The 70754-nt window shown below is 37.3% G+C and overlaps 6 protein-coding genes across 14 annotated transcripts in view; 2 read left to right on the forward strand and 4 right to left on the reverse strand.

Annotated features, from left to right (window-relative positions):
• Positions 1 to 5486: 5486 nt before the first annotated feature.
• mfsd4ab (major facilitator superfamily domain containing 4Ab) lies at positions 5487 to 10419 on the reverse strand. Its single transcript, XM_046869904.1, has 10 exons — positions 9927 to 10419; positions 8896 to 9094; positions 8554 to 8790; positions 7940 to 8093; positions 7745 to 7860; positions 7254 to 7427; positions 7017 to 7164; positions 6494 to 6564; positions 6289 to 6409; positions 5487 to 6192 (listed from the first exon to the last, which is right to left on the reverse strand). Exons 1-10 carry the CDS (start codon positions 10154 to 10156, stop codon positions 6062 to 6064), a joined length of 1581 nt encoding a protein of 526 aa, XP_046725860.1. The 5' UTR covers positions 10157 to 10419; the 3' UTR covers positions 5487 to 6061.
• A 2407-nt stretch (positions 10420 to 12826) lies between these two features.
• nucks1b (nuclear casein kinase and cyclin-dependent kinase substrate 1b) lies at positions 12827 to 18495 on the reverse strand. Its single transcript, XM_046869837.1, has 8 exons — positions 18128 to 18495; positions 16277 to 16326; positions 15819 to 15870; positions 15604 to 15632; positions 15383 to 15511; positions 15015 to 15185; positions 14750 to 14890; positions 12827 to 14663 (listed from the first exon to the last, which is right to left on the reverse strand). Exons 1-8 carry the CDS (start codon positions 18142 to 18144, stop codon positions 14350 to 14352), a joined length of 903 nt encoding a protein of 300 aa, XP_046725793.1. The 5' UTR covers positions 18145 to 18495; the 3' UTR covers positions 12827 to 14349.
• Positions 18127 to 22468, reverse strand: LOC124399113 (acidic mammalian chitinase-like). Its single transcript, XM_046869836.1, has 11 exons — positions 21959 to 22468; positions 21810 to 21839; positions 21526 to 21730; positions 21346 to 21402; positions 21096 to 21261; positions 20773 to 20897; positions 20567 to 20690; positions 20243 to 20428; positions 20007 to 20126; positions 19749 to 19890; positions 18127 to 19570 (listed from the first exon to the last, which is right to left on the reverse strand). The coding sequence occupies exons 1-11, from the start codon at positions 21981 to 21983 to the stop codon at positions 19281 to 19283; spliced, it is 1470 nt and encodes a 489-aa protein (XP_046725792.1). The 5' UTR covers positions 21984 to 22468; the 3' UTR covers positions 18127 to 19280.
• A 6974-nt stretch (positions 22469 to 29442) lies between these two features.
• Positions 29443 to 38440, forward strand: uba3 (ubiquitin-like modifier activating enzyme 3). Of its 4 annotated transcripts, none has more exons than XM_046870036.1 (18): positions 29443 to 29538; positions 29653 to 29691; positions 31234 to 31357; positions 31452 to 31532; positions 31697 to 31779; positions 31880 to 31960; positions 32080 to 32123; positions 32223 to 32287; positions 32579 to 32734; positions 33562 to 33664; positions 33832 to 33945; positions 34040 to 34093; positions 35961 to 35997; positions 36096 to 36177; positions 36282 to 36382; positions 36480 to 36543; positions 36627 to 36681; positions 37908 to 38440. In XM_046870036.1, exons 1-18 carry the CDS (start codon positions 29519 to 29521, stop codon positions 37994 to 37996), a joined length of 1392 nt encoding a protein of 463 aa, XP_046725992.1. In that variant the 5' UTR covers positions 29443 to 29518; the 3' UTR covers positions 37997 to 38440. The 4 variants fall into 4 exon arrangements, with proteins under 4 accessions (XP_046725992.1, XP_046725994.1, XP_046725993.1 ...); XM_046870038.1 differs by having other exon boundaries at positions 29468 to 29538; positions 29653 to 29723; XM_046870039.1 differs by lacking the exon at positions 29443 to 29538 and adding an exon at positions 30193 to 30250 and having other exon boundaries at positions 29677 to 29691.
• Positions 38441 to 45917: 7477 nt separating this feature from the next.
• LOC124399091 (chemokine-like protein TAFA-4) lies at positions 45918 to 53160 on the forward strand. 3 transcript variants are annotated; one of them, XM_046869806.1, is made up of 5 exons: positions 45918 to 46055; positions 46202 to 46288; positions 46992 to 47097; positions 49835 to 49984; positions 51860 to 53160. In XM_046869806.1, the coding sequence occupies exons 3-5, from the start codon at positions 46992 to 46994 to the stop codon at positions 52012 to 52014; spliced, it is 411 nt and encodes a 136-aa protein (XP_046725762.1). In that variant the 5' UTR covers positions 45918 to 46055; positions 46202 to 46288; the 3' UTR covers positions 52015 to 53160. The 3 variants fall into 3 exon arrangements, with proteins under 3 accessions (XP_046725762.1, XP_046725761.1, XP_046725760.1); XM_046869805.1 differs by having other exon boundaries at positions 45949 to 46288; positions 46989 to 47097; XM_046869804.1 differs by having other exon boundaries at positions 45949 to 46288.
• A 2891-nt stretch (positions 53161 to 56051) lies between these two features.
• The window catches only part of tafa1a (TAFA chemokine like family member 1a), a 51541-nt gene continuing 36838 nt past the window's right edge, over positions 56052 to 70754 (reverse strand). The window contains exons 3-7 of one of the 4 annotated variants that reach the window (XR_006928101.1): positions 66099 to 66239; positions 59847 to 59971; positions 59700 to 59755; positions 58160 to 58216; positions 56052 to 57538 (exon numbers count right to left, since the gene is read on the reverse strand). Coding sequence is in view for 3 of the 4 variants with exons in the window: in XM_046868960.1 (XP_046724916.1) it covers positions 59729 to 59755; positions 59847 to 59971; positions 66099 to 66239 (293 nt within the window). In the remaining variant the exon portion in view is untranslated. Of the gene's footprint in view, positions 57539 to 58158; positions 58217 to 59699; positions 59756 to 59846; positions 59972 to 66098; positions 66240 to 70754 lie in introns of those variants that run through there. The other 3 variants (XM_046868960.1, XM_046868962.1, XM_046868961.1) reach the window with 3 other exon arrangements.

A 70754-nucleotide genomic window follows, 5' to 3' on the forward strand; every position in this document is an offset into this window, starting at 1 on the left:
TGCATTTGACAAAGAAAAGTAGAAGCCTGTTTTGAATTTTTATCTGCCCTTGTCTGAATTGCTGATAGAGTTGGATAGTGTTGTCTATCACATCCTTCCATAATCTCCTGTATTTGTTCAGTTGGTGAGAACTTGTAACTGTTAAGTCTATATCTTAGGATTTACTTCAGTTTTATTCACATTGATCCCTCGTGTCCTGTAAATGAAATGGATGAGACCATTAGCTCCCATTAGAAAAAGAGGATAGAATAAAGCTGACCAGTATAAAATATTTTGTAGTGACTCTTTGCCTCTAAGGGAATAGCAAAATTCCACCAAAATAATCCACACAGCATCAAAGAACAACTGTTTTTTCCTTTAGTTTGTATATATATATATATATATATATATATATATATATATATATATATATATATATATATATATACTGCATATATAAATGTGTGTGAATGAGAGGGAGGGCAGTGGAGTGGTGCGGTTACAGGGAGAAGAGGTGGAGAAGGTGGAGGAGTTCAGGTACCTGGGGTCAACAGTGCAAAGTAATGGAGAGTGTGTTAGAGAAGTGAAGAAAAAGAGTGCAGGCAGGGTGGAGAGGGTGGAGAAGAGTGACAGGAGTGATTTGTGATAGAAGAGTATCTGCAAGAGTGAAAGGGAAAGTTTATAGGATTGTGGTGAGACCTGCAATGTTGTATGGTTTAGAGACAGTGGCATTGAGTAAAAGACAGGAGGTGGAGCTGGAGGTAGCAGAGCTGAAGATGTTGAGGTTTTTGTTGTGACGAGGATGGACAGGATTAGAAATTAGTTTATTAGAGGGACAGCGCATGTAGGACGTTTTGGAGACAAGGTGAGGGAGGCGAGATTGAGATGGTTTGGACATGTGCAGAGAAGGGGCATGGGGTATATCGGTGGAAGAATGCTAAGGATGGAGCCACCAGGAAGAAGGAAAAGAAGAAGGACAAAGAGGTGGTTTATGGATGTGGTGAGGGAAGACATGCAGGTAGTTGGGTTGAAAGAGGCAGATGTAGAGGACAGGGGGGTATGGAGATGGATGATCCACTGTGGCAACCCTTAATGGGAGAAGAGGAAGAAGAAGGAGAAGAAGAGCAAATCTCTGGATACGCAGTATAAACACCATTGACATAATACAATACTACATGACTTCTTCTGTGAGCTGCTTGCATTTATATGTTTCTGTCAGATAGGCTTCCAAATCATTAATATCGATGTAAGAGTGTGGTGTGTCTGTGTGTGTCTCAGCTGTCAGTGTTCTTTGGTCCAGGCTGTCTGGGTTCTATTTTAAGCAAGGGGCTTGGCTGGGGGATGGAGACTCCTGAAGTGAAGTGGCATTGTAATGAAACACACATCACTAGGGAAGAGACCATCTAGATAGTCCAGGACTCGAGACACTACTTGTAGTCTCCTTTACATATAAAATAATATGATTATGATTAATCATTTGCAATCAGTTTGTGCTAATTGTGTCACAGCCTGATATTATTGTGAAATAATCATGATAAGAGGATCTGACTGTGTTACTGTTCTCAATTGTTCATGTTGGTCTTCTCATTGTTTCCAATTCTTGGTAAGCTTATGTTTTTTGCAAAGCGTTTGAAAGCCGATTATCAATGCCTCGTCTTTCATTTAGACCTGAAAAGAAAAACAGCTAAGAAACATTGTTACTGAAACAAGAGCACTGTCTCTGTAGGGCTACAGCTGTGTTATCTCGCCTCTGCCAGCCTGCTTAGTTCAACCACTGTCCTAGGCTATCAGAGCATCCCACATAAATCTGGCTTCAATTGACAACCACTGTGTCAGGTTGATCAAAACACAGGCTTGCTCTTGTGTTAAAGGTCACCTGTCAGCCACAAATCTTTATGGACAGTTAATTCACTCTCCCTTTCCAAGCATCTGACAAAATCAGTAAACAAGACAATATTTATATCTCTTCCTTTACCCATAGCATTAAAACACAAACGTAATGGAGCGGATGACAGAGATTCTGACGGAGTGCCAGATAAATCGTGCTAATGACTGCAGTTTTGACATATTAAAAATCATTAAAGCTTTCATCCACTCCTTTCAGTTGTGAGTTAATTGAGAGCCAATGATGCTTGGCAGTGACAACCTGGAAAAATGTCTAGAAAGTAAGACAGAGATACCCACTAATAGTGTCCAACAACAGTGATACCGCTGAAGAAAAATTTATTTCTGTCTAAAACTTGAGGCATCCTTTTAAAACAAGGGCACTTTGTTGAGGAACTCCTGTTGCTTATTTGTGGAAAGAAATCAAATTGTTTAAGCTTTTGGATTGGAATGTCTGCCAAACTATTTAAAAATGACTTCTAAGGGATCCATTGGAGAAATGTTTTGAATTGATTTTGTGAATCACAAAAACCCAAACCAATTACCACATGCTGTGCTTACTATTGGAAACTTTTATTTAACAAATAAAAGGTTAAAAATGGTTCTTCCTTTTCTGAAGGTAACCAGCTGTAAAACAAATAACATTTCTGGGTGCTAAAGGTACGTTTTTAAAAGTGTACATTAAATGCCAGTCTGGAACCTGGTGATTTTGTCACACTTTTCGACTGGTGATGTATTCCATCAGACAGAACGGCAAGCCAGATAACATGGAGTTTTATATTCTGTTGAATCAGTTGCATCATCGGTTTTTACAGTGTAGAGGTCAGATAGCCAATGCAGCAGCAGGGGAGAGAAAGAAAAGTCCAGAAAGTTGAATGACTGAACGGCTCCCTGCCTGCACACAGCCTGCTGAAGCCCATTCTCACGCCTGTCATGGCCTGATTTATCTTGTTTAGAGGAGTGAGATTGGCTTTCTGATAAAGCCGAGGATGTAGGCTTGCATTTGCCTTGAGGCAGCAAGATAGATAGGCTGCCTTGGTGTGGCACAGTGTTAAAAATTGATTTGTGGTGGATGTGGTCTTGGGGATACAGAATTCTGGAGGCACACTGACATTGTGGTTTCATACTTAATTCATTGGAAAGGTCTACTTGGCTGACATCATGCTGTTAATAAAATGTAGCAAATACAGTATGCTACATACCTAGGATGCCATAATATTAAAAAGGGAACTGATTTCCAAGTAAGCATTTATACTAATTAAGCTCTATTCAATATTAGATTATTCAGAAATACTGATCTGCCTTGATTAAATCAAGTGAATAAATAGTCATTTATCAAGTTGTTTGTATGACAATGAATCAATCAGTGATTGTTTGTGGGGCAACTAAAAATCTCAAGCACCTGCACTTGTGTAAAAGTGTTTCTTTAATTTTTTTGGTGACATCCCAAAAACATAGCATTCATTAGCCACGTTAATAAATTATGCCAATGGAAGAACCTCACAACCTATAGTAAGTTTTTTTCAAACAAAAACTTACATTTATAACAAAAACTAAAAGAGACAAAAGGTTTTCCTTTGGTTACTCGGAATAAGGTTAGGGCTTAATTTAGGCATTTCCTTTGCATTAATTTGCTTAATTAATAATCATGCCAATAAGCAATCCACTTAGGGGTAATTTGTGGGTGTTTCTATAAGCGAGTGTGTTAAATGTTATCCAATGGTAAAGTAAATTTGACTGTTTGTATCTTTTAATGGTTACTGTTTCTGTTACTGTAACATTTCACTGTGGTGCAGGTTTGGTGTGATCGTATATTCCCTGGTTCTCCAGATGCATTCTGTCACTGCAGTGGGATGAATGTCTGGGAGTTGTTATTCAACAAATGACCAAAGGCTTGAGCAATAAAAGCCTATGGTAGCATCATTAAGTCAAACTAAAATTACAGCTTTACCCTTTTAGACTTCAATATATAACAGTACTTTAGTAATCCATTACATAAACTGTGCTGCCTAGGCAGCTGTAAGTATCTAAGGCCTGACATCTAGTGTTGAAAATAATTAACTACCGCTATACTTTTCAATGGTCAATTAAAGTGAAGGAAAAAAAAGATTAATTAATAAGTAAACCCAAACCTAAGCCTTTCACACTATAGCCATCATTTTTTGAACTATTGATATTGACTCCTATTATTCTTACTCATCTTACATCTCCATTTTGCAAGATCCTATGCATAAATGTTCATAAATTAAAAACCTATTCTTGTTAGTGTTCAGAACTCAGGCCTGGTTAAAAGCTTATTTGTCTGGTCAAATAATTTGTTAACTAGTTTTTCTCTATGGTTATGCATGAGCATAGAGAGGCTATTGTGACTACTCAGGTTTGTTTACATTGGCATTATGAAATGATTTATGTCCACATACTGTATGTACTCTGATCACCAAACACACTTTTTTTTCATCTTGTGCACCCCTTCTGCCTGACAACATCCTGGTTTCTGTAGTGCTATAATATGGGTCCTCAAATGTGTGGACTGGCCTGGTTGAGCCTTATTCCGCAGCCCACACTTTAGTAGTCACAGTTTCCAGTGATGATGACTTCCTACACGGATGCCACAGACATTCATTGCCCAATAACTGCTATGAAAATGACTCACCTTCATAATAACGTGGATAAACATATACAGCATTTGCTCTTTGCACAGATGTTCCTCTGGGTCAGTTGTTCGGCTGCAAGCCTTCTGAGATGTGTCTCTTATTAGCTCACAACATCTGGATACAGATCCTTTGGTCCACTCTTCTTGGAAAAATTGCTAAAGACCTATCAGATTGGATACAGACCAGTGGGAATCAGCTATTTTCTTATCATAAATTCTGAATCATACTTAATGCATTCCCACATTCCCTATGCTACCACTGCCATGCATAAATATGGGGATGGTATTCTCAGACTGATAAGCAATATTGGGTTTTCTGCTTAGAGCCAAAGACAAAATTTGATATGTTTAAAAACCTTTTTCCATTCGATGTTTTTTATTATTAATATAATTATTATTAATATTAATATTATTATCATTATTATTATTATTATTATTATTATTATTATTATTATTATTTATTTTTTCCACTATTAATTTCATTTATTTTATATATTTGATAATGTTTTCCTTTTTTATACTGTAATCATTTTTCCATCCTCTAAAGTGTTTTGTCACCTCACATGATATTTCTTTGCTACTTTCACTATACTAAGCACTATACAAACAAAACAGAATTAGAATATTTTCTTATTGTTTCATAATCTATGCCCTACATAAAAGACAAGAAAGAAATAAGAAATGTGTGAAGAAATAAACTTTAACTTGATCAAAAACATAAACCATGTGGTGCAAGGTGAGACCCAAGTGCTTAACAAGGAACAGGTGTAAGTGATCAGTGACGTGTCAGTAGGTCTTGTGACATGCAGGGGGTATCATGATGGGAGATACGTGTCACTCAAAGCATAATATCAACAATATATTTGTAAACAGTAATTGAAGGAAGAAGCATAGTTGGAGTTGGGAAGGATACACATTTGTTAAAGAGTTTATTACAGTAAATTGGCTGTACAGAGCAATAAGAGGGTAATAAAACAGTTCCTCAAGTGTCTGCAGTGAAACGACAGGCCATCATTCATCAAGCTTTTAAAACAATATAAAGCCAAAGACGCTACCGAGAAACGTCTCAGATGCATTTTACAAAATATTTCACAACAATAAATAAGATAAATATTTTTGAAAGAACAGTGGACTGGATGATGCAGTAGGTCTAGACAGCACTCCAACATAGTGGAAACATGATCCAACACTATTGACTTCTAAAAGAAGTCAATAGTGAAGTCTAACAGAAATCACTGAAATTGTACAAATAAGCATCTCCTACAGTCTTGTTTTGATGTAACGCTTAGCAGAATTATAATTGCTGAAAACTAGTTTACCCTTCAGCTTCTAACTGAAAAGACAGTTGTCTGTATTATGCAGGCATATTTATTGGTTATGCCATGCCACAGAAAATCCTGGATCATAACAAAGTGTTTGCAAATATAACTCTGACCCAGTAGAGCTCTTACTCTGAACCATTACCTGATCATCAGAAGTTATGTATGTTTCAAGTAGTTTCTGGAGTTTCAGATTTATGGATTATTTTTTACCAGTTTTTTACATTTACAACTTGGTGTTTATCTCTGTTTTCTCCCATTTTATTTTTTCTGCTTTCTCCGCCTTCTTCTCTGGAGCTTCACATGAAAACACCACTGGTTCTGGTTTCTCCACCATAGCTGTCCTTTGAGATCTTCCTGTTTGCAGTTGCAGAAAACAAGATACAGAAGATACAGAATTACATTTCTAAACCAGTAAATCTTTTGAAACCTAAAAAGGTCAGAAGATTTTACCTTTTAGGTACTTTCTGTGGAAGTAATGACACAGCATAAGGCCAAAGAAAAGAGCAAATCCAGTGCAGCCAGCAATCATACCACAGAGGAGGAAACTATAACTGCCTTCCATCTGAATGATCTAAAGCCAATATAATAAATATAATTAGTCTAAATTATTTCAAAATGTAAAAACAATTTTTAAAAAAACATTTGCATTTCATACCGATCCAATCACGACCTGGAGGACCATTTCACCCATTCCAGCAGAGGTAACTACAACTGTGGTGGCACATCCTGAAAAAAGACAAGAGTAATAAGGTATTTGAGGCGGTTGTTTCCTTGTGCTCAAAATGTACAGTATTAAACTATTACAGTGTTTTGCACAAGTCTTGACCTCCTTTTTGGGGCATTTTGTTTATAGACACAAAAATCATTAAAGAACGAGATAAGCAGACAGCCGTGGGTGTAGTTAAGTGTTCTAGGATATGCCACTGTCCATCTTACCCAATTAAGTACATTGAACAAATGTGAAAAACATTTAAGAGAATGTTAAATACATATATAAATTATGAATGTATAAATATATTACTAAACTTCAGTACATTATAGTAATATCTAAAGTTACTGCAAACCTTGAAATGATACTTTGATGTTTAGTCTTATGATTAAATAAGCAGTATTTAATACCATTTTATATTCCAGCCTTCAAAAGTAAAGAAAGAAAATTATGTTTAGGTTTTACCTACCCTGGTAGTCTAGAATGTCCTCGGTGTAAGCAAGCATGCATGGAAAAATGCTGCTGAGGAACAGACCAAGTAAACATGTCCCTACAAACAGGAATATGGTACTAGTGTAGAAAATCAGCAACAGCAATACTGTCACTATTACACCAACCTAAGGGACACATTCAGGTAACGAGACAGGGTTTAGTAACACGTGAGTACAGCATACCTCAAATTATAAAACTGTTTTAAGATATTTACCAGACTGAACATGAGCAGGTACACTGGTCTGAAGCGATAGGCCAATGGAATGGACATCAACCTTCCTCCCGTGATTGCAGCCCAGAAGATACAGGGTAAATAGCCAGCTGTTTTAGCATTCAGTGATATTGGAGGCGAGACAGCGTATGTGTATGCAAAACCAGCATAGGCACCCTATAACCAGAGTCAGTGACTGTTACATATGATTTATAAAGCTATAAAAAGCTATGCATAAAGCAAGGTCTATTAAGACATGGTAATGGACAAAAAATTAGGTGGCCTGAACTGAACCCCACTGAACTGGAATACCAAGACCTTCTCACCCAACATCAGTGCCTTACTAATGCTCTTGTGGCTAATTGAGCACAAGTCCTCCCAACTACACTCCAAACTCAAAAGGTAAGCCTTCCCACAAGAGTGGAGCTTTTATAGCAGCATTAAATGTTTATAAATCATTGACCATTGTGCATTAACTAATGACTGCTGCTCACCACAATGCCATCAGTCATGAATAGGACCAGTCCTCCCAAAATATGGACTCCAAAGAACGAGGCAGGAAAGCCACGCAGCCTACCATTCATACAGCAGCTTAAAGGGTTTCCATGACCTAGAGAAAGCGATAAAGTAATTCAGAAACTCCAAAGCATCAAAACATCAGGACAAGCTGTTCTGTTCTTTCTCTGTACCTCCAAATACTTGGTCTTGTCCCTCTGCACACTCAGTTGTTTTGGTCTTCTTGGCCAGCTCATCTTTTTTCTTGAGATGTGAAGGTTCATTTGGGCAACGTGGGATCAGATTTTCACAGTACATTAGCACAAGCACTGAAATGGGTACTGGTAGCTGGAACAAAAGAGACAGGCTTTAACTTATTATGACTTGATTGTTTAACCCAAATTCCTGGACAATTTTACCATCCTGCCTGGCCTCTCTTTTCTTTAGCTCTAAATACACCTACTGATCTCTCATGAAACTGGGTTTAGATTATTTTAGCTCTCTTGTCTAATGATTTCTGCGTGTGTTCTGTACATAGAAATCTTTGTTGGTTTTAAGTCTTTGTGAAGTGTTTGTGGCATTGCAGTATTCTGAATTCATTAGCTGCTTAGTTCCATAAGTCCCTCATTTCAACTCTCACTTTGTGCATTTGAAACTTTTGCACTTTTGTGCATTTTTAATCACTCACCATCTTTATATTTATCTATTATTTATTAATCTCTTTATTTATGCTATATAGTATTTTCTCATCAAGCCCTAATTAAAGCATTTTCAAGCAAGAGTAGTAATGGATCACTTAATATCCTACATTAATCAGAGCCATGATCCAGAATGCACAGGACACATTGGACTGCTCCATGACTTCTCCAGAATGCTCTGAGTGGTTGAAAAGCACAGGACTCCTGAGACCTGCCAGACTGTGTCTGAAGTGGTGCATTATTGCCTCATCCTCTGTGTTGTTCATACTGGGACAGTGCTCTGAAAGGAAAGGATCTGCGATTAGGGGACTCACCAGAGCACCCAATCCAATAAAGAAGTGCAATGCCTAGAAAAAGGAAAGTCACATGTTAGCAAAATCACCAGGGTAATGTACACAAACTTTTGTCACAATTGAAATGCTAAAGACATGTTGTGTATGCACCCTAGTCACCTGTAGAAAGATTGCAGAGTCTTTCTGATAAAGAACAACCAGCTGAACGTTTGCAATTGTGTCAATGATACCCATCGCCAGTCCTGACACAGCCATAGCTATGGCTAATTGCAATACGTTGTAGCAGAGAGGAATTATGGCAAAAATTAAAGAAATGAGGAGAGAAGAGAGGAAGAGAGCAGAGAGAGCATTGAGCAACCTGAAAAACAGAAGAGAGAGAGAGAGAGAGAGAGAGAGAGAGAGAGAGAGAGAGAGAGAGAGACAGAGTTACTATTGGTTGTTAAAAACTGAAATGATAAATTAGAATTAAACAAGTTCTCATGAAAACAATTACTACGAATGTCATTTTCAAGCATGAAAGATAGAAGTTATCGTATTTATGTATTTAAAATCAATTTATAGCCTGCAGTTTTGCACTATATTTCCATTAAATTAATGTTCAAGCACTATATATATATATATATATATATATATATATATATACAGTATATATAGTGCTTGAACATTAATTTAATGGAAATATAGTGCAAAACTATTATAATAATAGTAAAGTAATTATAAAATAATAATATAAAATTAATAAAAAGTATAATTTAAAAAAAATAATACAAAAGTGGGTTGTTTTACATTGATTTAAATGTGCTACATTTAGATTAGTTTTAGTGTTTTGCTTGTTTTTTTGTTTTTCTTTTTTACAAAAAATCAACAAAGAAAGATAATATTATGTGTATGAGATGAAGACCCACATTACACCACATATAGTATCTTCATAGTGGATCAGAAGCGGAATACATTAATATATCATTACAGGAAAATTGCTTTTATTTGAGGGTGTGAAAGTTAAACAAACAAACAAGTTTAGCAGAGATTTCGATTGCGTATACAACTCCAAAGTGGAGTATTCAAATAGGTGCCCTTTTACTGTATTCAATCCAATGACTTATCTGGAATCCTTATGAATCAAACATGCAAATTAAGAAATTTTAAATTTTCCAGTAAAAATACATAATGCAACAATACAGCAAACTCACGTTCTCTTGAAAACTCCGCCAATCGCACTGCCAATAAGCAGACAGACCTGCTGCGAGAAGAAAACCCAAGTGATCTCCTGTAGCGTTGAGTTGGTCTGACATTTCAGATCTAATATGGTGGGCCCCAGGAATGCTATACAGAGTCCAAAACTAAAGAACACACTCCAATATGTCAGTGTGTGCTGCCAATTCTGTTTAAAAAGTGTAATAAGACGCCCCTCAACAAGCATGTTGCTATCAGAATGAATGAATTATTGAATGTCAGATGTCCTTGAAGATTCTGCAGATTTCCTGCTCACACTGTTTTTGCTCGGTTCTAGGTTGTCAAAAAGAAGCAGGTGTTGTACGGTATTTATAGAGTCGTTGACGTGATATTCACAAAATACATTTCAGGTTAATACCTAAAAGGGAGGATGCAACCAAACTTTTCTAGAACTGTCAATGATTTTCATGTATGGCTTCATGTTGAAATCGGATTTCAGTGGTAACTGAATCATTTTATGGTTCAGCCACTCTATCCTGTCTCTTACAGGGTTAATTAGTGTGGGAGACTGGAAGGCCATGATGTGTTCCCTGGGGTTTGCATAGTTTTGAAGCAACTGGAGCAGTTGTTCTTGTCAATGAGTGAATATAATTTATTCATCCTAAAAAAGAAAAATACATTTCTGACTTTTACAAAAAACAGTTAAAAAAAATACATAAATTTTACCTAAATAAAAATGTTTATTACAGTTTTGGCACTTTAAATCAAGAAGTTTAATGATAAATAATTAAGCAAAATGATACTGTGTAGCAATAATAAGCAGGAAATTAATTCTTTGTGGTTTTTCCTGGTCAGTTAAAGATTGTAATGCAGTTGCATTACAATTGCATTACATTGCAATACTTTCATGCATGAAAGACATATAAACATGAATATAAACATACATATTTATTGTGCCGTAGGTTCCTGAATAAACTGCTTTAGCCTTTTTAGATTAGATCAGATTAAGTGTCATTCATTCATTCATTCATTCATTCATTCATTCATTCATTCATCTTCATTAGCGATGAACACTGGGTTTAAAACCAGTGGCACCAATGGGCATAATTGTACATGCACATTTGTGCAATTCTTCATGCCTAGAGATAATAATGCATAAAGTTCCTCTAATGGCATGTTCTTGGAGGTTGGAGAAAACTTGCTGGATCTTTATGTGGATTGCAAAAAAAAAAAAATGCCACAAACAGTAATATATTTAAAGTTATGTTGCTATGGTTCCCTTCATTTATGATTTTGTAATATTCTGAAATAAATAACTAAATAGATAACAATTTAATCTTCTTCAATTATGCAGTTTTTTAAGTGATTTCTAGTTCAATGAAACGTATAGTAAAAAATTAAAACATAGAAACAATCCTATTTACAACATGGTAAAGTTCCATACCTAGTGCAGCTATTTAAGCTATAAGCATTACAGCAATATGCTTGTTAAATCCATGACCTCTAATAAAACATACATGAAGCTGGAGCTTATTTTTCAAACGTTTTCCAACTTTTTGGCTGCTCATGTGGGTCAGGATATCATGTAGGTGAGAGTCAATTAGTTTACATTTGAGTTTACTGTTGAAGTTTGTTGAAATTTTTTAGACTAAAAATCTGTGGAAAGTCACAGCAGTAGGGTACTGCCAAGGTTTTTGCAGCATTCACAAAGGCATCTTTTGGAATCCCTGCTCTGTTCTAATGAAAAAATATATATAAAATGTCTCCATTTACTGCCATGGCTCTGTTCAGAACATGACAAATACATTACATCAGTATTAAATTTGTTTAAAATAGACCTAATTTCATAATCTTTCCAGATAATATATATAATAAAAAAAAATTCTAATAGTGCAAACATATTCATTAAAACAAAAATAAAAGCCTTTTATAGATGGGATTTTATTTTTGACACTCATTAACAACTCTTAACTTCTCTCTCACTCCCTCTTAATGCGTTACACTGACAAAGAAGGACTTAATGCAACACACATTTAACTGAGAACTTAAAAGTTTCTTCCTGCTTCAACTTGTCGAAGTTACACTTTAACAACACATTGCCTGTCAGAGTTGTAGGAAATCGGAAGCAGCTGGCAGATGAGTTATGGATTAGAGAATGTTCACAAAGTCTCATTGTGCAAGGATGATTTGTTAGACAACCAAGCATGCACACATGTTATACAAGTGGATTTGGTGTAATTCAGTTGTTATTTGTATTATTGCACTAGGGGTTTCTACTATTCTACCACAGTTTAACACTCTTGCAGTATGGCAAAGCACAATATCCTACTGAAAAAGACCACTGCCATTATTCAATACTGTTGTCATGAAGGGATGTACTGCAACAATGGTAAGGTAGTAGGTGTCAAGGTAACACCCACATGATTGGTAGGAACCAAGGTTTTTTAGCAAAGCATTGCCCACTGCTTCTGCCAACTTGCCATCTTTATCCAGCTTCCAACACATCACCTTCAAAAACTGACTGTTCATCTCCACTTGCCTTATATATCCTACCCTACTATATAATAACACTATATAACAAATAATTGTTATTCACTGTAACGTTATGGCTGATCAGTGAATGTGTATGTAAAGATTCTGGTTTCCAGGGTAACCTATTTAAACGAGAGATCATTTAGGATACAAAGCCTATAAGATTTGCATAATTAATCCACATGCAAAAAATCAAGATCAAATCTTTGGCGTGTTTTTCAGCTTTAATCTTAAATGTCTCCCTTTTAGCTGTGTTTCATATTCTTCACTCGTCCCTTAATAAATACTGAAGCAGATTCACTGTTTCATCTTGTCATGTTTCGTCTCATGTCAATTCCTAAAGAAAAAAAATTATTTCAAATAAAGGGTGAGACTCGTACAACACTTTAAAGGCAAGATACATTTTATTTTTCCTTGTAAAACAAATATTCCAAAAATCAGATCAGCTCAATTAAAACTGTTTTTTTTTTTGTTTGTTTAGTTTTATTTTAGATAAATTATCATAGATTGAAAGGCTACATAAGTGGACAAAGATAGAAGTCATGGAAATAGACAAAAGAAGCAGAGAAAGCTCAGAATGGTGTGAGCTGAATTATATTCTGCTTCACCACCCAACTGGCTCCACAGATAATTTATCTGAAAGGCATCTAGAAGCATCAAAATACTTAAAAAATACACATGTGAAGCATCACAAAGTCAATAAGGTTGTTACTAGCTCGCATCTGACAGTCTTGACATTCATACACCCAAATCGTCGTACACTCTACCTTTCCTGTCACACCATCTAAACATAACTCACGACACATGTAATGCCACTCCATGAACTGCGGAACTACGATGCAATTATAGGCTACGTTTAAGCTGCGAAAATGTTGAAAGCAAAACGGCTTTAAAAGCATTATTTTAAAAATTTTTTAATGTTATTGTAATTCTTTTTAGAATTGTTAGAAAATGTACAGGGTGATGTAGAACATTTCTACTCATTTCCAGCACACAAAAGTCTGAAAAAAAGACTCAAAGCGGTTTCGAAATTCAAAACATTCGAAACCGAAAAGATACAATTTCTTTATATTAAAAAAGAAAAAGAAAATTAGAAACCTTAGGGTGTGCGGTGAGGGAGGAGGCAAGATTTTTGTTTACACATAACTTGCTAAGTAAAGCCCGCATTAAAAACGAAGGGCGGAGAAAGCGGTGATCTGGCTGAAGGCGATGAAACGCTTCGTGTTCGTGTAACGTGTTGGAACTGAACGGCTATTGATGGCGATCTACAAATCCATAGCTTGATAACCAAAATCGAACACATTCACTTAACAAAGACGAACCTGCCCACTGTGAAGAAAAGCACTGAACAGAACGAGATCATGAGCTTTGGCTTATGTGGTGAACCAGCAACCCCCCACCCCCCACCCCCTGAAAGTCAAAGAATAAAACATTAAACCAAATCATTGATCTAATGTTTATATCTGTAACTACATATTTTGAAAGGTTGTAATGTTGAAGCTTTAACCAAATCGATCCATAAAATCAATGTGAGTTTTCGAGGGCATATTGACGGTGCAATAAATGTACCAGCACTTTCTTTAATTGTAATTGACTACGGATCAAATTAGCAAAAAAAAAAAAAAAAAAGCATCCCCAACGTTCAATACTAATATATATTACTGTAAGCTGGCGATAGAGAAAGTTGTGCAGGTACTTTCGGCGATACTGTTTGCAAATAGTGTGGATGATACTTCACAGAGAGTTCATTTGAAATATTGTATTTACAGGATGAAAGCAATAAACAAACATCCAAAACACCTGGAGCAGTGTGAAAAGTAAACTCCACTGTTCCACAATAAGAAAAAAAACAAAACAAAAAGAAAGAAAACCGGTAAAACAATTTTACTGCCATCAGAAAGAAGACAATCAGTCTTCGCCTGATGGAGCATCCTCCTCAGAGGCATCGTCCTTTTCCTCTTTCTCCTTCTCGCTCTCTCGTCCCTCTTTCTCCTCGCCGTCGTTGTCCTCCCCTTCTCCGCCGCTTTCCTCGGCTTTCTCAGCTGGGGGTGATTTTTTCTTCTCGGCTTTCTTCTTGTCTTGCTTGTCCTTCTCCTCTTCTTCCTCTCCCTCTTTGGGGCTTTCGATGTCTTCATCCTCATCTTTAGGGATGACTTTTTTGGATACAACCTTCTTTGCCTTAGTTTGACGCTTTCCTCTCTTCTTTTTTGGCCCCCTGCTCACTAAAATACAAAAATAGATACATGTCAACGCACAACATATACATGTGGGTGTAGTTTTCTGCATCACAAAATGTCGTAATTAGTACCTGAAGTTCTTATTCTGGATTTGGGGGACTTTGTGTCTTTGCTCCTCCTGCTGACCTTTGAGTTCCTCCTCTTGGGCCGCCCGTAGTCGCTGTCATCGTCATCATCCTCCACCATAAAATCTTCATCGCTACCTGAATCCTCTATGGAAGTGAAAGCGAACATAAATGCTCCAATTAATATCCTAACTTGTTAAGTTTACTTTCGCTCTAATACATGATGTCAGACACGTTTATTTGGGTGTACACGGGGAAAAAATGCTCGCACCTCCTGTATAAACATCACTGTCTTCTTCATCTTCCTCTTCTTCCCCCTCCTCTTCTTCACTGCCTCCATCCCCGAGAAGAATCTCCCTCTGTTTGGAGGCTGCTTTACTAGCAGCCTGTCGCACCTGCCGGCCCTTCTTCCTCACAACCTTATCATCATCATCGCTGTCATCTAACAGAATATATTTAATACAAAAAATAAAATAAATAAAAGGTGCATAAACAACAGACACGGCCTTCAAATTTACATGTACATGGAGTTACACTACTGATCATGTCTAGACTATTTAGATTTATTACCGCCCCAGTAAAATAATTTATTTTCAGAACGGCGTGTGTAAATGATGCAAGCAAAGTTGTAGGTGATACCTGCAGCTCTTTTCCTTTTAGCAGTCACTTGCCTCCCTTTGCTGGTCTTTTTAGTCTCATAGTCACTGTCGCCACCATCGTCATCCTCTTCTTCCTCCCCGTAGTCATTATCATCATCACTTAAATCCTCTGCAACAGAAGAAAACCAGGTTTCTTATGACTGAGCAACAGCTGTGTCGTTAAATAAGTTCGAAAAATAGTAACAACAAAACTTGACTTACTCTTATGGTCTTTAATTCGAGACTCATCACTGTAAAAAAAACAAGACAGAAGGTTATTCGAACAGTATTTTGGTTACAAGCTGCTTGCTCGTTTGAAATAATTGGCTCATCTCATCAACATCCACTCACATGCGCACGTCTCTCGCGCACGCATGTAGCACACAGGAGTATATTTCGTTTTTCATGACTGAAAAGGAAAACTTATTTAAGCCAACCTCTGTTTCACTGCCTTCTTGGGTCTGTCGGAATTCCCTTCATATTCCTCATCTACATTCATAAAAAAATAATCATAATAATAATAAAATGAAAGTTATTCAAACATCATCACAAAACATAGCAGTTAATAAGGTGCAGGATAAATTTATTCAATTGTAACTTGAATGATATTATTAACAGCCAATTATTTGGGTTTATTTTCAGTCATCTAAGGCATATTGCCTTAATAGGAACTGTGCGGTTTTTTTTTTTTTTAACTAAACTGAATAAAAAATTGGATAGACTGATAGAAGACATAATAAATATTTATAAGTTATTGTGTAATTACAACAGTGCAGATTTTTAGTCCATTTCTTAGTTCTTAAACGTGACAAAATGTTTCTTTTTAAGGTAATTAACATTGCACAGGAATTAAAGCTACAGTATATTAAACCCGATACGTTAGAGGTTTACTCACCAGCATCATCAGACTCTTGAAACTGGGCATAATCAACTACCCTCTTATTCCTGCAGGTACAAACCGAAAACATAAGTAATTAATGACAATAAAATAATTAACATGGTTCTGTTCTCAGCAAAACATTTGACGGTCTTACAGCGTTTCCTCGTCCGAGGATTTTTCAAATTAAACTAAAATTGTCGTTGTCCATTACATACTACATGCCCGCCATGATACTTTAAACCTTTCTTTCAGCTTAGTGTGGCATTCGAATACCTCAGCGCCGCTATGATAAAGAACGCTACAGGAAGTCTTTCCTGTTGCTATTAACACTTATAATACAATAACTCTGCTCTGGGTCAGAGAGATCTCCTTCTCTCATATCACTATCAGTTGTTAAATATACATTCTGTTCTATTCTGTATTTATTACTATAATGTTAATATGTTAAGTTTGTGTCAATGCGCCTGAATCTACAGTCTCTTATATTGTCCACCTGAGGACACTGATCGGATTGTGTACTTCAATTCTTTTTTTTTTTTTTTATCATCACAACGTGCTGGTGCACCTTTTGTACAGTTACTGAAGTTCCCGCCTGTTTATACAATCATCATTTAAATAGAAAACGGTATGTTATAATTTTGGCAAAGTTTTTACTTTGTTAATGTACCTTAATGTGCAGTTCTCGGATTTCTACCTGACAGCTATAAACAATGTATGATAAGGTTTTTTTTTTTTTTTTGCATTATTTTACCCCGTAATATTTTTCTCTAGCTGTAATATTATTCTACAACTTACTGCTTGTTTTGTTGTACGTCTCTATCTATCTATCAATCTATCTATCTATCTATCTATCTATCTATCTATCTATCTATCTTAGACTTTAATCACTACGCATGAACAATGTTTACAGTAAAGTTTGTTTTATACTCCATGAAATCTAAGGAGACGTTTGTACAAGGGTTTTCTGATCCTTTTTTTCCACCCCCACCCCCTTTTTGTCTCTCTCATAGGACGCTTGATATCGTAATAATTCGATATAGTAAAAACCGGTTATCAGACTGTGATCAGATCAAACCGCAACGCGCCTAATTCTGTAAATACATTTTGAAAACCCAAACAATAAATGCTTGGTAGACTGTTTCACTATTACTACGAGTGCGGTTCGTTTATAACCACATTTCCGTGTGTTTATAACGCTGCAATGACGCTGTTTACAAAGTTAAATAAACATTATGACCGGACGCTGTAGTATGAACGCAGTCGTAACTCTTCGCCATTGAAGTAGACGGGGAGCTAAGAAGCTAACAGCGCCTCATGTGCACACAAGCGGCGCTAACGACAACATCAAGCGAAGCGCGGACAAAAAAAAACTTGCCTTAGGCCATTAAAGTCTCTGCACAACTCGATTCGTCGAGTTATTATACAACACACTTGATTTTACTGCACGGGGGAAACACTGTTGAACGTAACAGGCACTTTTGTGTTATTTCATAGCTAATTGGAAGCTGCCCAAATAGGAAGCCAATTACAGCGCCATGTATTTTGCACGGCTTGCGTACGCAGAACGTGCGTCCAAACACGCAACCATGCTCATCTTTATTTAGGGGAAATAAATACATGTTCTCGGTGTTGTTTTGCACAAAAGTAAACCAAATAATCGACTGAAGTAAATGAGCGAACCAGCAAGCCGTGGGCAAACCGGTTAGCTAGTTAGCATAGGCATGCAAGCTAGCAAACATGGAGAAAGGTGAGAGCCGTGCAGGCGTGTAGCTGGCAACGCAGTCGCCCGATCGACTGTTAAGATCACGGCGACAAGTCCAACCGTTTAACACATGCACCACAAAACAAACCACGTCCTCCACGTACCTCGAAGGCCTCGCCATTCTGCAGATCGGAGTCCGTAACGGTGCTTTTTCGGCGTCCCAGTAATGTCAGAGGGATATTTGGCGGCAGGTTCGGTTACACCGAGCGAGCAGCCACTGGTGTGCTAAGGTATGTAGCGACTCCAAGCCAGGTAGTTTCCAACAGGCTAGGCTAACTCGTTTGCTTAACGTTATCCGAATAATAACCTAGATCCGGAAAAACCTACGCCTTGTTTTTTTTAAGTATAACCACGTTTTGGTTGAGAAAAATGATCAGATTTTGGCTAAGCACAATAATGCTGGTTCTGCCTATCGATGAATGGTAGCTCACTAGCTAGCCAGCTACTGTTGAGAGCATTGCGCCTGGCCTGTTGCAGCCAGGAGGCGTTTAGTGTTTGTAGAAAGTGGGATGGGACTGAGAGGCTTAAAGATGCCCGTAAAATCAGGATTGGATGGCCGAACTGTTCTTTGCGAGATCCCGATCTGGGATCGTGTGATCATGAAGGATTTTCAATGCAATAACATCTACACTCAAATCAAAACTGTACCTCCCAGATCCTTGGTATACTAACATCAAGGATGCCTGTTTATGAACCTTAAAGATAAACAATATCCACAACTTCAAGTGAAAAATGGGCTTTAAAGTTAGCACTAGGAAAAGTTTAGTATAGCTTTTTTTTCATTAGAAAGAAATAGGCTTTTTACTTGTCATATGCATTACAGCACAGTGAAATTCTTTCTTGGCATATCAAATTTGGCTAGGAAGATGCCCCTGAAGCACAGAATGTTAAGGGCCTTGCTCAAGGGCCAAAGAGTGAAAGCTTGGTGATACTGTGGCTTGAACCTCTGACCTTTCTTATCAGTAATCCAGAGCCTCAACCAGAAAGTTTCAACATGTTACAATTCGAGAAAGATACGCAGAGCCGTTTCATATGCTTTATTAGCCGATTCTTCAATCCTGAGCACAAAGGAAGTAAATAAGTGTCGCTTTTTAAACCGAAGCAGCTTGTGGGCTGTGAATCTATTTCGCCATTTCCTACAATTCACACAACATACTTCTTACAGCTAATTATTGGGACAGTTTTACTTTTATTATCAGAAAATAAAGGAATCAGAACAGCAGGATAAAGTCAGCCATGTAATAATGTGTTAAGCCTTTAGCTCCAGTTGCAGCATGAGCAACTTGTGTCAAACACCAGGCTGGTTGCACATTGCTGGAAATAAGTCTGGCCTGCGTTGCACTCGTAGAACTTGTTGCTGTTGGCAGCGAATGGGTACAGACCGTTGGCTTTACCAGCGCAGAAGGAGCTGTTCATGCCGCTGGAGCTTCCACTGCTGGAGCTTCCACTGCTGGAGCTTCCACTGCCAGAGTTTCCTCCACTTGCACTAGCGGTTGTGGTGCTCACTCCTGGTATTGGTGGAAGTGGAGTTGCAGGAGGATTGCAGGCTTAAAAGAGAACAAACTATAATGTTAATAGCCAAGTATTTGACACTAATGCTTCACTAATAATTAGCTTTAATAATTATACAATATTTAATTATTTACTTTGCAACCTTCATGAATGGTTAAGTAAAAGGGGAGGATGGAGACTGTTGTTATTTATCCTGTAGAATGTAAAGCTTACGTTGTTGGTCCAGATTCAAGGCCTTGTGAAGCACATTAATTAGAGGATATTTGCCCTGGTTGCAGAAAGTTCCCAAATAGTCATCCATGTCAATGGTCCACACCATAGCACCAGCAAAGTTGCTTTTCATCAGCCACTCAGCCTACAGGAGCATTTCTTTATTAATTTGCTTTATTCTTTTAACATTTTGTTAACTAAACATTTAAATAAGCATCTACACATTATATTCAAGTTGAACTATAGAACAAAATAGTTTGCCTTCATCTGGAAGCTCTTCATGTTGTCATAGCCAACCCATTGGTTTCCCTGATAGGCATAGGGCACGTCTTGTTGAGAGTTCCACACCTCAGTTGCGCCCCCTTGCAGGAAGGTACAGATCTACCCAAGAAAAAAAAAAAGAAAAGAGCGCAACTGTGAGATGTAACAAAACTCTGGTGCTCAGAATATATTAGCAATAAATAGTCAACCTAATACACAAAGTCTGTCTGTATTACCTCAAAATAAGCCAGTTCCCCAGCTTCCTGAGTGTATTTTCCTGGTGTTCCAGCTCCAGAGATTGGAGCTCCAATTCCATGGTTGGCAGGGTTTTTTAGGGTAAATGTGTTGCCATAGGTGGGAAACCCAACAAGAAGCTTATTTGCAGGAGCACCATTGTTCAACCAGTAATTCATTGCATAGTCCTAAAGAGCATCAGGTTAGCATTAGTGGCGTTTAGTGGCCTACCAAACTCAAATATTCAGTGGCTGAGACTTATTTCCCCTTATGACTGGAGTATGACACATTAATTGGCTCATTAAACATACGTTACCACAACATACCACATTAAAGTAGATGTAGGATCCACTGTCAAAAGAATCCCTGTACAGGGGGCTGCACTCTCCTGTGAAAGGATCCCATGATCCATGCATGTCATAGGTCATAACATTAATCATGTCCAGTGATCTGGGTGTGGAAAAGATAATACAAAATATCAAACTCAACAGCTCAATATATATTGTTGGTGTTGGAATTGACGGTGACTTACTGTCCAAGCTGAGGAATCTGGTAAGCAGTGTCAATGGTGCCTCGACCTGATGAGACAGCAGCGGACATCAGCAGTCTGGCTCTGTTGGTCTGTTTGGCCTCTGCCTCAAATGCACTTCTCATTTCCTAGATGCATAAAGGAATAAAAGATTACATAAAGAGGTATACTTTTTTGATGAATATTTATGTAATGGTTTGACTTCATGATTTTTTTTTCCAGCACCACAATGACACAATAATGATATATACCTTTTTAGCAAATGTATATCAAATACAGCATTGCTGATATCTAGGAATTTCACCGTTGAAAACTCAGATACATACAGCTAACAGAACTGAGTACAGTTGCTGATCTTGTGGTGGGCTTCCCCTGTTGGCTGGGTACTCCCAGTCAATGTCCAATCCATCAAATTCATACTTTCTCAGGAAAACAATGACAGAATTGATGAAAGTCTGGCGGTTCGCAGCACTGGCTACCATGGCAGAAAACCTAGTAGGGAGATGCAGAATTTAGTTCAGTTCAACATACCTTATGATTTGCTCTTTTGTAAATAGTTAAAGTTTATTTTCTTACCCCGAGGAGCCAAAGTTCCACCCACCAACTGACAGCAGAGTTTTCAGGTTGCCGTTCCTGTAGTTATGTGTGTGAGCAAGAAGGACACAATGGAGGACAGAGATAGCACATATACAGTTCAGTTTTATCATCTTGTCTATACGTGAACAAAAGGTTAAAAAACACAACCGGCACACTCACTTGTCCTTCAGGGCATTGAATTGGCTGTAGAGCTCCACATCATTCCACTCATACGTAGCAATTTTGTAGTCATTGGTCATGGTGGCAAAAGCGTAGAGAAGATGGGTACACAGGCAGGGGTCGATGTTATTGGGCATGTAGATGGTGGGAGGAGGGCGATACTGCGCCCAATTTGTGAAGTAGCATGATAAAATGTAGGCTGAGCCTGTACAGAGCAGCAGTACAGTTAGTTAGTGTCGTTGTTGCGTGTAGCAAAAACTCACAAATCACACCATCATACTTACCAAGCTGCATTTGAAGCAGCAGGGCCAATGCTGTGTGTACAATGAGAGAGAGAAATAGACTTTATGATTCAAGTTTAATATTATGAGTTTCAAACGCAGAGATATTTATTCCTCTGTCCTAATAAAAGCTGATTATCTTAGCCACTTACCTGAAACCAAGGCTACCTTGCCCATTGTTGCTGTGCACAAAGAGCGTACCACAGGGCTTGCTCTTTTAAATACTCACAGTTGACCCTCAAACTCCCAAAACATGGCAGAGGTAGTGTTTGCAGTAGATAGCAGATAGCAAATGGTACTTAAGATTACCAAAATGACTGCACACAAAAATGAAAACACAATTACTATTTATCATAATTGTTGTGTACTTATCTCAATGCAATAATGGATTGCCGTTCTGATGCAGAAATGTAAAGAACACTAAGCTAAAGTCACTGAATGATGAAGTTTAGAGCAAAAATTACTGCAGCAGTCATTTGCAAATATTAAATGAAGAGGACAAGAAATTATAGCATGTTAGATGCCATGTATGTTTCTTAATTGTGTTTTGTATTATCATATTTTATGCTATTTATGCGTTTAGATATTCATTGGCCCTAATAAAGACCAAGTTATAACTTTCTTTCAGCTTCTTCCGTTAGGGGTCGCCACAGCGGACCATCCGCATGTTTGATTTGGCACGTTTTATGCTGGATGCCCTTCCTAACGCAACCCTCCCCATTTATCCGGGCTTGGGACCGGGACTAAGAGTGGCTGGGGTTGGTTCCCTGACCGGGGATCGAACCCGGGCCGCAGGGGTGAACGCGCCGCATCCTAACCACTAGACCACCAGGGACCCTTAAAGACCAGGAACCCTTAAAGACCAAGTTATACTGTGCATAAAGGTGCAACAAATTGATTTTAAAATATAGTAAATCTGTATTCTAAAAAAATGTTTTGTCATTATCATATTATACTTCTCTAATAAAGATATTTTAAAAACTGCATAGCGCCGTTATAATAAAACTGACACGAAAAATCCCATTGTGATCAGTGCATCCTAGTTTTAACAGGTTTTAAGCATAACAAACTTTTCTCATGTGTCCAGAATTTAATAAAACTGATCAAATATTATTAGATAACTATTGTAAATTAATGTAAATTATTGTTTGTTAAAAAAAAAAAAAGGATATGTTTTGAAACAGGAAGGTTGCTGTGAGAGTAGATTTTCCAGAAAGTTCCACATGGTTCCATATTTTCTGCAAATTTGATTGATATAATTTGTGAGTTAATACAGAATTGTCTGCCATTTCTGCATTTTCCCTCAAAGTGTTTCTAGCGGACAGTGTTAGGGTTAACAAAGTAAAGTGCAAAGTAAAATTCCTTATCTATTATCAGAATATAAAGAATGGTTAAAAATAGTGTACCACTCTTTCAAGAACTAAAAGGACAATGAAGTAATGATATTGTTATCTGAAGTAAACAAAGTCTGGTGGACTCAACTAATATAGTAACTCATGAGTCAGCACGTTTCACATCATTCACTCAGAGAGATTTAATATTTCCACAGGTAGTCAAGTTTTCCATGCTCTCATCACAGGAATGTTGAGTATTGGGGCTTGTTATGAATTTTTTTTCTAAATTATACAGTATGTAAACAGATTTAACTTTTTTTTATTGGGTTAAGATAATGGCAGTTGAAGTTTATACCATTTGGAGAAGGTCATCAACGAAGTCATTACGATGAAGGTCACAAAAGGTTTAAATAGTCCTGGGCAACATATATTGTATGTACAGTAATCTAAAATATTACAAATAAACTGAATGATAAGATGAACCTTGACAGACCATTTAACTGTGCAAACTAGCCATTTATTTCTTTGTATAGCTAAATATATTTATTGTCACCTAAATAGGACAACATGAATGCAAAACCTAATAAACATACACATTCATAAACTACAAAAAGAGAAAAAGTAGTCTGTGTTCTTTATTTTCAAGATAATATCATACGGTTTCATTGAACCCACTCGTGCTGAGACAAGGATGTGTCTCTATTGCAGTGTTTGGGGTGCAGCGGCAATCTGATAACCCACTTCTGAAAGTCTCTTACTTCCAACATGCCCAAGGGAATTACTTTTGCAGCTGCGGGGTAGCATTCTTTACATCCTCAGCAGGAGACAGCACTGCACATCACAGCCGACCAAATTCGATAATGTCTGCTTTGTGTTTATGGTCATATAATACCAGCTATGATATGCATACACTATATAAACAGCTCAAGAATTACTGGTACATTTTTATTTCAGTGGTCAAAAATAAATAAGGGGGCATGCAGAGCAGTATCAGTAAGCGTGGTCAATGCAGAGAAGTAGGTAATTTATTTTTTTTACTGAGTATATGTGAGCATGGAGTGGTGAAGTGAGCATGCATAGGAACTGTTGTGCTTGAAAAAACTCAGTTGTTTTAGCCCTTATCACTGGGAGACACTTTTTTTTTGCCTGGGGTATAAACTTTGCTTGTTTATATTTGTTAAAGGCATGCTGAATGAAATAGCTCTGTGTGCTTACTTTGACGTACCTTGCATCTATGAAAGTGCTCAATCGACATCTGTGATGCACCATCAAGAAATACCCTATGTACTACATACAACATACATACAGTAAGTCTTACCGGAATTCCACAAATATCCTCTTTATTGAATCATATATAGATATATATGTCATTTGTTTTGATGATTGGATCACATCTCTGCTCTAAACAGGACAATAGGGTGTGTATGCATATAGGGTATAACAAGGCAGAATTAACCTCATGGAATTCTATGAGCTCAATCATTTGGTTAACAAAAGAAGGTGATATGATTTTAAGCACAAACCCTGGCACACCTCCAAAGTCACCCAGACATCATTTGGCTAATAGAACATGCACACATCATGTGATACAATGAATGTCACTTGCACCTTAGCATACAGTATATGGGAACTTACAATTGCCTAGAAATCCCTGCAGGAAGGTTAGTACTTTAGGAACCAGACAGTGTATTGGATCTAAATAATGGACTGCATAATATGAGTTGAATTATTTGTTTACATTTGCTGGGATTTTGCATTCAGGGGCTTTTCCCGCACTTCAATCCAGGAGGCCAAACTATTAGATGCAGGTAATTTTTTTCACAAGGGTGCTTAATTTATACTGTTAATCTTCGACAACAGTTCTGTATTCTGTAAGAGTATTGAAGGATGAACCTGCCATGGTGTCACAACCACACCTTAACAATTCAGTGCAGCTCAGATGAGGATGGATTATCACAAGGTTTCTTCCTCAAGCAATCTCAGGGAAAGTGTCCTTACCATAGTCACCACTGGCTCGCTCATTTAGGGCCAAACTTACACATTAATTTATTACTGTTTTATCTGTGTAAATTAGCTTTGAGACATTGCCCACAGTTAAACGTGCTGTACAAATGTTTTCAATGGATACAGAGATTCAGTAGGTAAAATATTACTTCAGTAAAAGTAAAAGTGCACAATATAAACTTTCACTTCAGTAAAAGAACAAGAGTATTTCCTTCAAATGTACTTGAGTAACCAAAGTATATTATTTATTATAGGAATGAATACAAATATTTGTTTAATTGGATGTTTTGTTTATAACTATATAAACTTTCTTTCGGCTTCTCCCGTTAGGGGTCACCACAGCGGATCCTCCGCATGTTTGATTTGGCACATGTTTTTACTCTGGATGCCCTTCCTAACACAACCCTTCCCAATTTATACAGGCTTGGGACCGGCACTGAGAGTGGCTGGGGTTGGAACCCGGGCCGCAGCGGTGAGAGCGCCGCATCCTAACCACTAGGGAACCTTGTTTGTTATAGCTATATAAAAATCCTAATTCAGGGTATTTATGTATAAAAGTGTCATTTTATAAATAAATGCATTAGCCACATATTGAGCTTACCTATCTTTAATTTAGACATTTTAAAGCTTGTTGATGAGAGCATGTGGAATTTCTCCTTTGAACAAATTTACTCGTGCTGGGATGTTTTTTTCTGTAAACAACAAACAAACAAACAAAATAAACAAACAGCATTTGAGCATGAAAGCTGAACCAATTTGTGTAAAACAACATTTGTATTGTATTTTGCAGATGGCAAGAAGGCAAGTAAGCACAATCATGCTTTAAAAAATCTATATAAAATATAATACAACATTGTTTTGACAATTTTTGTATTAAAAAATACACAGATATTTTGTTCAATTGTGAAGATATAAGCATCTAGAATATATAATGAATTTAATTTTGAATAATACTTAAACAATATATGCATGAAATCCTTAAATATACCAAAAAAAACCCCCAAGCATTTAAACGTAGTAAAGCCGCAGTAAATTCCGTTTGGAAACATAAGTAACTGTTGTAGTGGACAAATGCTATAAAAAGAGAATGGAACGGAGAAACACAGCAAGCTAACAGGCTTTTTTTATTAAGGAAAAAATATGCATTGGTGTACGAATCATTCACTGAAAACCACAATAGTGTACTAGTTTACTGCTGCTGTTTGGTGCTTTTACATTTAGTGTTTGTCCGGACCGTTTCATTTGAATCCATCACTATGTTGTGAGTCAGGCCAGAACAGACCCAGTGCAACTGTCCCGAAGTTAGCAAACAAACAGTTTACACAATAACACTTCATTAAACTCTACCATTTCACATAATGAGGATAAACAGTTTTTGCTTACCGTGCTGATGTTTCGCCTTCATCCGTGACACCAGCGTGTTTTCTTTTAACACGCTCGTGCATCACTGTGGTACTTCCATGCCACACAAGCTCAGCTTTGCAAAACTTCCAGGTACAGTTTTCTTTGTTGCGTTTAATAAAAAATGCCCCCATGCCTTGGATGACTTGGGACACACACTTTATCCTGCTGCCGGTTGGCCCTGTACATTGTTATCTTGCCGTCACGCTTACCCGTAACCTGGGCAGCTAATCGATAACGGCTTTCATTAACAAGGAGTTTCATTATCGATTATTATCGATTAGTTGTTGCAGCTCTACTCTAATGTTACTCTTAGCACAAAAATCTATTAATGGATTGATATTAATGAGTCAAACACTGATTGATATCTATTAAAATTATCATAAGCCCAAAACCTTCTTTTCAACTATTTAAAAAAAATTGTGAAAATAAGGCCACGGTTGTTGTGACAAGTTTAAGTCAGGAGTTTCTTTCATCATTTATTACTCTCCAAATGTTCTGCTTGCTGTTGAACTGACACTGAACTGTTTGTTGGTGCTAAGCAGATACCACCAAGCGGCAATCAAAACAAGTTTAAGACAAAACGCCCACTCTACCCTGATTGGTGAACTGCTGTGTGCTTGACCAGTTACATTTTTACCCATTCATAAATACAAAGGAACGACTGATTTGATTTCTCAAACTGTAGTTAAGTAAAAAGTAAGATATTTGACTTTCCAAATGCAGTGAAGTTAAAGTAAAAGTCTCCCCAAATTGAAATACAGTGGTACTCTGACCTACGAGTGCATTAATGTACGAGTGTTCCGAGGTATGAGCGGTCACTTGGTCGATTTTTTGCTTTGTTACGCGAGTAAAAATTGAGGTATGAGGTCGAAACAGCGCTGCTAGATGGCGAAGCGAAGCCAGAAAGCGAAGATTGTGACGAAAATTAAGATAAGCAAAGAAGAAAAAGTTAAAAAATTTAAGTTTAGGGATACGTCGTGTACAGGAGTGATAGTAAAAAACGAGTTTTCCCTCTGCCTCCGCTTATCGCCTCCTTGATTGAACCTCCTGGAGTGTTTAAAGGCTCTGGCATGGAGAAGCTGGTGTTGAATCTGTGATGATCGAAAATGTTGAGCCATTTTATGAGTTGCTCAATAGCTCTTAGTTTTATAACCACAAATGACTGTAAAATTACTTATAATCTTACACTCCAGTGCTCATGTTAGTTCTCACTCTCCAGTGTTCTGTATTGCTAAAAAAGATTATTATTACACCCTTGATGTCACCCAAATGAGGATGGGTTCCCCTTTTGAGTCTGGTTCCTCTCAAGGTTTCTTCCTCATAACATCTAAGGGAGTTTTTCTTTGCCACAGTCGCCACAGCTGCTCATCAGGAAAAAAAACACACCATTCACCTTAACTGTTGATTTCTCTAAAGCTGCTTTGAGACAGTGTATGTTGTGAAAAGTGCTATAGAAATAAATTTGACTTGACTTGACTTGACCATATAGGCCGAGGCGAGCACGTTTGCCGCTAAATTACTGTGAGCTGAAATATCCAGCATGCTCATTTTTAATTCAAGGCATTGTTATATATTTTAGTTCTTCTATACATTTTTTTAATTGATAATGATGAGGAGGAGGAAGAGGAGAAGGAGGATTTTCGATGTATTTGTATTTATATCAGGGGCGTAGATTACACGGGAGATGCGGGTGATATGTCCCACACACTTTTTATAAAAAGTAAATTCGTCCCCCTCACTTTTTTAGTGGAGAGTTGTGTTCACGACATGAGGTTTTAATGGAGCAATGTATATAAATGCAGAGTGATTTAAAATTCAAAGAGACAAGATAGTCTATACATGACGTTCACGTATCCATGGCAATCAGTCACTCACTTGTTGCTCCTTTTGAATAATTAGCCAGTTTTAAAGGATTTAAAGGATTATTAGGATTATTTGGGCAAACGTTCACTTTTTTCTGTGTATTTTCCTTAACTCTTTTATAACGTCTTTTGTTTTAACAAGTGTGTTATCAAAACCCGTGTATTTCTTTCTTTCTTTCTGTTTTATAATCATATATAATCATAAAGCATATACAATTATTTAAAATAAAACCTGTCAATTACACAAGGGTTAACTGAAAAAATAAAGGCTAACACTAGACCCCCACACACACACACACACACACACACACACTTTTGAAATAATGGCTACGCCCCTGATAATTGATATAGGGTCTTGACATGTTTGTCAGTTAAGTTCAATACATATTTTCTTTCAAAGGTTTGTTTTGAATGACTTGTTTTATTCCTGAATCATGGACTGTAGAATAGAACAAAATGAAGTATTATTTGAATGTGCAAGTCTCCATTACTGTGTGCCATGTACTGTGCATACACAAAATACTATTTGAAATATGTAAACAATATACTCTTAGAACCATTATAGGGACATCTTTGTACTTTATACTTAAAAAAGGTACACATTACTACCTTAGAGTACTAATGTGTACCTTAATGTACAACTAGACATTTTTGGGTAAATAAGGTACAAAGATGTGCTATTAAGGGCACTGTCCCAGTGACAAGCTGTTGCATTTCTTTCTTTCTTCCTGTTTTATAAATATATATACTCATAAAGCATATAAAGCAAAAAAATTATGATTAAAAATAAAACCTGTCAATTACACAAGGGTTAACTGAAAAAAACAAAAACAAACAGGTAACACTAAACATTTCGTCCCCCCACTTTTGAAATGATGTCTACGCCCCTGATTTATATCCACTATTGTTAGACAAAAATCAGTAATTAATTATAATAATTATCATTTATCTCTAATACACTCTCTTAGTTATTGTTTTAACACATACTATCGAATATAACTATCTATTTTTCAGATATTCTCTACTCCATTCTTTTGTATTCAACGTTCAAAATTCGCCCCCGTAGCAAAGCATTGTGGGAAGGCATAGATCCGTGAAACCCTAAAGTATGGCGGATGGGGAAGAGCCGTAAGTAGCGTTGAATGAACGAAGTGTATTTGGAAGCGATATTGTTGCTATTTTGAAACGTAGCCGGTGTAGCAGGGACGTGCCTGAATCCTCTTTTTATTCTTTCACTTTTAGGGCGAAGAAAAGACAAAGAATAGAGGAGCAGCCTGAGAAGTTAGTGATGAAATGCTAAGCGCTGGCTGCAGGTTTGAGTATTGCACAGCATAGGGAGTGTGAAAATTCATCCGTATTTTCCAGACGAGTTCGGGGTTTTCAGAAAGCGCAAATTTCATTATTCTAGTTTGGAAACGTAGTGTCGCAAACCCCCCCAAGGGTGAATTGTGAAGTGTTTCGGTTCGGGGTCGTGCTTTTATTTGAAGACGTCAGCCGGCTAATGGCTAGCGTTAGCTCCCGAGCTGTCAACACCAAACTAGGCCTTTAGACGGATCAGAGAGAAATACTCAGAGAGTCAATGCTCTGTGAAGCGGTGATGAATTTTCACATCATGCACTGTGGCCAATGTTAGCTATCATGTTCTATCAAATCCGTTTCGACTTTTGCATGTGTGGTTTTTGTTTTTGCTGTCATTTCTGTGCTGGGATTTGAAAGGATTCCATGAGCTTAAAAGAAAGTATATACAGTGTACGTAGAGATATTCTTTCTTTAATAAACCAGACAGGCAACAACAAATGCAATCTGTTCCTGCACATTGAATCCAGGATGTAATACCCAGGTGAGATCTGTTGCCCCAAATTCAATCTGGATGTAAAGTGCAGGTTAGAATTGTTCTTCAGGTCTGAATGTAAAAACAAAATGTGACTCTATTCCCAATTATTCACACTTTGCGTGAAGTGTAGGGAAAAATGCTGTAATAAAAACTAAGAGTACATACATATAAATAAAGGGAAACAGATGAAGAATGAATCGGGTTCGGGTCACATCAAAATACATAACAGGATTCTTAAATTCCTGAGTACTCTTTAAGCCATAGTGTCACATCGTTCTTCCAGAGTTGGACTATATACAGGTTTGGCTAAAAGAGTTGCTATGGGATCCTTTAAGCAGCCGTACTATTTAAAATAAATACCTTGAAAATGAAGTAAAAAATGTAATCCTAATAATAATTCTACTTTGAAGATGACTATTTCTTTTTTATTAAATTAAATATAGAAAAGTTCGATTTCTTTAAGTTCAGTTAAGAGGATTGTATTTTTTACTTTATTGAATTTTTTTTCTTTTCTAGGAGGAGTTTGTATAAAAAATTTTGTTTCCTTTTTTTTTTTAATTTTTTTTTAATTTTTTATTAAAGTATGCAACTCCTAAACCCATGGCAATGCTTTTGGACAAACCTACATAGTCTAAAAGCTTAAGCTCAACTTATTTATTTATTTATTTATTTATTTATTTATTTAAATATAAATATATATATAAAATATATTAAATATATACACTGGCTAGGTTGCTTGTTATATTAGTTACAGGTTAGGTTGCCAATCCCACACAAGTTAAACATGCTGCTATATCATTTTCTTTGGAATCCATGAGAAGACAAAAGTGATTGCTGTGTGTTTATATTCCTTAGCTTGGTTATACTGAATCTGGTCAGGCCAGTGTTGATTTTCGGTGTAGGAAAGATGATTTGTTTAAAATATATATATTTTTTTCCCTCGATATGAAAATTATTTGAAATAAAGCAATAGGTTTTTTGCTCTGCAGAATGGCACTGGATGTTAGCAGCAGCAGCAGCAGCAGTGATTGGGATGGGAGATGGAGCCATGTGCAGAAGTTTCTGGAGAGGTCGGGACCTTTCACGCATCCTGATTTTGAACCAAACGAGGAGGTAAATAACTAATAGACTTTGACAAAGCGAATTACATGTGGTTCAATCTTTTGCCGATAGTTTCATTGTTTATTGTTTGTGTTTTTAAATACAGACGCTCCTGTTTTTATTGGATACATGCAAAATTCTGGTGATTGGAGCAGGAGGTCTTGGCTGTGAGCTACTAAAAAACCTGGTAATGTTCACAAACAGTTAGATTTGTTGGGCAATCAAATGAAATGGACCATTTGTTTATGTAAGGCTCAACCACTTTTTCTCTCCAGGGTCTACACTGATTACAGTGCTCATCATTCATGTGTGGGTCCTTGTGATTATTTATTTTCCCCCTTTCTATTTTAGGCACTGTCAGGATTCCGGAAAATCCATGTTGTGGATATGGACACTATTGATGTGTCGAATCTGAACAGACAGTTCCTCTTCAGGCAAGAATGCAGTTTATTCAGATACTTTACTATTTACACTTTAGTGCAGATCAGTGTTGTTGGTAAGAATGTTTAATAATGAGCTTTTTGTGTTTTAAAGGTCTAAGGATGTCGGGCGTCCGAAAGCTGATGTGGCAGCTGAATTCATCAACAGTCGAGTACCAGGATGTCAGGTTGTACCGTATCCTTCACCACATAAACAAGCTACTTGTGTGTTCTGTTGAAACAGAATATATATTTAATGTATATAATGATAAATGTAATGTTCTGTATTTTGCTTTCTTAACTGGCGTAATTCAGTCATTTCAAGAAAATTCAAGATTTTGATGAATCTTTTTACAGACGTAAGTGCCATATCCAAATAAAGACTTTCTTAGAATAAAGCAGTTATATATTCTTATGAAAAAAATTCTCTGTCTGCTTTATTTGGGGCTTTGCTGCAGAATTCCACATAATTGTGTGCGGGCTGGACTCTATTATTGCTCGCCGCTGGATGAATGGAATGCTGGTGAGAAAAGTTCCTTCATCATTCCTATTGTTTACATATTGTTCCAATTTCAGAGTCACTTTTACTTTTAGCTTATTAGATGTGCTGGATTAAATAATAGTGCATAAAGAATGATAGTCCATATTTGTAATTCTGATGAGAGCTAGATCATTTATTGTAGTAAAAAAGTGCAATAGTGTAAGGAAATGTCTGTATTGTGATCCAGCTAGACACTGTGTGTGTGTGTGTGTGTGTGTGTGTGTGTGTGTGTGTGTGTGTGTGTGCGCGTGCACGCGTGCTCTCCCCCCTCAGTTGTCATTGCTAGTCTATGAAGATGGGGTTTTAGATCAGAACTCTATAATCCCACTAATAGACGGAGGTACAGAAGGATTTAAAGGGAACCTGAGGGTCATTTTGCCTGGAATGACGGCCTGTTTAGAATGCACACTGGAGCTGTATCCGCCGCAGGTGAATTTCCTGTTTTTTTCCCCTCCCCCTCCCTTCTTCTTCTTTTCAGCTTGCTTTTGTATATTTGTCGACTAGACTTGTTTCAGATCCTCAAACGAAATTATTCACAAGACAAGCATCAATCTGCAACTTAAAGTACGGTTTAAAAGGATAAAAAATTCAAATTATTCAAATTATTTCTATGGGACTCTTCATGGAGAAAATATAAACAGTGGTGATTCATTCCAAAAGTGGCTGGCCTGTCAAAATTTCTCAAATTGACTTTGCAAACTACTAATGCTACTAATTGATAACCCAATGGGAGAATAAAGACTTTTCCTGCCTTTGCAAAAAGAAAACACCTTGACCTCCAGGTATTGTGTGCTGTAAAATAGTGATAAATGGAATTTTTTCGGAATCGGGCATAAAGCTTCTTTAACGTCAACATTCCATAATAAGAACATCAAACCAACAGTCAAACTTAGTGAATGTGGGGATACTTTGCTGGTAGGATCTAGACTACCTGGCATAACTGACTGAAGTATGAGTTTTACTCTCAATGAAAATCTTTAAGAAAACTATTCAGCTCTCAGTCCCCTGGTCTTGGTTCTAGTGTTGCTATGAACGTTTGGGAAAAAATTATCAAGTTAAAGGAAGCAATTAGTTTTTTTTTTATTTTTTATTATATGTATATTACAATATGATGAAATTATAATGGCCAGTAATCCTGTATTGATTGACAACATATTGATTAAAGTATGAATAGGTTTTGCTTGTATAAATTATCTGGTTATATGATTCAGTATTTTGAGACTAAGAGTGTCTTTGGTCCTGTTTTGTGCTTCCAGATTAATTTCCCAATGTGCACTATTGCATCAATGCCGCGGCTGCCTGAACACTGCATCGAGTATGTGAGAATACTGCAGTGGCCCAAAGAGAAACCATTTGGAGGTAATACATTTCGCATATTTTCCTTAATCCCTTTGTATTCCAGGTAAAAGAGTAAAAAAAAAAAGAGTAAAAGCATAGCGATATATATATATATATATATATATATATATATATATATATATATATATATATATATATATATGAGTGATCTCCCAATTCTTTTGCAGACAGTGTAGGTCTGGATGGTGATAATCCTGAACACATTCAGTGGGTGTTCCAGAAGTCTCTGGAGAGAGCAGCTGAGTTCAGTATCACTGGAGTCACTTATAGACTCACACAAGGTAACCGTGTGAGAAAGTGGGTAGAGCTAGTATATTTTTAATAATAATTACATAAATGTAATAATAAAAAGGTTTCTCTCTGTGTTTTTTTCAGGAGTGGTTAAACGAATTATCCCTGCTGTTGCATCTACCAATGCAGTCATCGCTGGTATGTCCAGACTATGGAGCACACACCCTTTTTTTTTTTATTTTTATCAAACATACTTTGCAGCTATTTATACATAGTTTAGAGCATATTAGTATATGAAACACATCTCTAAGGTGAACAGCACTTTTTGTTGACTAGTTTGTTTTTTATTTTGCTTAAATGATTCATTACAGATGATACGAGAGTGAGTCAAATTGAAGCCTAAGAAATGATGACAAAACGATGATTGCAGTATATATTTTTCCTTTTATGAATGTGTGTTTGATTTGGGAAACATTTGGAAGGTGACTGTCTGGACGTGGAAGAACATCAAAGTAGTTTTTTGCAATAGTTCAGTTTCCCCATATCATCAGTTTTGTGAGCTAGTAGGATTGTAGTTGCCACATGTCTGTAACCCAACCCGGTAATCTTGACACGCTCCTAGATGGCAATAGTGGTTACTTATATAACCTCATGTTGGACTTTATTTCTGCCACTGTGGTGATTTCCATCAGGACTATTTGTGGCCATGTCATCGTTGTCATGAGGATTTGTAATATGTCATGATGCTGCACATCACCAAGCGATAGTCAGAAATAGAACAAACACTAAGCTACTAATGTGACTCACTCTACATTTTGCTTGCTATCGAGGAACTGAATCACATAAATGGTCGATACTGATGTAAAGGCTTTTAAGAGTTAAAAGCATTATAAAAAAAAAAAAAAAAAAAAAAATCAAGCAATATCACAGGAGCAAGAGTGCTGTAAGCGGTGTAGCTGTGATAGACTGTTTTGCTCCAACAACTAAAATAGTTCCCAGGGAAGTGGCAGCTGGATAGAGCGTTGCGAACTATTGCTAGAATTGTAATTTTATTTTAGTCAGTGAACACAGACAAGCGGAGTGATGCAAACAGTGAAATATAGTCCTGCTCTTATACTAATATTGTTATATCTAATTAGTGGACTGAATATAACCGTTCTCTATTGAGGCTACTTATTTAGCACTTTGTCTATATTGGGGCTGATTGATATTTCAGTCTTAATAATGTATTTGTTTAAGTGAACAACACAAAGCACAGTGGTTGCTATGAAACAGCATTCAGTATGTGAAATCTGGTGTAGACGATGAGGGGCCAATAAAAATGTGAACAGCAGGTGGAACTGTGGTTTGTCTGACCAGAACGCAGACTGAAGGATTATCTGTAACAGTGACAGCCGTGGAGAGGCATTTAGCTTTATATATGCCTGAAGCTCATGGATTATTTGCCAGTGCATCCTGGCCCAAAGCCTCTGTCTCTGCCTGTCCATGAACCACCAGTGATCAATGGCTTCTCTCTCTGTTTACCAACAGCTGTAGTTGTTCCAAATAAACCCCTACAAAAGATGCAATGTTCTTAGTTTAGTTCTTAGTTTTGACTCCTGGGCCTACTTCTCTCAATATCCATGCCAGAATGAGACAATTAATATATGGCTAGTGGATTTAGTCAGCATTTGAGTAACCTGTCTTACATTTCTGACCACCTTTCCAATCGAGACAGCTTTTTATTTATTTATTTATTTTATGAAAAATTCTTATGGCCTTGATAGTCTGCCAAGTGTGAAATGGCTCTTATTGTAATTGACTTTCGATCCTAGAGCTTTCATGTGTGAGAAGTACCCCTGTCAGTGTTTGTCACTTGCTGTTGACACTGTCCAGACAGTACTCAGTTGTCCAGATAGGGGATTCATATGGGCTTTGTCACTGGAGGGCAATTCTCACACATTATGTGAACGCCCAGGGCCAGAGTGCTAAAGCTATTGGAAATATACAATTCATGCTGAAGGTCTAAAACAAAGTAGAGCCGAATGTCTGAACCCATTTTGTTTTGTTCTTCCTTCTTTTGCAGCTATTTGCACTACAGAAATTTTTAAGATTGCTACAAGGTAGTACACATTTACATTTATGTGAATCACAACATTCAGAGGATTTTGAGATACATTTTTTGTATGAAACAAATGAATATTTTGTTTTTGTTTTTTAGTGCTTATGTTCCTTTGAATAATTATCTAGTATTTAATGATGCGTGTGGCTTGTACACCTACACCTTTGAGGCAGAGCGAAAGGTAAGCTTCTTGTTTTCATGCACAAATGATCCTCGAGGTAACCTTGAGCTGCTGCTTGGAAAAAACTTATATTTCGCTCTCATTGGCTCGTGTCCATCTAACAGGAGGATTGCTCAGCATGTAGTCAAGTTCCACAGAAGCTACAATTCCCGCCGTATGCTAAACTACAGGAAGTGCTGGAGTATCTGACAGAGAACGCCTCCTTGTGAGTACCTGCAGAATGGTGTCCGTTTTCACCATATCTGCTGTTTTCTTCGAGTTATGGGAGAATATTAATTAAAGGCTTGTTTAAATATTTTCAGACAAATGAAATCTCCAGCTATAACTGCAACACTCGAGGGCAGAAACAGAACTCTTTATTTACAGGTAAGACTTTGTGAAATGTTGTGTGATGTTTAAAATGATCTTAATAGATCATTAAGGTGTGTGTGTTTTGTGTCCTTACGTAGACTGTAGCTTCAATTGAAGAAAGAACAAGGCCCAATCTCTGCAAAACTTTAAAAGGTGAGATATTGCGTTGGCTCCAGAATTATTGGCACCCTTGGTAAAAATGGGTTAGGTAAAAAAAAATTGCTTATGAAAAATGTGACTAGTTATCTATTGTAAAAAAAAAAAGAGTAATCAAACTTTTATTTCAAGCAAATAAAAAATAAAAATAAAATTTTATATCTTATATCCCTAAAATTCATATCACCAAAATGTAACAAGCATGTTTTCTTTTTACAAGTTTGTTTTGGGAGAGATTCTTTATTGAAGAATGTGGATTCAACCATTATAGCAGAAGAATTAATGGGAGGCTACAAAAAGTACTAAATGCAGACATAGCAATAATTATGGCTTAGTTGCTGATTAGTTAACGGTCATTTTTAGTGTCAGATATTTAATTACCGTAATTTCCGGACTATTAAACGCACCCATATATAAGCTGCACCCACTGAACTTTACAAAGATTTTTATTTTGAACATAAGCCGCAGGTGTCTACATTGAAACTAATGAACTTTACACAGGCTTTAACGAAAGACAGTGTCTGTTACACGGCTTGTATCTAAACAGTAGCCTACCAAGAAAGTCATTGTTCACTGTCTTCCTCTTTCCTTTCACAACAATTTTTCTCGGGAGTTTTTCTTTTGGCATTGTCGTGCGTTTAAAAATCACCATTGGTGAATCTTTTCTCCCGATGCCGTGCAGCTCAGAACACAGGTGCAGTGCGATCTTTCATGCCCGGTTGTTTTCAGTGTGACGAATGATTCACATTTCCTGTAGACAGTCTGAGTGAGAGGCAGGTCAACGAACCTCATCCATATTTATGATGTGGTGCGGCCTGATTCAGTGGGAGCGCGATTTAATATAAAAAATTTCATTGGTTCACCTTAAAACCGTTTAGCAATTTCATTAGTCTAATGTTATGGGGCTCTGTTTTTTTTGGCTTGAAGCTTGAAAACCCCAGAAAAATCCATAAATTTGCCGCTTCGTTGTTTAAGCCGTGGGGTTCAAAGCGTGGGAAAAAAGTAGCGGCTTATAGTCCGGAAAATACGGTATACTTGTTTTTTTCCCTTCTGTACCGAGGGTGCTTGTAATTGCTATATATCACATAAACAGAATTTTATGTGATATATATTTTGATTACATTTGATATACATTTTGATTGAGCTTTATATTCTTGTTAAACCCGAAGATCACTAAAACCTGAGAATTTTATTTTAATTTTTTTGTGTTTGGATTGATGCAGAGCTTGGATTGGCTGATGGACAGGAGCTTGCAGTGGCTGATGTCACCACTCCTCAAACAGTCCTCTTCAAGCTTAACTTCACATCCTGAACCCAACTCACGCTGGACACTATAAAGTAGCTCCTTAGTAATAGGATACTGCACCAAGGGTGTCATCTACATGAGTGCCTCTGATTTGCAGAAAAGTTGTATTGGATCCTATTAGTTAAACTGAATAATATTTAAGACTGTTTCATTGTGTAAGTAAGGCACTTTGCAGTGTATGAATGCAACATATGTTTTCATTTATCACCTTAAAAAACTCATTTGAATATTCATTTCTAAACCAATCTCAAAAGCCAGGTGAGGGTGATGGAGAGATTACTAGCACATACAGCATTCGACACTGGGTATGAAGGTCTATATTGAGCATCTAATGGTGGTTAAAAATGTTTATTAAACAAGATTTTTTCGTCCATCTGCTTACCTGTATATAATGCTGGTCACTTGTATGCTTGTCAGTAAAATGCTCTGTAATAAAAGGAAGCGTTTGCAGGGGGTTTTGAAGGTTTTCTCATTTAAATAACTGCATATCACACCCTTAAAAGTTTGTGATATGTATAGCTCAAGGATATGCATGAAACTATATTAAACATAGGTGCTAAAGTCACAGGTCACAAATGACCAGTTTTGCCACTTCTCATGCGTCACCATTTTTAAATCTTATTATAAACATTTGTTTCCAGCTTAACAGTTTTCTATTACATCTGGACAATATGTGAGATTACTGTTACAGATAAGGGTTTTTCTTATTGGAGAAAAAAAACAAAAAAAACCCCTTTCTTTCGGCTTCTCCCATTAGGGGTCGCCACAGCGGACCATCTTCATGTTTGATTTGGCACGTTTTTACACTGGATGCCCTTCCTATCGCAACCTTCCCCATTTATCCGGGCTTGGGACCGGCACTAAGGCTTGTGCAACCCTAATGGTTGGGGTTGGTCCCCTGACCAGGGATCGAACCCGGGCCGCAGCGGTGAGAGCGCCGCATCCTAACCACTAGACCACCAGGGAACTATTGGAGAAAAAATTTAAAAAATCCTAAAAACCTCTCTTATGAGGGTAATCTTTTATTCTGTCAATATATGTAGCTGGGTGCTTGAGGAAGACACAGTTCAGTACTAAGGAGCTTTAAATAAACTGCTCCATTTTCAACAGAATTGGGGGAAAGAAACAATGACTGCTGAATGTGCTCCATGATGTCATAAACATAAAGGATTTCCTCTCTGTTCAGAAACTAGATAAGTGTGTAGAGGCCCATAAAATCCAATGACCAACACTTATTGAGCCAATGTTTAAGAACTCTGATTGGTCGAATGAACGAGATTATTTAGTTTCAGAGATGATGTGTGGGTAGGAGGGATGATCCTATCTACTGTAATTGTCTGTGTGAAGCAAGCAATGACAAATATACAATGCATATTCATACCACATTATAATTTTTGGTATAATGTGAAAATGAAAACGGATATTTTGTGTTCATATGTTATTAGATATTTTCACATAATGTTGCAATGCATAATAAGAAATGTATTCATTCATTCATTTTCCTCATTGCAAGGACATGTTAAAATTTCCTTGTGATACAGTGCAAGTTTTCACAGCACTTCACTTTTTCCACATTTTGTTATTACAACCTTATTCTAAAATGGATTAAAATAATTGTTTTCCTTTAAATACTACAAACAATATCAAATAATGACTATGTGAAAGAAGTGTGTTTGAAATCTTTGCAAATGTATTAAAAATAAAAAAAATGAAGAAAATCACATAAGACTTCACAGCCTTTGCTATGACACTCAAAATTAGCGTAGGTGCATCCTGTTTCCACTGATCATCCTTGAGCTGTTTCTACAACTTGATTGGAGTTAACCCGTGGTAAATTAATTTGATTGGACATGATTTGGAAAGGGACACACATTTCTATATACGGTCCCACAGTTAACAGTGCATGTCAGAGCACAACCAAGCCATGAAGTCCAACTAATTGTCTGTGGACCTCCGAGACAGGACTGTATCAAGGCACACATCTGGGGAAGGTTCCATAAAAATTTCTGCAGCATTGGAAATCCAAATGAGCACAGTGGCCTCCATCATCCATAAATGAAAAGTTTGGAACCGCCAGGATGACTTCTAGAGCCAGCCAAACTGAGAGATTAGGGGAGAAAGGCTTAGTTAGGGAGATGACCAAGAAACCGAATGGCCACTGAAAGAGCTTGAGCGTTTCTGTGGAGAGAGGAGAACCTTCCAGAATAACAACCATCTCTGCAGCACTCCAATCAGGCTTGTATGGTAGAGTGGCCAGATGGAAGCCACTCATTAAAATGCACATGACATCCCAACTGGAGCTTGCCAAAAGTTCCTTGAAGGACTCTCAGACCATGAGAAACAAAATTTGAATATGTGTTTTTTGGTCATCACATATCACATTTAGTCCCCATTTGCTGTTATGGGAAGATGTTCCATTAGATATTGGAGTGTGCTTGTGGAGACTTAATTAGAGGGACACCGCATGTAGGACATTTTGGAGGTGAGAGAGGCAAGATTAAGATGGTTTGGACATGCAGAGGGAGTACATAGGCAAAAGAATGCTGAGTATGGAGCCACCAGAAAGGAGGAAAAGAGGAAGGTTTGAATAAGGCAGATGTAGAGGACAGGGTGTTTATGGAAACTGATGGTACACTGTGGTGACCCTTTAACGGGAGCAGCCAAAAGAAAAAGAAGCTTGTAAAGTACTCATCCAGTCACAAGGCTGTTAGTAAATTCAGCTACTGATGTAGGTGAGGTTAGGAGGCTTGGAGTGCAGTCAGTGCTCCAATTTATTCCAAAGATGTTCAGTATGGTTGAGGTCAGAGCTCTGTAGAAGCACACAGAAGATCTTTCACTCCAACACATGTAATCCATATATTCTTGGAGCTTGCTTTGTGCACAGGGGCACAGTCAGGCTGAAACAGGTTTGAGTCTCCTAGTGTAGGCAGATATTTAAAGAAAATAACTTATAAATGTAATACTCATTAACATTCTAATCATATAATGAATAATTTGCATGATCTAAAACAACAGGGAAAAGGACACAAAACAGCTGGGAGTAAAAATGCTTGGGGTTAATGACCTTGAAAAAGGGCTGGGAAAAGAACCTGGGAGGATGTGAAAATGTGCATGAGCAGCTGGCTAGCTGAGACTGTGAGACTAAAGTGAGATTCTCACTTCAAGTGAATTAAGCATATAAAGTAATAGACTTTAATCACAAAAAAATGTCACAAGTAAGGTGGGTCTATAATCAGTGCCATCTACGCTGATCCCTGACACGCTGTCAGCATCTAAAGATGGGTTAGTGTTGCTAAAAAGCATGTCTGTTTGAGTAGAAACTTGGGGGACACAAACCAGATGGTATGTGGGCCAGACCCTACAATTGTGCGCCTCAATCTTTGTCCAGTTTGTGGAAGAAGTACAGTGGTGTGATCCTGGTTTCTTATTTTTTTTGCATGTTTGTCACACTTTAATGTTTCAGATCATCAACCTAATTTAAATATTAGTAAAAATATAACACAAGTGAACACAACATGCAGTTTTTAAATTAAGGGTTTTACTATTGAGGGAAAACAAAATTCAAAACTACATGGCCCTGTGTGAAAAAGTGTTTGCCCCCCAAACCTAATAACTGGTTGGGCCACCCTTAGCTGCAAAAACTGCAATCAAGCATTTGTGATAACTTGCAATGAGTCTGTTACAGCGCTGTGGAGGAATTTTGGTCCACTAATTTCTGCAGAATTGTTGTAATTCAGCTACATTGGAGGGTTTTCGAGCATGAACCGCCTTTTTAAGGTCATGCCACAGCATCTCAATAGGATTCAGGTCAGGACCTTGACTAGGCCACTCCAAAGTCTTCATTTTGTTTTTCTTCAGCCATTCAGAGGTGGACTTGTTGGTGTATTTTGGATCATTGTCCTGCTGCAGACCCCAAGTTCGCTTCAGCTTAAGGGTCACGAACAGATGGCTGGACATTCATCTTCAGGATTTTTTTGGTAAACAGCAGAATTCATGGTTTCATTTATCACAGCAAGTCTTCCAGGTCCTGAAGCAGCAAAACAGCCCCAGACCATCACACTACCACCACCATATTTTACTGTTGGTATGATGTTCTTTTTCTGAAATGCGGTGTTACTTTTAGGCCGGACGTAATGGGACACACACCTTCCAAAAAGTTAAACTTTTGTCTCGTCAGTCCACAGAGTATTTTCATAAAAGTCTTGGGGATCAACAAGATAAATCACACATTAAAAGAGGCCAGCCTAAGACACACCTGTACAATAATCATGCTGTCTAATCAGCATCTTGATATGCCACACCTGTGAGGTGGATGGATTGTAAATTTTCTGTCATGTTTTTTGGAACAAAGACTGAGGGGTCAAAGAGAAACTATATATACCTGAGGCCAAAATAAAATTCTTCAAAATGGTTTGTTTGTTAATGTGGATTTTCTTGTTAAATTATCATAGTCCTAAAAAGAGCTATAAGTAAATAACTGAGTGTCTGGTTTCCTCGCCGATGAATTATTTTCTCCAGAAGGCATGTGACTGCAATAAGTAACTCACTAATGGCTCAGATTAATGATGGTCTTGTAGTGTAACTCTATTAATTGCAATCTGTTTCCGGAGCTCATGACTCAGTGGCAAATGTTGGGTCACTTTGAACTGACAAAGTCTAAAGCAGGATTCATTTGTTATTCATGAAATTTTAAAGTAGGCTGTGAAAAACTAAAGATCAATGTAATAAAAAAATTGTGTAACCTTTCATTTGACTTTGGTATATATGACAATTTGGAACCATTTTTTTTTTTGTATTGAATGAAATGTAAGAATGCCTTTATAGTGTATAAAGTTTATCTTGTTATAGTACACACACACACACACACACACACACACACATATATATATATATATATATATATATATATATATATATATATATATATATATATATATATATATATATATATATATATATGTACAAATTGTGAATAAAAAAGGAATGCAATAATTTACAAATCTTATAAACTTCTAATTTATTCACAATTGAATATATACAATGTTGCAGGGTACAGTGATGATGATCAGAAGCGAAACTGTAGTCCTGAGTCAGTGTAGCAGACATTAACTACAGTCCAAATCCATCCTCAAAGCTCCTGTTCTTACCCCGGAATTCCATGGAACCACCCAAGGCGTTGAGGAGAAAACGTTCCCAGCTGCACAGAGTGGCCTCCAATCGAAGACAACACTATCCAGAGGCAGGTCTGGACGAAGTGGGAAGATCCACAGAGGTAAGAGTTTCAGGAACAGTGGTCACTGGAACCTCAGGAGCATGTTTATCTTGACCGAAAAAAGAGAGACAGAGACAGAGACAGAGACAGAGAGAGAGAGAGAGAGAGAGAGAGAGAGAGAGAAAGAAAGAAAGAAAGAGAAAGAGAAGAGGGGTGACTGGAAGAGAAGGATATGGATTATTATGTGTCCTTATTGTTGTATGAAAGTTAATGTCACTGTGCAGTTTGGACTCCAGCAAGAACGGCAACTCTAAGAGTGTGTTAGAGAAGTAAAAAAAAGAGTGCAGGCAGGGTGGAGCGGGTGGAGAAGAGTGACAGGAGTGATTTGTGATAGAAGAGTATCTGCAAGAGTAAAAGGGAAGGTTATTGGACTGCGGTGAATCCTGCTATGTTGTATGGTTTAGAGACAGTGGCACTGACTTAAAAGAAGGAGGTGGAGCTGGAGGGAGCAGAGTTGAAGATGTTGAGGTTTTTGTTGGAAGTGACGAGGGTGGACAAGATTAGAAACGAGTTTATTAGAGGGACAGCGCATGTAGTATATTATGTGGACAAAGTGAGAGAGGCCCGATTGAGATGATTTGGACATGTGCAGAGGAGGGACATGAGGTATATCGGTAGGAGAATGCTGGGGATAGAGCCGCCAGGAAGGAGGAAAAGAAGAAGGCCAAGGAGGAGGGTTATGGATGTGGTGACGGATGTGGTGAGTCCATGCAGGTAGTTGTTTTGGAAGAGGAAGAGGCAGAGGACAGAGTAGGATGGAAAATGGATGTTCTACTGTGGCGACCCCTAATGGGAGCAGCTGAAAGAAGAAGAAGAAGAAGAAGAAATATGAAAGAAGGTCCTTTATAAAAAACAATTTCAGAAAAACTTTCTCCACAAAATAAGAAAGATTGAACTGAACTAAAATTTTCAAATCAAATCAAATCAAATAAAATTTTATTTGTCACATACACATACATACAGGGTACGACATGCAGTGATATTTTGATATGTGGGCAGATTTAGGCTACATAATCTTCTAAATCTGTGATCATGTTCTGTTTTTAAAGTGACTTCTAAACATCCCTCTATTCTGAATAATAGGTATAGTAGATGAGGACTCCACTTTAAATAGGAACATTTACATTGGAGGAGGACGTGTCCTACATAACCCAATAGCACATTCTGATGTATAAAAGTGTCTCTGTTTGGACCTGGATTGCATATTCTTAGAGGACAACATAAAATAACACACAGTTAGCTTTTGGGGAGTTTATAAATAATTCATTATGGGATTAATCTTTTTTTATGAATAATTTAAAAATTGACAAAATATGTTTTAAATAATTAGTTTATCAACTCCTTTGTAAATCTGTGAATCTATGAGGGCATTTGCTTATCAATATATTGAGTACTGAGCATGCAATATAAACAGGTCTGTACATTGTTCAAATGTATGCCTACAAATCTTTTGACTCTTCACTACATAGAGTGTACCTTTAGTAGTGGTCCTATTTTTTATTTATTTTTTTTACAGGGAAAATATATGCATACTGAAACCAAAAATTATTTTAAATAATATTTCTTGTTTTATAAGTACATTAGATTTAAATTTCATTACAGCATCTCGATTACTGCCTACTACTAATAGATACAAATACTCAAGTGTTTTCAATTAAGAAGAAGCTCTTTCGTTCAGCAAAGCATATTGTGCCATCTGACTGGGAAACACAAAGAGGGTGATGGAAGAAAGATTCATTTGCTTTTTTAAAACATTTCATAAACCAATAGTTTTAGACCTTACAGTTAACACAAAACAAGATATATTTGAAAATAAAAACGCTTCCAAAACACTGAAAATTCAATCCGTTTGTGTGGCGTGAACCCGTATGCAAATTGAGATGAAAAGACACGCCTCCTTAGTAATATGCAAATAGTAGCAGATTTAATCCATAACATAAAATATACAGTATATATTTTGAGTTTAAGCATCATATAAACATTAATTTAATACGGAATCTTTTTGTGCAAATTCTCACAGAATTGTTTTTGTCATAATTACTGGAAAACGATTTTTTTCTCAGTGTAGGATGAGTATTTTTAAAGAACCATTTTATTGTATTAGAATAATAAAGTGCTTTAGTACATATGCTGGTTTGTAGTTGTGTTTTACAGCGCCAGATAAACAACTGAAAATAATCACAAAAGCTTTATTAAACTTATAACCCGCAGTTGAACTTTTCTTCCTCAAATGTATTATTTATTTATTTTTCAAATCAAGCTTTTACTTTATATCAGTTCAGTCGATTTTACACTAAAATTGATAGTCAGTGGTGTCCAAACTCAACCAGAATGAAGCAGATAAGTAAAGCAGTGATCCTCTGCTCGCCCACTGATAATCAACATTAAAGTAATCTGCTTTAGAGTAATAAACGAGAGAAGCAGATGGTCTTTTGATTAAGTTTAAAGGGATGGGTAAAACCTCATCCTGCCTTGTGCACTGGATCACTCGCCCACACACACATACACACGACCTAAAAGAAACTAAAGAAATTAAGTCTGTAGTATAGGCATTATATATTGCAAAATGCAATAGTACTCGACTCAATGCAAAAAATCTGTGTTTTTTCTTTTTTGGGATGGTGAGATGTGATGGATACAGCACTCATCACTCAAAGACACACATGCATGCACGCACATGAAAACTGGGTGTGACAGAAAAGCGACAGCGAGCTGCACGCGCGAAACCCAGCACTCATTCTGCACGAGCTCCTTCTCTACTCCTCAAACTTGGAGATCACTTCTTTACTTGAGGTCACTTTGTTTTAAACTTTTTTCTTACTTTCGTAATTTTTTTCCCCACTGTTTATAAATGCATTTCCTATGCAGAAAAAAGTGTTTTTGATTTTCCTGAACATCAAGACATCAGACAGTTGAACACAGTTCTACCTCTAATGCAGGGATTCAAGGTGATATTTAACTAAAAGTGCTGGAACACCCTGGCCCTTCTGGTGTTTCTTCCCCAAACAGCTACGGGAGTACAAACGGTAAGATCCATGGTTACCTTTCTGACATACAGTATTATTTAATTTAATATGCTGCTAAATAATTGGTCATAAATATTTAAGCAAAAAATAAGTTATTTCTCTGTGATCATTGATACAAGACATACAGAACACATTGTGGGGAAAAAAAAAAAACATTACAAAAGATGTACTAATGTAGTGCATTGTTCTAATATACTCAGGAGAAACTTTTTAAATTATTATTATTATTATTATTTTATTTTATTTTTTTTCTAATTTTTTTTTTTTTTTTTTTAAGAACTCTCCAACTTTGCATTTCTGTATTGACTGCCAAGTTATGTGAAGCTGTGAGGCTAATATTATCTCTATTCTTCATTAACTATCTGACCCTAGGCAAGTGATTTAAAGAAACAGGAAAGCAGTAAATATACAGGATATTAGAGAGAGTCAAGATCAAGATCCGATTAAGTCAAAGAACATTAAAACTAACTCTAATCTCTGTCTAGGTCTCTCTCCCCCTGTACAGATGCCTTTCATGCCATTGCTTATTTTAATCCTTTAACTCCTGGTTTAGGCATTGTGAGTCATTTACATTTGAATTAGACTGAAATACGGTGTCACTAATGCATACTTGAAAACATACTTGCTTTAATAACTGCTGGATAGTGAACAAAAATGAGGAGTGTTCCCTTTTCTGTCCTGGTCCCCTGTTTACCACCAGCAGATGTCTGAGAAGCTATGTGTGATAACACCGCTGCTGCTGGTGTGTGTGTGGCTCGTGTGTGCTCAGCCAGTGTCCAGCAGCAACCGAAGCTCTAGAGGACATCCAGGTGAGTGCTCTATCTTACTCTCTATGTGTCTATGTGTCTCTCTCAGGACTCATTACACCACCGGACACACACCAGCAGCGCTCATTTGAGAGAACTTTCAGACCATTACTAATGACTAATAAAGATCTATTTGTGGCTCAGCTACCATATACCTCATACACATACACCTATACTATGCTCATGAGTCAAAATTCCTGTCACCTTTCTCACAAGAATACACTTTCCTATAAAAGAGCTGCAGTCAATTCATTATCGGCATGTTTATAATGTTGAATCATGTAGGGAACACACTGACTATGGAAAGGAAGCCGATGTGAGAGAATAGATCAATGCCTTGCTTTAGTGGTTGGGCACGTAGGTCAGGATATAGGATGTCTCTCTGCCAAACTCCAGAACACACCTCCATAATCTGCCCTGTGTACTGGGATAGCTCTTTGGGCCTGCTGTTGAAGATTGACAAGTGGAGGTTTGTAAACACAAAAGCTTCATGGCCAAACAGAACCTCTCTTGGAACATCTTGTTCCGATACCACAAGGGTCCTGTCTGTTACACAAGCGTAGGCACCATGTCATCAGGGTGCTGTTGTGGGCTTCTATGTGTTTCCACCAAGGAATAAGCCATTTGAGACACATCATTTCCTTGCACACAGTGTGTTCAGTCTCACATTGGTGCTTTACAGGCCAAACAACTAATAGCTAGAGTCTAGATTCCACCTTTCAGGTTGAGAACTCTGAACACCAGGTGACCCAGTGCTTTTAGATATTATGATGTTTTTCCCACTACAGATAGCAGGTACAGTTGTAGTTTACTTGGTTTTAATGACTGATTTTAGGATGTTTATTCCCTTTGCAGCTCAGCTGGCCAGAATGGAGAGATTTGACATCTCAGACAGTTCCCCGTGCCTTTAGGTTTAATTTCTCAGATATAATTGTCAAATTGATAACAGCCATCCAGGAAACACTCCAACAGCTGCTAACTGTTTCCATGAACTGTTCAGCTCCTGTATATTTATATATACATATATGTGAAATATGAGCGCAAGATGTATGTAAGACAAAATATGTGTAAAGAATAAAGGGTATATAAATTTACAATATGCAATATGTACATTGTAGCTGTACTTGGTTTGAAAGAGGCAGATGCAGAAGACAGTGGGGTATGGAGACGAATGATCCGCTGTGGAGACCCCTGATGGGAGAAGCCGAAAGAAGAAGAAAAAGAAATCGTAACTGTACCAAAGTTATACTAAGTGTTTATACAGTGTGCTAACGATGTAGTGTAAAGTTCAGCATGGCGATGGAGGATAAAAAAAAAGCATTGCTTTGAACCTTCTGGTTTTGGTGCGTATGTTCCTATATCACCTTCTTGATGGAAGGAGGTTAAACAGTTTGTGACTGGGATGTGAGGAGTTCTTGATATTGTGAGCTCTTCACAGACATCTGCTGTGGTGAAGGTGCTCACTTGCAGGTAGTTGGGTTCCAGTGATGCGTTGGGTGTTTTTTTTGCAGTGCTTTGCTTCACACACAGTGGAGCCTCAATAGCATACGGTGATGGAGTTGTTTAGGATGCTCTCTATAATGCAGCAGTAAAAACACCTTAGAATCCCTAGGGACAGATGAGTTTTCTTAAGACTGAAGAAGTACAAGCACCGTTGTGTCTTTCTAACCAGAGTTGAAGTGTTCTAGTGCCAGGATAGATCCTCAGAGATGTCAACTCCCAAGTACTTATAGCTGTAGGCCCGCTCTACTTTAGTTCCATTAATGTAAAAGCAGCAGAGTTTTGGTCTTGGAATCATCATAGCTTACAAACGGGTTAGATAATAAAGCCTATCCTGACACTTAAGGATGCTTGTGCTACTTCTAGCTGCGTGTCACCCTTCACTTTTTAAAATGTGTTATCCAGGTTGTTTAACCACCTCAAGTGGTTAGAATGAGTGAAATAAGAGACCAGTTATGTATTTTACCTTCCTTCCCGGTTATGTATTTTAAAACCCAAGTTTTTCGGAACTGTGATTTCTTGATATTAACCAGCAGGATATCACCCCCCCTGGCATTAATATGAGGTTTAAAGGACCACAGTTACATAATTAATTAGCAATCAGTATTCTGCTGCTTGCCTAAATTATTTGTAATATCTAACAAAATATTTATACAATTTTATTCACTCAAAATACTTTCAAATACCATAAAAGCATTTTTTAACATACATTTTTTTTAAACCATTTACTTTATTTTACTACCAAACTTTACCTCCTCTATTTTACAACTTTAAATATAAAATATATATTTTGCCAACATGATTTAAAAATACTGAATGCTGAGTTATTGCTTATTTGTATTTCAACACAACAAAAGGTCTTTAATCATTCTGTGTTTGTTTTCTAAAGAAATGCATCCATAGAAGTATGTTTGAATATTTACAGTTACCGTTAACTGAAATTATGTTTGAAAAACATACTTAAAAATAAAACTATATAATGATATAAGCTTAGAATTATAAAAAAACAAACAAACAAACAAACAAACAAAAAAACAAATGCAGATGAGAACATGTTTCAACTATTCTGTTTGTATCCTCAATTTTTATGCAGTATTTTGTCCAGTAGTACATTTAATGTCCATGTGATGGCCCTAGAATACCAAAAATGATTCTCTTCACACACTATACAAAAAAGCGAAACATTGTAGGGCACGTACAAAAAATAATCACCACTCTCGTTTCTCCCTGTTTGCTTTAGGTGGAGTAAAACCTGCGGCATGTGAGGTGGTGGCTGCCCATCGTTGCTGCAATAAGAATAAGATTGAGGAAAGATCTCAAACAGTCAAATGCTCATGCCTCACAGGACAGGTGGCAGGAACAACCCATGCACAACCGTCATGTGTGGACGGTATGACATCTCTTAATGACAGGAAACTCGAGAAGGACAACAAACCAATTCAATGAAAAGTCTGAATTTACTGAGAAGTGTCTTTACTTCACTCAGTCACATGTCAGAAAGAAGTTTCGAAACTATGATTTTAATACGTTGATGCAGTAAAGCCAGATTATTGGTCAGAAACAGTGCACACTGACTGAAGTTTTACTTGTTTTGAAATGTACTTTTTGACATTAGGGTCATTGGGTTTACAACAAGCTTTTTTCTGTCTTTCTAAAATAGACAAGGTATTTTCTTTAAAGGGAATTTTCAACTTGGGCACCTTACAATTTAATTATTTAAACCACAGTGGTGTAAATGGTGTGACCACTGATCTCCTTCTATTTTCTTACTACTGTCTATGAAGTTTCCCTCTGTGGATAGTTGTCATATTTATACCTGGAAATTCAAACACTGTGATTTCCAATACCGTGACACTATACGAATACTCTGAAAGAGCTTTGTTTATTCCCTTTGCTTTATTTTTGGTATGGATTCCACTAAATGTTGTAAGCATTGCTTGAGATTCTGGCTGAGATTTGAGGTATGAATTTCCATGCTGACATGAATCATCACGTAATTCCTGCAGCTTTTTTTTCTTCAGATGCACTGCAGGAGATGCTGCAAATCTCCTGTTCTACCGCATCCCAAATGCCTTCTATTGGATTCTGATCCTTTGACTGGAAGTGGCCACTGAAGCACACTGGTCTCATTGTCATGTTTTTATGAAACCTGTTTGTGAAGACTTTTGCTGTGTGACATGTTTTATAAATTGTGGCCAGGAAGGAATGGTCAGCAACAATATTCAAATAGGCTACAGCATACAAGTTATGATTGAGTGGTATTAACAAGTCCAAGGTGTGTAAAGAAAACATTCCCCACAAGATTTCCCCACCTGAACTATGGACTCGTTAGTTCCATAGATTCATGCTGTTGGTGCCTGTTTTTTCTTTTTTTTTTTTTTCTCAGAAACTGCTGATTTCCTGACTTTCACACAGAACAGTCACAAGAATTCATACAGATGCCTTGTTGATAAGAAAAGCCAGAGAAAAATGGCCAGATTGCTTTGAACAGCTATAAGGACACATATTCTCCTGAACTGGATGGTTGAAGATTAGAAAAAATAACACTGTCCAGCTTCACAAGTTTGTTTCAGTGATATCCTTAGATTCTTGTTTTTGGCTGACAGGAGCCAGATGTGGTCTTCTGCTGTTGTAGTCCATCCATCTCATGGTGCGATATACTGATGCTTTTCTGATCACCCCTGTTGTAAAGAATGATTGAGTTATTAGAGACTTCTCGTCATCTTAGACCGAGTCCGAATTTTCTCCTCTGAAGTTGTTTCAGCCTGCAGACCATTCACTCATAGGATGTTTTGCTGCTTTCACACCATTCGACTCTAAAGACTGTTATGTGCGAAATTTCCATAAGAGCAGCAGTTTCTGAAATACTCAAGCCAACCACTCCATCTGTTACCAACAGCCATTTCTTGTTTAAAGTCACACAAATCACACTTTTTCTTTACACTGATGTTTGATGTGGACATTCAGTGAAGCTCATGACCTCTATCTGTATGGTTGTATGAATTGTGCTATTACCACACTGGCTGGTTAGATAAGTGTATAAATGAGCAGCTGGATAAGTGGTCCTTTTAAAGTGGACAGTAAGTGTACTTACTGTATATACACAATATTAATGTTATTTTGCCAAATTTTTTTTATAGTACCTGCTCCCACCAGATATGGTATATTTAAACTGGAATCCTTTGCTATTTTTATAATAATCAACATTGAAAAAATAGGTATCGGAAATCCAGTACTGAAGTTTCCCATTTTCTCTCTCTCAAAGCATCTATTGTGCAGCTCAAGTGGTGGTGTCAGATGGAGCCTTGCTTGGAGGGTGAGGAATGTAAAGTTCTTCCTGACCTCAATGGCTGGTCGTGCATCTCTGGGAACAAAGTGAAGATCACCAAAGTGAGCAGGCCACCGAGACCCGCAAAATAGAATCCGGGCATCAATAAGAAGTCTCATCTGGCTCAGCTTTTCAGCACTGTAGCAGTAATGTACAACAATGTCTGGTGTCTAAGAAATCCAGTCTTGACCCCAATTGCTGGATTCCTGCTCTTAGCCAGCCTGTAAATGTTAGTGGCTGCAGGTGTGGAGATGGATATTACGCCCACGGCTGCTGGGATTTCTTTCTGATATGGTTATTGGTACTACACTTGCACTAAACATCTGATTCTCTCTTGTCCTCTCCTATCTTGTTTTGCACAGGTGACACAATGACACTATAGCGCGATACGTACGTTTTGACATCACACTTTAAGGAAGGTGCCGAAATTTGTAATGTGGTGTTACTACAATCCTCTACAGCTACAAGTGTTGAGAGTACCCAAATGTATGCAAACAAGAGGATGTGTGAAGCGTATTTACATGCATTATATACGAGTTCACTTTCTCTCTGTGGGTAATGAACCTGTTCCTCTTGTTTTATCTTTCAGCAATTATGAGGAGGGATTTTAATGCAAACCCTGTTTAGTTTATCGTCTTCAAAATGTTTTCACCATTCACAGAAATCCAACAATCTTACTAAAGACCTTTTTTATGTAAATAAATTTTATGACATTCATTGCTGAGTATTACAGGCTCGCCAGACTTCCTGCAGAGTTCATGTCACTAAGTCATTTATGTTGTCATCTCAAAGTTACATTCTTGTATTATTCCCTTCTCGCACTCTGCCATAAGCATAGTAATACTATTCTTGCAGTTGACATTTCAGACCATACTGAAACTTACACACGCCCGCACACATACACAGTCTGCTGGAGCCTGAATTATGTCCACTCTGACACTGGTGTAAAGTCCCAGCAGAGCTCCCTGCCTCTGACAGGCTGAGAGAAACATGAAAATATTCAAATAATGCCCTAACACACATGCACACACTCACCCACTTGCCGGCCCCATTTATTTTCCATCTGACTGGTTTGACACACCGCCTGCAAGCCTGTAGAGACAACTATAGAGCTCTGTATGGCAGAGATCGAGATTTTTCAATACATTTTCCTATTAATTTTATACTGTAATATTGTTCATGTTTGTTTAAACCTAATTTTGATGACCGTTAAAAATAGCTGAAATAAATGAACCTCCCTTTTGTTGTCTTACAAACTTTGCACCTTGATTGTTGTTGCTGATGGTTGATATTAGTACCAGAGTTTTAGAATAAAGTTATTTTTCACCATTAACTGCATCACTAAGTTGCCTTTTCAATTAAAAGAGAAAAAAATTATAAATTCAAATCAAACATTTGATGAAATATTTAGATTCAACATGCAACCTGCTCTGTTTAAAGTCTGACAGGCCAAGATTTGTCCAGTAAATTATACATTTCTACATTTATTTTAAATGCAATTTAGTTTTAATGATATACAGTCAGTCTCTCTTAAAGAGTTATTGTTCTGAGTGGAAATGCAGGAAGCTGGATATTAGTGTTATTAATGCACACTGTGTGTCCTGAAAGCCCCCGGGGAGGTCCAATACACCTCTGCAAGGTTTTCAGCAGAGTTTAAAAGAACGCAGCAAGCAGAATAAATTTAAATGCTGTTGACATTCGTAATGACATTAATAGCTGCCTGATAGAGCACTTACGCTTACCAGTGTGAACCGAAATGTTAATTCGATTCATACAGGAGGCCCAGATGTGGCACCACTTGTGAAAATTCAATCAGGAGGCCTAATTATTAATTCTAATTATTTCTTAAAATATGTTCAATAGTTAAGCATAATACTTAGGAGAGCAGTGAGGTTTATGTGAATTCATGTCACGTTTAAGTGCTGATTTCGGCAGTTTCGGCTGTGAGTTAAAGATGACATCTCTGAAATGATGGCATGAACCTCTACTAATAATTTTGGTTTCTTTATGGCTTAGCTCATCTGAGATGCTGTGAGCTTTAAGTTGTGCATTTTTTGTTGTGCTTGAGTGCAACATAATTGCTTTGGTTAATAGGAAAGCATTGGTGTGATCTAAGAAGTTTTACATTTAAAACGAGAGCAAATTATTTTTAAGCAGCAAGGAGACAAACACAGCTTTAAATATATCAAAATGGCAATTTAAGGGGAATCATTATTATATTATATGAAAAAAAATACAGACAACTTAAAAGTAGCTCTCTGGAATAAAAAATAAATACACTGTATGAACAAAAATATTGGGACACCTGACTTTTCCAGCCATATGTGGTGCTTCATCAAAGTTTAAACACAAAGTTAGGGGGCATGTAGTTGTATTAAATTTTCGCTTCACTTGAACTAGGAGTGACAATGCCCCTGTGCACAAAGCAAGCTTAGTGAAGATATAGTTTGCATAGTGTGGATGGGAACATCATGAGTGGCCTGCTATAGAGCTCTATAGAACACATTTGGTAAAAACTGCAACACTGAGTGCATCCCGGACCTCCTCACCCTACATTAGTACCGGACTTACACACAAGCTTGTGGCTGAATTAACACAAATCCACAATCCTCCTTTGAAAAAGAGTAAAAACTTCCCAAAAGAGTGGAAATTATTATAACAGCAAATGGAGACTAAATGTTGAACAGGATGTCCAAAAAGCATATATGTATATATATGACTCTTATGGGCAGGTGTCCACAAACTTGTGTCCGTACTGTCTATAATCAGATTCATTAACAACTCTGTGAGGTATGATGTCAAATCATCTCACAATAATAACAAAGCATATTTTCTAAAAGAAAAAGTGTTTCATTGAACAGGTGAAGCAAACAGACCCCAGTTTTAATACTACAGCAAAAGGACTACAGGTTTCTAATAGCAGTGTTGCACCAGTTGCAGATTAAGGATATTTGCATTAAATAATTACTAAGAAAATCTTCAAAATCTTTGCTAGGTGTTCAGCTGGGTGAAATCAGGTGACTGTGAAAGCCATAGCAAGATTTTCATCAGTATCATACTCATTAAATCATTCAGTGCCCCCTTTTACCATGAGGATGGAGGCAGGGTGATCCTGCAAGAGACTATTATCAGGAGAGAAATGTCTCATCATAGGTATCATCATAAAGCTGGTCAGTCATAATAACTTTTTTTTTTTTTGCAGTGATTTTAAGAGAACTTGTGGAGCCTAGAGTTATTTATAGTCAATATGATATTCTATTATGTACATATAGTATTATCATATTACTTATGTATACATTAAAATCAAGCTATATTAAATTAGTATATCAAATTTGTGTGAATCAGATGAAGGATGCCACAATAATCCAATTGAATTTTGTTTGTCACAAACAGGCCAACTTTGCTCTGTCCTCACGTTTATGCTGGAGCACGACAAAACTAATTTTTTTTTCTGTTTTATCAAACTGCCAAGCATTTATGCCATTCATCTTTAAACCTCATCTCTAAGGATAATTCTATTTACATGTACACAGCAACACACCAAAACACACTTCTTAATATTATTAAAAGTATGTGGATATGTGCCCATTACTCCCATATATGGTTATTCTCCAGACTGTTGTCATGGATTTTGAAGCTTACAATAGTCTAGAATGTCTTTATATGTGCTGTACCATTAAGGTTTCCTTTCACTGAACTGAGAAGCCCAAAACTGTTTCAGCATGTGCACAAAGCGGGATGAAGTGCACGTTATGAAGAACAACCATGATTTATAAAGGTTGCTTTAGAAGAATTCAGGTGGCCTGTCACTTCTAAACAAATCTAATAATTCTAATCATAATCATATAGTAGGCATATGATCTATAATCGCTTCGGTATTATAGGTATAAATAATTTAAATGTTAGTAAGAGCTTCTACATAGTTTAAAATATTACTTGAAAATTCATACCCACTGTGAGTTTTCAATACTCTAATCAACATGGGCATGAACAAATATGGATGTTTTATGCAAATGTATGTTTATTATTAGTAAAACCACACTTAACATAGAGCATGAAGACAAAATATTATTGTAAATGTTTTACAGTACTTTTATTTTGAATTACGTAAATCATCAGGAGGCCAAACTGAACTTGCCGTGTTTCCACACGGACGGTTTTAATTGCTGGATGTGTGCATCATGGCAGATTTTTGTGCTTGATTTGAGACTTGGCACATCAGTGAAATGGTGTAAATGTAGCCATCTATTTTCTGACTGGTATTTGTTTGACATCAGGAGAATATCCCAGGTGTATTTCATGAGATACTTTAGTCCCATCTACATGCTTCAACATATAGGTTTTATCGAGATATGCCAGTTTATTTTCTATCAACAATCAGGACAAAAAGAACACAGTAGGAAAAAGAAGGATTTAACTAAAGATAATGTGGTCAGTTTTTCATTGATTGTAATGTACTTTATACACTTTTTAAATTTAACCTCACAATTTATTACTGGTGTCATGGGTTTGGCTAGAAAAAGAAATAGAAAAAACAAAAAAGTAAATTTGCACAAAAAATTTGAGAATATTTTTTTTTTTGCTCATTGGGGCTCTCCAAGACTATTACCTCTCATCAAACAGATTTTCTCTGAAGTAGCATTCAGGACCTTTGGGACTCCAATACGGAGCACAAGACATCTTAACATTTCACATTTTACCACCTGTTTAATGAAGGCAAAGCTCGAGACTTCTGAATAGAAATCTGACTCTGAGTATTTAAATGCCATGCTATTTTATATCTGCATGCAGCAGCAGATTTCGATTAGACCTCGTCAGCTTTGATAATAAGTCTCAGAGCTTTCACACTGGAGTCCTCTCAATGATGCTCAATTTATCATTAGCTCAATGAACCAGAAACAGGGAAAATCAGCAAGAGCTGGACTACAGCGTCACGAGCACATGGAGGGTAATGATTTCATCTTTTCAAAACACTTTACATTATTGTGCTTGTGAATTTTAATTCACAGTTGGCTGTGGTTTTACAACTATAGTTTCATTTACCCCAACTCAATTATATGTTTATCTGCCATTTTATCTTTACATTTCATCTACATTTTGCCTAGCCACATAATATCAGATATCTGTGGTTAGATGAGTCTGTGAACATTTGCAGGATAAGATTTGTCGTACACATATCCTTTATAGTCCATTTTAATGGCAGTCGTAATGCATTGAGCTCCTCAATGGTTCCTGTTGAGGCTTTACCCACTCGCACTTATTCAAAGTCTTCTTTTTTCCGTAAAGGCATGCCATATATCAACCACTGGATTTGAGTTTGTTAGCTCAGTCAATTCTGGAAACAATGAACATCGTGAATGAAGATGACATTTTGGGCAAACTGCAACAAACAGGGCAAAGTCTCAGATTACCATGGTTTTAAGAGCGTAAAACCAAAATTAGCAAAAACAATGGTCAAACCATGAATTAAAAAAGGTCCATAGACTTCCTCAGTCAGACGATGGTCATGTTATTGGGTGGAACGTCGAATAATGAAACAGAGGCCTGAAATGTAACATCAAGTTCATCAGCTTCCTTCCAGCAAGTAGTTTATTCTACTGTTGTCCTGTTGTTTTCCTAAAAAGAATAATACACAAATAAATTACTGCAATACAAAAATATCTAATTATATAACAATATAAGTAGGCTATATTATTTTAATTTGATTAGTCGTACATGTAATTATTAACAATTTGACATGTAGTCATGACATTTATTGGCCTTAAAAGCTTAAAATGCACAACATTAAAATATGCAAAGAAAATGTGTCAAAATGGCAAAATGTTATGCTTTTTGTCTTAATAAAAAAATTCAACGGTCAGTAAAAACAGGCAAGAATTGGGGATCAGTTTTTTTTTGTTTTTAATGTTAAAGCCTTGTGTGTAAACTCATATAGTAAATAACATTCTTTAGAAACAAGAGTCTGTGCTGTTCCAAATCTGTTGAAATTTTCAAAACGTCATTAAGACGTTTCTGTTTCCTAGTTTTTTAAATATGAGAACAAAACATGAATCTGATGAGGTTGTTTTCAAATGACTTTTTGGTGGTGTCTGAGGTGTGGGAAAAAGCATGGCAAATAACATAAGATTAAAAATAGAATTCTGTAATTTTGGAAAAAAAAATATATATATATATATATATAATTTTTTTTTTTTTTTTTTAAAGCAATAATTGACTTTTCACAGTAAAAAACCTCACCGGTAGCAGCAGCTGAAAAGGCTCCTCACACCATGACACCTCTTCCTCCATGCTTAACTGTGGTAGAGATGTATTCACTATTGTATTTCTCACCCAATCTTCAAAGGCACTTCAGTGGAGCATTATCATGCAACTCAAATCATGATTCATCACTCCACATCTCTAAATCCAAATTCCCACATTCTGTCATAGGGTGTATTTGTTCAATTCCTCCTGTAATGTCTCTGACTAGCAGTTTTGTAGACCATCAAAAGCTTTATATTTTGCCCATTTTGGACCAGGAGTGTAGGTCAGTGGCAGTCCATCAGGGCCAGCACATCAGAATCACTGAGTTACTGTAGGTTTCAATATGCCTTTGTCGATAAATATGTATTAAATTGTTCCCAATAGTCTATTCTCTTGAGCACCTGCAATATGAGCACCTGCAGGCTTTTTTACTATAAGCTCTATGTAGCTTGAAGCTGTAACTTTAATCAATCAGACTGCGGTTTGGTCTCTCCGAGGCCCGCTCACAGGCTTAAAAACAAGTCTGCATTTTCACGTCCTCAAGTTCAAATATATCCAGGTGGATTTAATAGCTGTATTTTTATTCTGAGAATAAGAAATATATTTGCTCAAAGATAAATTTGCAAGGACATTTACAAGATGGACTTTTCAAGTGAAAGCATGGTATTGTGATAAAAGGTCAGCCAAAACAAATTCAAAACAGTTGTTAGGCTTTTTCATGAACTATTTATAGTTGTGTGTTTTTTATCCTGTTGAATATGCAGAAAAACACATAATTTTGAATCCCCAGGAAACCGTAACGCACAGAAAAAAAATGAGCAAAAATGCACCAAAAACCTGGGGTCCTTTGATGAGGTTAATATTGATGCTTCTGCTAGAGATGATGGATGCCAGCGGCGCAACTGTGATTGCAGTGAAAGGAGACGCTGAATTGTGTTCATTGGGTTTCTTGCTTTAGTAATGGCATTCATTCTCACTGCATGAGATACCTGTCTGTAAGGCAGCGCTTTGATAACCCGAGTTTCTGTATAGTATTGATGGTTTCTACAGCCATGACATCATGATAGACTGACTCAGATAGGACAACACTGAAGGCCAGGTGTGTAATGCATGGCACACCACTGGTGTAGGTAATAATAAAAAAGTGCTGTTCAGGTTAAAAATAAATAAATCTGTAGACACAGGTTCAGTCTGAAGATACACCACAGTAAAGTTCAAAACAAACAGTTTCTATTTAAATGAGTTGTGTATGTAGTATGCATATAGCATATGAATGGGATGTGTGTGTGTTAGATGAGCCTGTCTGTATCATGAACACACACCATCTCTATGATTTAAACAGAGATTACTTATGCCGTGTGATCATAATTACTACAGATGTCCGCATTGCTTAACAGGCATATGCCTGAAAACATAATCGCTTCTAAAAAGTGCTTGAATCAATTCAGCAAATGAATCATTATCAAATGATGATGAAAACAACTTAGTCTCTGGCATGCAGTGATGCTGGATAGATGCTGAGAAGGTAACAAACCTTTGTTTTGCACTGAATTGCTCCCACTGCTACAACGATGTGTAGGGATGAGTGTTCTGCAATACCGACACACACACACACACACACACATTATTATGCTTTGAATAACATCTCCATGTTAATTCATGCATATGAACCAGCTCTCACCCTGGTGGTTTTGATCTTGTTCCCAGAGTAGCACATCCAGCCCGAGTTGTCTGGCAGTGTCTTGCACTCTTCTCCCTCCAGACACGGTTCCATCTCGCACCACCATTTCCCCACCACTATAGAGGCTGTGGAAAAAGTACTCATAAACACTTTTGACAAACAAAATAGATTACAGAAAAGAAACACTATCGTGGGTAATGGTCTAAGCTATGAGACTGATTTTATCCATTTGAAATTAATAATTTCTTTATTGTAAAAAAGAATTTGTTTTATTATTAGTAATCAGGTTTGTTCCTGAAATTTTAGCAAGTTTGTACAAATCCCCATCAAAATCATTGAACTGTCTTCATAGATGGTCCTATACAGAATGGTGAACTGTGTCAGCTAAATCTGATTACAACCATGATTTCTCTTATAACCCAGCATCTGCTTCAAATTGGTAATGGCAGATGACAATAAATTACATAACACTGCAGCACTTTTAGCCTTCAGCAGTTTCTCAAAACAATACCAACAGACCATTTTATCTGCCTGTCTGCCTACCTATTTTTCAGTGGATCCAGAATTCCTCAATCCTGTACCTATATTACTATTGCTACTACTTTTACTGTAGTTCCTGAATAATAGACAGTAAGTAATGAATAAGATTCTTAAGCTAAAGAACTGAATAACAAACCAGAATGTAAAGACATTCAATATCTTTCAGCATATTTTCACTAAATGTAACACTGAAATAATAAATGGGATGCTCTATTAATGCAGCATTTTCAAGTTTATTATAACTGTTCCTATTCATGTGTAAACCATGTAGGCACACTAAATGCTTTTGGATGGTATAAACAGAATTTGAGTGTTTATGTGTTTATATACGTACACAGATCTAAGAAAATTTCTATCAGTAAATCAGCGGTCCACAACCTTTTTTGCGCCACAGACCGGTGTAATGGCAGACAATATTTTCACGGACCGGCCTTTAAGGTGTGGTGGCTAAATACAACAAAACAAATTGATACGACCGGCATAAAAACTGATACGACCGGTATTTTCTAAATATAATAAACGTGAATCCACTGTGTATGCAACTTTATTAGCAGCGTCCTCGTAACATCGCCCCAAAATCATAATTTAGCGGTATGTATTATGTTTTTCCTGACCGGAGCAGCCACTTTAAGAAGGTAGAGGCTGTAGGTAAGACATGCAGCAAGAGTGAGTGATAGACAGATGTGGCGGAGAGAATCCAGTAGTTTTCCAAAATAAAATATCGTTCAGAATCAGATAATAAATAAAAACGGAAATAACTTAAGTTATTTATTCTTTCTATGCGGCCCGGTACCAATCGACCGATGGACTGGTGCCGGTCCGTGGCCCGGGGGTTGGGGACCACTGCTGTAGATAACCAATAATTAGACAATCAATATGTGGCATTACATTAGATTAAATTGTCTAAAAATATCTTGTTTTTCTGTTAAAGGTGTTGCCTTACAATAGGTGTGTTATATGGCCCTAAATGCAACATTGGTTCATTTGAATTCATTTCTTCCTACATCAAATACTAGTTTAATATCACATACACCTATAATTCAGACAGATTTGCTGGCAGTAATGGGGTGAAATTGACATAAATACAGTTAAAGTTCATGGTTCATTTCAATGACTTGTCAAAAGACCAGACAGTGTAGACCTCATAAAAACCTATCAATTTCACTCACTTTGCTCTGTGAAAGAGTGATCGTTTTAAAATGGCAAGAACCGAGGCCATTATATGCAGAGAACGAGCGCAATCTGGCACAGTGATAGGTGATTTATAACTGATGTGCTCTGAATGCTGAAAGCCTTTTAAGCTCTCATCATGCACATAGTCGTATAGTAACAATAGAATAATACTGATTTAAACTAAGACTTATTCGGGAGCAGCATGAATGAGCTTTTTGTCCACATTTTTAACTCCCTGTAATATTTCTGTCAGCCATTGTACAACAATATATATTAGTCACAATATTTTTAATTGTAAGTTTGGTGTTCTTTCACATAATTTTATAAGTGACAACCTTTATTACTGCTACCTGACATATTACACTTGACACCTGTATAACAAAACTAACTGGAAAACAAAAAGCATAAGCTTTTACCATTTATAACTCTCATTTCTTTGAGTTGCCGGAACAGTCAAAGAAAATAAACAGAAACAGATCATTTTGCTCCATTTAAAGATAGAAAAAGGAATGTGGGGTAACCAAGGTAATTTTTTCATCAAGCTTGTAATTTAAACCGCTCATAAATTCCATGTGGTTAAAACCTTTTTTTAGAACAGTTGGTGAGATCAAGAAAGCATTAAGGGCAGACTCAAAGTTTATGGTTTAATGCTTGTTGATTTAAATCAGTATCAGGAATTTGAAGTAGTGAACAAAATTACTGTCCTTTAAAAAGAACTCAACATACAGCCATTATTGTCAAAATAGCTGGCAACAAAAGTGAGTACACCCTAAGTGATAACAGCTGTAACTTCGTTTACCCATGCAAAGCGACATGTCCTATTCATCATGGTCATGTTTTTGTCTGATTGACAAAAACAAAATAAAGATTTGGCGCTTTGAGTACAATTCACTCATACAGACCAATAGATGTTCAACATGGCACCTCATTGCAAAGAAATCTCTGATTTGAGAATTAGAATTGTTGCACAAAGATGGCCTATAAAAAGTATAAAGGTATAAAGGTATAAAAAGTTCGGTACAGTTACAGTACAGTGGCCAGGGTCATACAGAGGTTTTCCAAGACGGGTTCCATCAAAGAAGTTGAGTCCTTGTGCTGTGGGTCAGGTGCAGAAGCAGGCTTTAAAAAACAGACGAATGAGTGCTGCCAGCATTGTTTTAGAGGTAGCAGAATCGGAAGGGCCGCGTGTCGGTTTGCATTACTGGCGTCCCAGAAAGAAGCCTCTTCTGAAGCTGGCTCACAAAGCCTGCAACCAGTTTGCTGAAGACAACCTGTCCAAGAGAATGAATTACTGGAACCATGTTCTGTGGTCTGATGAGTCAAAGATAAACTTGATTGTCTCAGATGGTGTTCAGCATGTGTGGCGACACCCAGGTGAGGAGAAAATTGTGTCTTGCTTACAGTCAAGTATGGTGGTGGTAGCATCATAGTCTGGGGCTGCATGAGTGCTCCTGGTTCGGGGGAGCTGCGGTTCATTGAGCGAATCATGGATTCCAAAATGTAATGTGAAAAAGAATATGACGCCCTCCCTTCAGAAACTGGGCCGAATGGCAGTTTTCCAACATAATAATGACCCCAAACACACCACCAAGATGACAACTGCCTTGCTGAGGAAGCTGAAGTTGAATGTGGTGGAGTGGCCAAGTATGTCTCCAGACCTGAACCATATTGAGCAGGCATCCTCAGGCGGAAGGTGGAGAAGCACCATGTGTGTAACATCCATCTGCTCTGTGATGTCATTATATGCTCACACAAAGTTTTGACATGTTCACTTAGGGTCTGCTCACTTTTGTTGCCAGCTATTTTGACAATATTGGGCTGTATGTTGAGTTATTTTTAGGGGACAGTAAATCTGTGTGCTATACAAGCTGCACCTTGACTACTTTAAAATAAATCAAATTTTCACTCTTATTGTATTGTCCCTTGAGAACATATATAAAAAGTTTGCTGAAATGTGATGAGTGTACTCACTTTTGTACAAAATATACACATATAAAACATAATCACAACCATCATCACAAGAAAGTAGGTCAAGAAATAAGGCTTCAACCAGACACTGGTATAAAAATAGATAAACTGTTCAGGGTGAAACACGAAAGAAGTATACAGTATTAATCAGGAAAGCCTATTTCATAACAGCACAATGGTTGCAAAAACAAGAATTGAGTCCCATTTTGATACCTAGTTAGGGCACTGATCAGGAAGTCAACAATAAGGGCTGTCTCAGTCACAAATCTATCCAGTGCACTGAATCATTGATTCCCAAAAAACATCCCACAATGCACCTCCAACATGAAGGAACATCACTGTTCACAATTTACATTTATGGCCTTTGGCAGATTCTGTTATCCAGAGTGGCTTACACTTATCTTTAAGGTTAAGGGCCTTGTTCAAGAGCCCTGGAAGGGCAGCATGTTGTGGCTGGGAACTCATAACCTTCAGAGCTAAAGTCCAGTGCCTCAACCACTAAGCTACCACCTCCACATTATTATGGGTCCTTACTGAAAATGACCAGATGGTTGCACTTTCAGCTAATTGTGTCTACAACTGCAAGTAACTTATAGTTGTTATAACTCACAAATAATTACTTATGTTAGCAAATATTACATTTATTTGACGATCTTTATATTGCTTGTTTGTACCATTAAAAGATTAGCTATCTTATAGTCATGCTTTTGATTCCATGACAGAAACATATTAACATAGAAAATCTAGGTTACATGTATTAAATATTTACTGTGACTGATGAGGAAATGATGTGTGTAGACGGACAGCCAGAATTTGAGTCCCCAAAGTGGTGTATATGATATTCCAATTCACAACCTGGGGAGAAAGGAAACTGATTGAGATGCACCCATGACCAAAAATGAAAGAAAAGTGCACGCTGCTCGTTGCCTTGGGAACCACAACATTCCCTCTGTGCGCTGATATCTGACCTGTTCGCTGACCTCTTTGTTTATACTTCACACTGTGCAAACAAGTGCATTCGTTTAAACTAGAGATCCCAATTTTCTCACCATGCACCTTAACTGGTTCGAGCTGGCCACAGTTATACAGTTTAAAAAATCAATATCAATATCACCTCTGGCAAAACTTCTTTTGTGGTTCTGCTAAGAAAAAATCCGTTTAAAAAGCACTCTCATCCTTCATAAAATAAATAAAATGTCTTGTACATAACACAAAAACCGGAAACTTGTGTAATGCTTTGACAGGAAATGGAAGCGTTCGCTTCTAGCCTGTCTGACATTCCAGCACTTTTGCAGATTTCTGTTTTTTTTATTAACTAATATAGCAGATAAACCTAAGGGCTGAGCAAGACACAAAAACATAAGGCAGGAAAGTGGTTGGGCAAACAGCAAGCATGCTAATTCTGAATAAATGCTAGGTACATGAGAAACAAACGGTCAAAATACTTTACAATAATAAACAGGTTACTATGAGAAGAGATTGGTGCTTGATTGGACCTCATGTGTTGAGGTTGTATACTAAGGTTCATGAGAGTTGCAGGAATTTCAGACAAAAGTGTTAATATCAGTTTTATGTCTCATGAGATTGATGACACCATCCATGATCTGCTTTAATGGGCACCAGTGAGACTTCAGCTAGATCTATCATCTTCGCTTAACTGAGATTCACAATCACCCACACTCTTTAACGCAAATGAGATGGGTTAACCCTTACTATAAGTGTCTTATAATGGCCCAAGCAATTTTAGTAATTATAACTACACTACGATCTCTAGGGATGTATAGTTGAGGCTTATCCAGGGTCATTACGCTGGCGTGAAATGTGGTTTTTGGCTCTGTATTTCTTGGCACATCTGAGGATAATGCTCTTCTTACAGTAGCAGCTCAGAGCGACTCATTTGTCAAAGGGACAGAGTGGTAATAATAAGAGGTCCTCAAGAGGCCCTTGGGCTAGGATACTACAAAAGTGACCTGAGTGCAGAGTCCACTCAAACACTGCACATTTAAACATTCATTAATTTTTTCATCTTTAGCAACAATCATCATCACTCATCTTTATCCTGCTCAGGGCCATGGTGGATAAGGAGACTATTAAGGGAACATTGGGCATGGAGCAGAAACATAACACCAGTCTATTGTGCACTCACACACAAATTCAAACCTGGGGGAAGTTTAGGGTAGACAACCTCCTCCCAGATTATTTCAGGGAGGTAAGAAGAACCTGGGGGAATGTAGGCATGAGAAGAACCTGCACAGAAACTTCAAACTAGTGTCAAGACCCACAGTTTCACAGTACTGCCCACTTAAAACAGATACTGTCCAAATATTGGAACATGGAAGTGCGCAGTCAGCTAACGCTTGAGTATTTTAATGACCCCTGGTTCAACCTGGTTCACAAAATAATCAGTAAAATAAAAATACAAAAATCACACTCAACAGCCTTTATGCTCACACTCTTGTAGTCTGCTGATGGAACAAATATCTGTTTTTTTTGCCCAAGACGTATTTAGATGAAAAGGTGGAAGGGCCAAATAGAGTACAGCAGTTTTAGGTTTTTACTCAGTTCACTCACCGTCCACACAGGAGGGTTTATTCCTCGTGGTTCCTGCTACTTTTCCCGGTAAACAGGAACACTTGACTGTCTGTGATCGCTCCTCAATCTTGTTTTTGTTACAGCATCTGTGTGCGGCGATCACCTCGCATGTCCCTCCTTCTGTCAGAAAGGGGGTTGGGGGGGTGGGAGAACAACCAATTAATAAAAAAGCATCACATCTCAGTCTTTCTCTAATCATGTCTCATGTAATATTTTATCATCCAGTGTTGCTAAAGTCATTACCATTATCATCATCATTATAGTTCGACTCTGCATGTTATAAGAAATGATCCACTAGGCATGGTAAAAAGCGGGTGAAGTTCATAAACTGCAGTATTTTTCAGTCGGCAAACTTTAGTTATCTAGATTAATGTTTGTCCCCTGCAATTAGCACAGTGCCGTGGCACTAAGTAAGAATGATGTTGTGTGTGTGTGTGTGTGTGTGTGTGTGTGTGTGTGTGTGTGTGTGTGTGTGTGTGTGTGTGTGTGTGTCGCGATGAAGATTAGAGGCCTTGGAGAAGGGCTGCTATCTGTGTAAAAATGCAATAATGAGGAGGGAGGTGGAGAAGCAACGGGAAGGAGAAAACACATAAAGACAGGGGGCTTGCAGTCACACACTGCGAGTGAGTGATTACTGAACACTCCAGTACGTCCCCAAGGGGACAGAGGGACACACAACTCACCAAGAATCAGAACAGTACCGCTGCAGTGTGGTTTAAATTCGACGGAATTGGAGGTGCAAAAAAAAGGATTTATTTAAGTCATGTGGTCTGACTAAATCTCTAGTTTGTGTCATCTAGCAAAAGTTAACTATTATCTAATTAAATAGCATTTGATCCAGTGTATAAAAATATGGTAAGTAAATGATGACTCATGACTCCAATGACTCATGAAACAGAGGCTTGGTGCTTGATCAACCCCCATCTGGAAGTATTACACTCCCCATAAGGTTAATGACGAGACAAACAATTAAACACATAAAAAAAGCATGGATAGAGTGCGCCATAAAGACCCAGGGGAGTGATTAGCTGACTCCTCTCGCCTGGGTTTCCACTGATTAGAATTGGAAAAGCCCAGGGTTTCCACATCTGGCATCAGGTTTGTAGTAGGATAAGCAAAATGCCGAATAATGCAGCCAGCGGCAGCGGGAGAGGCGGACGCTGGGAATCTGCTGAGCACCGTGTGGAGTGTTGAACAGCGTGCGTTTGCGCTCCATTAATTATAAACCACTCCAAGCTCTGGAGGGGCTTCAGATAGAATGCACAGAGGTTTGTTTGCTTTAATGTGCAGTCTTAATTACATAAGACACACACAGTTTTCACTTTGATCTAAAAAAAAAAAATTAAATACCCACATGCTTCAGTCAAAGTAAACAAAAAAAGGAATGAAAAGAAATAGAGTGGATCTCAAGGTAAAAACTGAGGTAATAATACGCCTTGTTAAATGTACTTTTAAAAATCGATAAAAATGTAAATAGACTGAGTATCCTGAGGAGGGTTGGGGGGTTTCATTAGCTCTAAAGTGAATTCAGACAAAACAGGAGAGAGAGGAGGAGAGAGAGAAAGAGAGAGAGGAAAATAATGAGAAGTGAAGGTAGGAGGGATCACAGCCTGGAGAAAGAGAAAGAGCGAGTCAGAGCAAGAGTCAGCGAGAAACAGTGTGTTGCCTGCTGACTGTTCTAACAGCCCAGCTAAGGGTTATGAATATTTAAAAAGGTGACACTGGACTTCTCAGAACCATGTAGGGGAGTGATTGCTTTTCATATCTGTTCAGTCCATGTGACAGAACGAGAGATGAATGTTTTACTCCAGGGGCCAATGCTGTCATATCAGTGTTCTGTGTACCCGCTTTTAATGAGCACAACACGTTAAACACTGAGTCGAGAGTTAAAACACGCTGACTTTCCAGAGAGTGAGATAAAAAAAAGCAGCTTGTGAGGTCACTTCTTGTCTGTTTGGGTGCTTGTACTGTGTCAGATGAGTGGGTGAATGTTAGTTTGTGTTTGTGTATGTATGCAACTTCGTGTAAGTATTCATTTTGACCACGGGGCACCATTCACCCACAATATTCACACACATCCACACCTAAGGGCAAATTAGAGTAGCCAATCCAGATATTAGCTTTTTTTCGGAAATGGAATTTAACCAAGAGGAAACATGGGGAGAATGTAAAATGGCAATGCTTCCCTTTGCACTATTGTTCCCCCAAATATAGATTTTGAACTATGTAATCATATGAACAGATTTCCTATACATCAATGTCATAAAATTATTAAATTAAATCCCTTAAGGGCTTTTAGTGTGCAAATTTAATGCTCCTTTCTAGAACAATACAAAAGTGAATTTCCTTTGTTAATGAGACCTTCAAGTAAAGCCCCTTCAAGAAGTTAAGAGTTCTTGATGATCCCCCCCAAAAAAAAGCCTGGTGGAAATGTCTTTATGATGAGTGCAAACATTCGCTCAAGGACTGTGTTCCTAATGTTACTGTTTCAGAGCAAATTTCTACCTGCTTCTGTATCACCTCAGGTGCTTTTCTATACTGATTAGTATTATATTATTGGAATGTCCTTCACATTTGTGCTAATATTCTGTAAGATTGTTTTGTACTGTGCTATGCTATACATTATTAATATCTTGAATGTTTTATTACAATAATTTTGTAAGCTGCTGCATCGGGTATTGAGCAGAACTGTTTGCTTTGTTTTCTTTGCTCTCAGCTTAGTTTAAAAAAGGTGCAATATACCATCAATCACCTGGGCCACTATTCTGCAACTGCACTCTTCTCTGATTTAAACATTTTAATACAGTAAGCTCTCAGTAAACATCAATGACACCCTTGATGGAAATGATAAAGAATGAAGATATAATTTAACACAAGCAATAGTGTTATTTTGTCCTTAAACATAAGGGAACACTATACATATCAAACAGAGGGTATTTGTTTCTGAATTGCACCTGTTTCCAATATAACACAAACCTCCTCCTATTCCTGCCTAGTCGGTTAATGTGCTGCTTGAATGGTTGAGTGGTTTTCCCTCTCCATACCATGTGGTGCTCACTGCTGGGTCTGTCAAATTAGTTGGATTTCTGCTAATTCGCAGCTCTGAGGCTGGAGTTTACGCTCTGCATAATGGACTATGTGTTTTCTTTTCTTCCTAAATAGAATTTCCCCAATAGTTCACACTACATCGAGTGGCTAGATTTATGCTGCAAGACAAGGCTAAAACTCTTGAAAAATGCTGCCACTATAGTATAGATGTTGCTGTATCGATTGCAAAAAGGTGCTTCAATGTACTTTAAACAAAGAAACAAAAAAACAAAAAATAAGAGCACTGTGCTTGTGTACATCTTCTTTAAATCAATTTCCTTAACTCCTCAGTCAGGACCTTGCATTTGTTATTTGTGGGTCAGGATTGTGTGGTAATGACTTAGCAAGGAAATGAGAAAACTGCAATAGTCCTTTACTACTGAAGGGGAAAAAAAGCCAAGCGTAAACCATAAGGAAGTTGATCTGCATTTCTTTCTTAGAGATCACTTCAGAAAAAAAGGTTCTTGGGAATTTTCTACCCTGGTAAACTGGTCTTCCATGCTTTAGTTGCCAGATGACTCAGGTGACCTTGTAGTTGAATCTCAGCTTTCTCAAACAGTTAATTTCTTTGCAGAGCATTCTCTGCTGTCCCACTGGGTGGTGGACAGGCTGGATGTGACAATCTACTCGAATAGAAGCAAATTCTCCAAATGGGCAGTTTTTTTATGCCATTTCAAGAAGTCTAATAATGTTTTCCATGTGTGCAGCACCTTTCTAACCCTCAAGGCGGCTGTATAGACACATCCTGCATATGAGAAGAAAAAAAAAATAGAAAGTTAAAAATACAAGGTCACCATATGTGCACAAGAAGGTAACCAGCTAGTATTTATGCATGTGTCTGCTTTAATTAAGACCACAGTATGAGTTATATTCAGATGGCTGAAATGGCCCATTCAATGCTAATTAACAATGCTAAGTAACAGTAATGTTAAACATCTAATTAAACATTTACTCTTACTACTAAAATTAATCTTTTAAAATATTGCCACAAATATGCTCTTTGTACTAAACAGTGACAGAAATATAGTAGTCCGCATGTACACCACACACCGGAAAAGCTCACTTTATGGTCGGATGAAGACTGGAATATGGAACAGAGACATTTCTCATCTGGTGACCGAATTCCCAGTTGAATTATTTCATTCTAGTTAATTTGTTTGGCTTTTCACAGCGGACTAGCACTTTAAAATTTATGTATGAAAGGTGACAACATTATTTTCCGCTTGAACTGTGGGGTTAGTAGTGACGGTCCAGTCTAAATCATTTCAATGTGAATGGACCCGTGTATCTACTTGTATAGACAAGCAGCTGAAGTGTCCGGTCTGTATATCATTCATCATCCAAAATAATACATGTGGAAGTGCAATGTGAAGAAAAAGAAAAAGAAAAAGATGAAGTAGAAGAAGAAGAAGAAGAAAGCTTTAGTGTAGTACAACTTGCTATACATGCAACTGCTAACATGCTATAAACACTTTTCATTTTTATACACTTTTAGTGTAAAATGCCTGTGAATCTAACTGAAGAATCTGTTCATACACCTAAAAAATT

This window comes from Silurus meridionalis, chromosome 16, assembly GCF_014805685.1.
Source record: "Silurus meridionalis isolate SWU-2019-XX chromosome 16, ASM1480568v1, whole genome shotgun sequence".
NCBI lineage: Eukaryota > Metazoa > Chordata > Actinopteri > Siluriformes > Siluridae > Silurus > Silurus meridionalis.

Coding starts and splice junctions, on each gene's coding strand:
- mfsd4ab (XM_046869904.1), bottom strand. CDS start 10,156: ATGCTTGTTGAGGGGCGTCTTATTACACTTTTTAAACAGAATTGGCAG. Junction 7,165..7,253: donor ACCTGCTCATGTTCAGTCTG/GTAAATATCTTA, acceptor TGTGTCCCTTAG/GTTGGTGTAATAGTGACAGT. Junction 6,565..7,016: donor GGACATTCTAGACTACCAGG/GTAGGTAAAACC, acceptor GTCTTTTTTCAG/GATGTGCCACCACAGTTGTA.
- nucks1b (XM_046869837.1), bottom strand. Junction 15,512..15,603: donor TCGAATTAAAGACCATAAGA/GTAAGTCAAGTT, acceptor CTTCTGTTGCAG/AGGATTTAAGTGATGATGAT. Junction 15,186..15,382: donor TAAAAGGAAAAGAGCTGCAG/GTATCACCTACA, acceptor ATATTCTGTTAG/ATGACAGCGATGATGATGAT.
- LOC124399113 (XM_046869836.1), bottom strand. CDS start 21,983: ATGGGCAAGGTAGCCTTGGTTTCAG. Junction 20,691..20,772: donor CAGATTCCTCAGCTTGGACA/GTAAGTCACCGT, acceptor TTCCACACCCAG/ATCACTGGACATGATTAATG. Junction 20,429..20,566: donor CCTACATCTACTTTAATGTG/GTATGTTGTGGT, acceptor GATGCTCTTTAG/GACTATGCAATGAATTACTG.
- uba3 (XM_046870036.1), top strand. CDS start 29,519: ATGGCGGATGGGGAAGAGCC. Junction 31,358..31,451: donor ATTTTGAACCAAACGAGGAG/GTAAATAACTAA, acceptor TTTTAAATACAG/ACGCTCCTGTTTTTATTGGA. Junction 36,178..36,281: donor CCTTTGAGGCAGAGCGAAAG/GTAAGCTTCTTG, acceptor TCCATCTAACAG/GAGGATTGCTCAGCATGTAG.
- LOC124399091 (XM_046869806.1), top strand. CDS start 46,992: ATGTCTGAGAAGCTATGTGTGATAACACCGCTGCTGCTGGTGTGTGTG. Junction 47,098..49,834: donor AAGCTCTAGAGGACATCCAG/GTGAGTGCTCTA, acceptor TGTTTGCTTTAG/GTGGAGTAAAACCTGCGGCA. Junction 49,985..51,859: donor ACAACCGTCATGTGTGGACG/GTATGACATCTC, acceptor TCTCTCTCAAAG/CATCTATTGTGCAGCTCAAG.